Source organism: Acomys russatus, chromosome 16 (assembly GCF_903995435.1).
Source record: "Acomys russatus chromosome 16, mAcoRus1.1, whole genome shotgun sequence".
Classification (NCBI taxonomy): domain Eukaryota; kingdom Metazoa; phylum Chordata; class Mammalia; order Rodentia; family Muridae; genus Acomys; species Acomys russatus.
This window is the reverse complement of record NC_067152.1, coordinates 2,440,168-2,496,991: the sequence shown is the minus strand read 5'-3', so window position 1 is coordinate 2,496,991 and position 56,824 is coordinate 2,440,168. Positions and strand designations below refer to the sequence as shown.

The window sequence follows — 56,824 nt, the reverse complement described above, 5'->3', positions numbered from 1 at the left end:
ATGCAAAACTCGGGATTCCTAGCTTCTCAGGGGGAAAAAACATATCGGAAGATCTGGCCCCATGGGGCACACTCCACCTGACCATAGCCGGCTGTCTCTCTGTAGAGTGGGGCTGCAATCCCCAAGTCCTGGTTTGCCCTTGAGGTGGAGGTCAAAGTCCAGCACTGCTGTGTGGCCACAGAGCATATGCTGCGGCTCTGCTTGTACCGGAGAAGGAGACGTCTTCTTTATCTCCATCCAAAGTGGGGCGGAGGTGAGGAATAGTGACAACAAAACGTGTGGGGGGAGGAGCTGGGGGGGGGCCGGGATGGGGGGGCGGTCAGAGTGCACCTTCCAAGCTCACAGCCCTCAGCTTACATCTTAGCATCCCTTCCCTGCATGTTCTCTTGAGTGGGCCCACCCCTCTGACTGCCCCCTCTCCTGAGTGTCAGCCCCACTCCGAACCAGCAGCAGAGAGACCCAAGCTTTCCCCTAGGGGCGAGGAGTCTGAGCAAGAGTGGTGTGATCCAGGCAGAGAGAGAGACGTGGGAGCCACAGAGGAGTTTTTGATTCTCAGTCATTCTCAGCATACGTTTATTAAGTGCCAAGGAGTATGCTGGGGGCTAAGAACAGTAAAGTGACAGGGAAGAGCCAAGGTCAGCTGCTGAGTTATCAGTGACACTATGTGACCCTGGTGAACATAAGGACACACCCTCAGGCCCCAGCCTAAGGCCTGGGTTGACATGGCCTGGATTCTGACCTGCCTAGATGCTCCTAGTAACAGAAAGGGACACAATGGGCCTTTCCTTCCTCTGCCTCCAGGTGTTACAGCACACAGGCACCCCTATACATCTCTCTTAACACAGACACACCAGAACATCTCAGCGCGTACACACACACACACACACACACACACACACACACACACACACAGAGCCTAGCCAAACAGTCATTCAAAAAGGCAGTATAGAAGTGCCACCCCAGGGCTAGGACTTTTGACCCCAAGACTGTTTGGTCAAGCATCTTACCAAAATGTGAAAGACAAAAATAAAAAAGTGGGCAAGTGGACAATAACTTAAGGCTTCACTGTAAGGGAAGTTCTGAGGGGACTGGGGTCAGTAGTGTCAACTTTACCACCTTTTCTGGCCACCAGCCTGGCGTGTTTGTCCCATGGGAAAGGGCTGCCTTGTTCCCTGTGCTGTCTGACTTTCTCCAGGGCCACAGTGGCTTCGTTTCTGCTGCAGGCTACATACACTGCTGTTGATGAGATATACCTACGGGGTCCCCTTAACCACACTGTGAGAACAGAGATGCTTCCCGATTCATGTGAGAAAATGATACCCTGAGAATGCAATATGGCTGGCTGCTAAGCCATGCGCTCCCCTCAGAGCATGGTCAAGGTTAGGAGGCTAACCACGGACCTGCCTTAGATCTGCCCATGTAATGACTCACTGTAGGGACCAAGGGGCACAGATGGTGACTGTGCTGGTGGGCCATGATGCCTTCCTCACAGAGGACAATGACTCTCCTGAATGCCCAGGAGGCTCTGTCCACACCCTAAGGCTCAGCATGAGTTAGAGCTTGGGGGGATATAGTCTCACCTTGACCCTCAAGCCAGGGAAGGGCTACAAGCTGAAAATAAGCAAGGCCCTGAAATACTTGGGGCCAATTGTCCTCACAGCCCACAGTTTCTATGTGAGGAAAATAGCCAATATACTTTGGGCTTGGCCCTGATAACTTCACAGATAAGGCACCTCGCTGCCCACAAAGTCCACAAGAACCTGTCACTGCCCTTCACAGGGAAGAGCATTGAGGCTCTGTGGTGACAGCTGCAGAGTGGGGTGCGTGCTACCATCATGGGCTGGCTGTGTGCAAGTTCTGATGGGAACTTTTGGATGTGGGAGTGGGGGGACAGAACACAGGAGGTAGCCCCCAAGGGCCTATACTTTGGGGCCTTCATGAAGATTGGAGCCAGTTGTGAAGGGTCCCAGCAGAGTGACAGGTGCCCAGACCACAAAGGGGGGGAGGGGCTCCCAGGAGTGCGAAACTGGCTATGCCTCCGTCCTCACCAACTGAAAGCACAGGGCTGGGCATCACTTCCTGTTCCTTTCCACACACACACATATACCACCCCCCACATCACCCCCAGCTTGGAGAACGAGGCGGGAGGAGAAGCCTGGGGCCACTGAAGCCGCTGCCTGTGTCCTGTGTCTGGCCTGTGGTTCTGCCCCTATTTCGGGGCATTCCTCTTGAAACTGAAGTGATCAGGGAATTGTACCATCAGCCTTCAGGGCTCAAATGACCCTTGGGCAAACAGCTTGCCCCATACCTGAGAAAGCTTTGGCTCCAACACATGGAGACCGTCCTGAGCTTGTTACTACTTCTTTGGGCTTTGCCATTCTATTGGGAGGCCGGCACCCCTCGAGCTGTTGCTTCCAATGGGATGTTCTGGCCAAGAGGGCCTCAGCTGCTTCACTGACTGAGGCCACGAGAGCGCCCTGGCTCTCACTGCGAGCAAATTGACTCCACCTGTCTACGACTGTTTCTACTTCACTCTAGGTGGCTACTGTGATTCAAAGACACTAGGGAAACACGTTGACTTGGTGCCAAGTTGGGGCAGAATGGCCTTTGACTAGTCATCTGGCTTGCCACACCTGTTCCCTGCTATGGGTTGACTCTGTGCCCTCTCCCATCCCATACGTCCAGCTTCTCAACTCTAGAATATTCCCTTAAACTGTCATGCTCTGAAGTGTGGCCCCTCAGTGTTGTTGGGGACCATACAAGTCATGTCCGACCAACCTCTTGATGTGTCCCTAGCGGGGAGAGCCTTTGTCAGTCACTCAAACTACCTTCTTCCTCACTGAGGTGTCTTAGCCTCTGGGAGGCACCAGAACCAAGCCATGACACAGGTGAGACCAGGAGCCAGCCATTTGTTTTTGTTTTTTTAGAAGATTGGGAACTTCCTGGAGCCCAGGTTGGCTTCAAATTCAGTGTGCCAAGGATGATTTGAATGCCTGATATCGCCACCTCCCAAGTGCTGGGGTACCTACCAGTCATGTGCCACCACGACTGGGTTTGCTTTGGAGCTGGGCATCAAATGAAGGACTTTGTGTGAGCTGAGCAAACATGCTACCAAGAGAAAAGACATTCCCGCCCAGCCCTGGGGCCTAGTCTTAACGTTGCAGAACCTTCTGCAAGTGGCCACCTTGTCACACATGCAGGAAGGGCACCGCTCCTATGATTAGTCACCACTCAGGAGCATGTCACAACCTTGTATGAGAAGCAGGGTTCTAGCTCAGGCTGTAACATGCCACCCCTTTGCCACTTGGTGCTGGTGTTAACAGGACTGTGCTGCACTTCTACAGCCCTGCCATTCAGATAGCAATGCATAACCTTCCTATTTTTCTTCACATCCTTGCAAACATTTGTGGGGTTATTTTTTTATTTTTAAGACAGGGTCTGATTGAGTAGTCCTGGCTAGCCTGGAACTCATGACGTAGACCAGGCTGGCCCTGAACTCAGAGGATCCTCTTGTTATGACACCTGGTGCTATAGCCCTTCTCAGACAGCTGCCAGTGCTCACGAACATAACGCAAGCACTGTGGTACCCACTGTGCAGCAACCCGCCTGACCAGCTCTGCATGGCCTGATATTTGACTAGCCGTTCTCAAAAACAAAACCACCAGTGCCACACTGCAGCCCAGTGTTCCCAGAGGCAGTCTGGAAAATAGAGCTCAGTTCATTTGGGTGACAGAGCCTAGGGCCTTGTCCATGCTAAGAGTTGAGTTCTACCACTGAGCTGTGAAAGCCTCAGAGAAGAGCTTCCAGTAGCTCACTGTTGTGAGGGCTATGACTCTAATGTCTGAACAGATTGGAGCCAAGCCTTGACACTCCACTATTACTAACAAGCCTGAACTTGGCCCGGGGGTATCTCTTCTGTCTGCCCTCACCCCATCTATATGCTGTTTAGCCTATGACTCTCCTGGAGTCACCATGTAACAACTTTTGTGGGTTATGAGGTGAGGGAAACAGTAGAGATGAAGGCTTCTGGCCTGGCCTGTCTAGCTGGGACAGCGCACACTTCTCCATAGCCCCATTTGCCTGGTGGTTAGGGCTTTCCTCTGGCCATGCCCCTCTCTGGGGCAGCTGGGTTTGTCACTAGTGGAAGTCCTAGAACTCTCGATGTAGACCAGGCTGCCTCAAACTCTCTGCCTGCTTCAGCTTTCCAAGTGCTGGTATTAGAGTGTGTCACTTTGTCTGTTTGTCTGTCTTTTTTCCCTTCCTGGAAGAACCTCTTGCCCCGTCTTTCCTCTCAATCATAAAACAGGCACGTAGAGTACTCAACTGATAGGTTGGGGGGTGGGGGTGGGACGCATCCATTACCAACAGGAAAATGGATTTATTGCTTCATAAAAAGAATTCTGACAAAACCTAAGAGGAAGCCATAGACTTAAAAGCCAACTCACCCCTCTTGGCACCCCAAAAGGTCTCAGACAGGGTTTTTGGGGCTGTCAGGGTAAGTGGGTTATTGGGCCAGGCAAGCCAGCTAGGCTTCTCTCCTAACCAACAGCTCCAGTGCCCTGATGAAGTCTGCCAGCAGGGGGCACTGTGACCACACGGCCATGCACAAGGTCCCCACGATAAAGCAAGGCTGACTCTCCCATCTTGAGCTTGGTGTAGGCCTGGCTGGCTTCTGGTCTGGTCCACTGAGATAAAAGCCACCCTAGGGCTAACCTCCTACCGTACACACACATGTACACACATGTACCACACAAACACACCGCCTTGGTTCCTCACTATTCATCTTCCCTACTTAGGCTTGGCTCTTACTATCCACCATCACAGCCTTATTTCCACCCCAGAAAAACAGCTGCGTGGGGGTAGAAATGTGCCCTTGTAGTGTCCCTAGTTCCCTTCACGGTGCAGACTGGAACAAGGGCAGCGGTACAAATGTACTTCCTACTCTGAGGAAGAAGCCTTGCCCATCGCTCTTGAGGCTTTGTGTAAATGCTCTGCCCTTCGCCAGCCTGAGACAGTGGGACTTCTCCACAGGCCTTCAAGGAAAACACTGGGCCGGGGAACCAGCCACGGGTGGGGGTGGGGGGTGGGGGCTCTGGATTACAAAGGGGTTAGCACCAACAACAGGAAGTGGGTCCTTCCTTCCTCAGGCAGCCAGACTGGCCAGGGGAGGTAAGGGGCCAAAGCGAGGGGTTGCAGACAGTGCAAGCCTTTGTTCTCAGGTAGGCGTGGTTGGTGGACATGCAGCTCAGGGGCAGGTAGTGTGGGTAGAGGCTTGCAGGCCCCTCTGCTTTGGCAAGAGGCAGAATCAAGATCAGTGAGAGAGTGAGCCTGCTTAATGGGGGGCTGGGGGGTGTCCCCTTGGCTCCAGGTATAAGCCGCATGGGGATCCAAGATCCCAGGGCCCCTGGGGTGACAGCTAGGCCAGGGCAGGCCGGCTTCTGGCAGTGGGAGGTTCATTTGTCCTGGGCCCTCTCCTGTCCCTCCACACCAGCACTCCATGGCAGGGCCAGGGCTCTGTGAGGACGTACGGGGCTCCAGTGTGGCGAAGGGCAAGACCCAGAGAGTGCACGGGATCCTCTGGGGTTGGGGGAGATGACAGCGGTCAGTCACTGAAGCACAGGCAGGAGGCCACAGCTCTGAGGTGGTGGGCGCTACACGAAAGCCTCCTGGTTGGACGAGCCATTGATCTTAAGAAACAGCTTGCTGTCTTCCCTCTTCTGTTGAAGCTGCCTCTCCAGCTGGCGGCGGTAGCAGATCAGGTAGAGCGGCAGGCAGAAGCCTAGCATGCTCACGATGAGCAGCCCCACGTTCACCTGGGAAGGTGGGGAGCCGAGCGGTCAGGAGGAGCCGAGTTCACCACAGGGCAGCACCCTCCCATGCGCGCGCACACACACACACACACACACACACACACACACACACACACACACACACGCAGGTTTGGGGTAGCGACAGGAGGAAAGAGTGAAAAGTAAACAGGAAGGTTCAAGAGGCCCCAGGGCTGTTGGTTCACATTCCAGTATCCAAATTCCCCAGTCTCCACGTGCCACTCAGCAGCCTTCGGGGGACTGGGCTGGGCTTGGGACAACTCATGACATTTGGAATAGAATGCTGGACTTTGGGTGGAAAGCCTGGGATTCACCCTAGAATCAGACCCAGAGAGAGCATTTTTCTCCTCCTGCCTGGCCGCCATCCACAGGGGACCTCTGACTGGGTTCTGTCTGGCTTTCCCACACTACCTGTTGTCCTTGGCTCTACTTCCGAGGAGCGGAATGGAGAGACACCCGACCCTTCTTACCCACAGAGGGTCCCCTCCAAGAGGACCCATCATGGCCAGAAACAGCGGCTGCTGCAGGAGAGCAAAGAGCGCGCTGACCAGGGACTGCAGTCCTGTGAGGCTACCAAACTGTGTGGAGGGGTACCTGTTGGGGCAATGAGACTTGTCACACCGGCGCCATCCACGGGCTTCCCAAATCCCTTACTGGCCTAGCTCAGGTATGCTGCTAACCAGGACTGCATCATCTTGCCTGTTGGGAGCGCCTCAGGATGGTTGGGTGCCGGCCCCTAGGGCTCTAGACTCTAGAAAAAGCCTCTCCCACAGTCAGATCCGCCCTCAGTCTGTGGGCGTAGGACTGAGCGGGGTGGAAAGCATGGTGCCAGCCAGAGTCTGCGGCTTGGGAAACATTCCCGGGGAGCAGGTTGGAAGCTAAGCCTGGCTCTGCTGTAACTCTCCTCCAGGAGCATTGCGTAATCTCGGAAACTCAGCATCACAGCTCTTTGCCCGACTCCCTCACACCCTGCCAGGGCAGCCACAACTTCCTCCAAGCCTGGGGGTTGGGGGGGGGGGCAGGCGGACCTGGAATGACCTCTGTAGGATGCTGCTTAGAGAAGGCGTTCTGGGTGTAATCTTGGGGAACATCAGGCTCTGCTGCCCCAGGGCTGTGGGGGAGCCCTGACCTAGGTTAGGCTTTGTTCCCGTCACAGGCAGTGGCCCTGGGCAAGAGAGGCAGGAACAGCTCTGTGTGGCTTCTTGAAAAAGATGCAGGTTTCACCACAGCCAGGGCCCAAGGGGGTTATGGCCAGCAAATGGCCCTCAGAGGCCCTGGGTGAGGACAGCCCAGGACTTCGGGGACCAGTCATCCATGTCACTGTGCCTACTGAGGACTATTTACACCTTAGTACTTAGCTTCAGGCAGCCAGGACCTGACCCTGTTCCAGTGAGCTGCCAGGGATAGTGCCAGGACCTGGCCGAAGAGCAAGCCCTGGGGCTCACAGGCACTGACCCCAGCTGAGAGACTGACTTCGTGTTAAATGCCAAGGCTTGTGGGCACCCAGCTGCCTGCCTACTGACTCACCCGCTATCAGGTGTGTACAATGGCCTTTTGCTGACACAGGCAGCCGAAAATCTATCACCTGTCCCCTGATGCCAGATCAACCACGACAAGAAGGGAAGAACAGGCCAGTCTCAGGGTCTCCGTGCCACCAGCAGTTGCCTTGGGTTAGGGCCACCACACCACCCAGAGCCTCCAGGACTTACACGGCAGCATATAGGCCCCCTACGGCAGAGTGGATGAATCCTCGCACAATTGTGTGCAGGACGAAGGAGAAGATCTGAGGGACGGAAGGAGGGAGAACAGTGTGTGAGCAGGAGACCCTCCTCTGTCCTCTCCCTCTGGCTCCTAGAGACTTGGGCGTAGAAACCAGAGCCACCCAGAGCTGAGCTGCACTGGCTCTCTGGTGCAGAATGCTCTGTTATTTCACTTTGTTCTGTTTGAGACAGGGTCTCACTGTGTAGCCCTGGCTGCTCGGAGAACTCTCTGTGTAGACCAGGCTGGCCTCCAACTCACAAAGATCTGCCTGCCTCTGCCTCTAGAGTATGGGAATTAAAGTCATGTGCCACTATGCCTAGCTCTTGATAAAACTTTTTAAAACATTAAAAAAAAATTTACAGGACAGTCAGGGCTATTACACAGAGAAACCCTGTCTCGAAAAAAAAAAAAAAAAGAAAATTTAGTAGTCACAGCCCAATAACCACAGGCTTGCACATACACATGTGTGTATGTTTTTTTATTTTACTTATGTGTCAGTGTTTAGCATGTATACATATACACATACCATGTGTGTACCTTGTGCCAGAGTCCAGAAGATGGTACCACATCCCTTGAAACTAGAGTTACAGACAGTTCTGAGTCACCCTGTGGGGTCTGGAAATTGAACTCAGGTCCTTGCACAAGAGGATCTAGTGCCCTTAATCACTGAGCCATCTCTCCAGGTCCTCATTTTTGTAATAATAATAATAATAATAAAAAATACATTAAATTGGTGCTGGTGAGATGGCTCACCAGCGCGGCCGCTCACAACTCTCTGCAACTCCAGTTCCAGGGGACCCGATGGCTTCTGGTTTCTGTAGGCACAGCACACACTCGGCACACATACACACAAGAAGACGTTTTAAACTTATTTTCTTTTTTCTCTGAAACGGAGTTTCTCTTGTAGTCCTGGTTGTCCTCGAGTGCATGGAGATCACCCTGCCTCTGCCTCCCAAGTGCTGGAATAAACTTTTCTTTCCTTCTATTTATTTCCTGTGTGCAAGCATCACGATGTTGTGTGGAGGTCAGAGGACAACTTTTGGGAGTTGTCTCTTCCTGCCATCAGGGTCACCAGGCTTCCCAGCAAGTATCTTTCACTACTAAGTCACCTAGCTGACCCTTTCATGATGTAGCCTGTTGCTAAGCAGTTATGAAAAATTCAATTATATAAACTTACAATTAAGAAACCAAATTGACTCTCTTTTTTTCCCCCCTTCAAGAGAGGGTTTTCTCAGTATAGCCTTGGCTGTCCTGGACTCGCTTTGTAGACCAGGCTGGCCTCGAACTCACAGAGATCCACCTGCCTCTGCCTCCCGAGTGCGCCACCACGCCCGGCCAACGCCACCACATCTTTTAAGATGTTTTAAGAAAGGAAATGAATGCTCCAAGTTTATCATCTCCTGAGTCTTTCACGGTTTGTCCTGAGGGCATCTTCTGTACAGGGTACGTATGGAGGAGAGGTGCCAGACTGTAGTGGTTTACTGGGAATCCCTTCCCAGCCCCTCATTCACTGGTGTTTTACTGGAAGCTTGAAGTCAGCCATGAAGACAATATTCACACCAGCGTCATTGCAACGAATGCATAAAAGCTCAAGATGCCCTTACCAAACTCTAAGCACGTGTATTTTATGTGAGGACTTTCCCAAAGGTCTCCTTGCCTGGTGATCTAGGCCCTACTGGCAAGTGGCCATCTTCACCTGCCGTTTTTGGAAGGCCTCTTCCTGGGAAGGCTACCACAGGCAGACTCAGCAATCTCTGAGACGGCCTTGTTAGTTAATGATCCCCGAGAGACACTGTCACCCTAGGATCCTGTGTTTGTCCTTTCTTCCATCTTCCATTAGCTGGTAGGACCTGCTCCCAGCAATGTGGGTGGTGGAGGGGCCAGGCCTACACCTGGCAGGCTTGAAACCTTACACACATGTGGATTTGTACAGGCTGTCTCTCCTTTCAAATGCTGCCTTTGCACAACTGGCCTTCAGAGAGAACCAAGTGAAACAAAGCGTGGATGACTGTCTTCTAGTGAGCATCTTCTCTCTGCTAGACAAGATGGTCCTGACGAGGGTGTGTGAGGCTCTCCTTCCTGGTGCAAGTCTCCCATGGCTTACTCCGGTCTGCACACCCAGTGCCAGCAAGTATGTGTGACAGTACCTGTGGGTGTGCACACCTGCGTGCTCAACGTAGCTCAACACCTGGCACTCTGTAAACAAAGAGCCTCTTCGTCCTCCCAGAGCCGGCGTGAGACGCAGCTGCACTTGAGCCACACCCACTGGGAAGCAACGCTATCAGGTACAATCCCTTCTTTGCCTTGTAAACTGGGGACCTGGGCCCCGAACGGACTGCTAGGACATTTTCACAGAACAAAGGGCGGGGCCAGGTGGGAGCGAGTCTACTTGGCTTACAAACTCCAGCAAGTCAGGTTAAAAAAAAAAAAAAAAAAAATTAAAATGATTGTGTGCAAGGTGAAGCATGGTGATTCATTCTTGTAATCCCAGCACTTGAAGGGCCAAGGCAGGAGAATCAAGTCTGAGGCCAGCCTGGGCTACACAGAAAGACTCTGTCTCAAAAGAGAAAAGAAACCTTGTAAAAAAAAAAAAAAAAAAAAAAAGGAATTAAGCCTCTGAAGTCTGACACCAAGCCAGGATCAGTCATTCTCTGTTCTCTCCAGGATAACAGTCACGCGGACACTGTTGTCTCTGTCACTAAGAGTACTGGGATTACAAGTGTGTGCCACCACACTCAGCCTTGACCAAAACCTCTTTTTTTGTTTGTTTGTTTTGGTTTTCTGAGTCAAGGTTTCTCCGTGTAGCCTTGGCTATCCTGAACTCACTTTGTAGACCAGGCTGGCCCTGTACTCACAGTGATCCGCCTGCCTCTGAATCCCAGAGTGCTAGGATTACCATGCCTGGTGGCCAAAATCTCCTTAGACAATCAGATGTCAACTGTCTGAGAAAACGCAGAACCACATAGTTCCAGGGACAGATGGTGGGGCTACCCACAGAGCGCCAGGTGCCTACGGATAGGGGAAAACAATGCACCATCTTGGAGAAGAGTCCTGTGAAAGAAAGCTGGTCTTCCTGTTTCCCTCCTTTCCAGCCCATGGCTGGGGAGTGGAGGAGGCTTAAGCAGGCCGTCAGCAATCACAGGCAGCAGCCAAATTGAATGAATGAAGTCACTTGCACCTTTCAGCCGCTGAACACCCCTCACTTGTGTCCCTCCCCCCCAACTGGTCTTCCCTCTCCCCAGACCTACCTGTAGAGGCAGGTTAGGAATGAGACAGGTCACCCCAAAGCCCACGAGCAGCACATTTGTAAAGGCGAAGGCCCGCATGGCGTTGGTGACTTTCTGAATCTGCCTGTCTCTTTTCGGCTTCTTTTCACCTCTGGAGAAAGAGCACACAGGACTTAGGTGGGGAGGGGCTCGCTGGAGGAAGGTGGGCCCGCCCAAGAAAGTCAGGCCTCAGGGATCCCAGTGTGTGGACTGAGTCCAGTCACTCAACCATATTTGCTTTTGTTTTTGTTTTTAACATGGGGTTTCTCTGAGTAGCTCTGGCTGGCCTGGAGCTCACTCTGTTTTGTTTTGTTTTTGTTTCTGGTCTTTTGAGACAGGGTTTCTCTGTGTAGCCTTAGTATGTCCTGGACTTGCTCTGTAGATTAGGCTAGCCTCGAACTCACAGTGATCCTCCTGCCTCTGCCTCCCAAGTGCTGGGATTAAAGGCATGCGCCACCACGCCCAGCCTTCTGGAGCTCACTGTGTAAACCAGGCTGGCTTCGAACAGAGATCCACCTGCCTCTGCTTCCAGAGTGCTGGAGGCATTTCTTTCCTTTTTTGTTTTTGTTTTTTGTATTTTTGTTTGTTCGTTTGTTTTTGTTTTTGTTTTTGTAGACAGGGTTTCTCTATATAGCTCTGGACTCACTCTGGAGACCAGCCTGACCCCAAACTCAAAGAGATCTGCCTGCCTCTGTCTCCCCACAGGGCCTGGGCACACAACTTGTGTTAATCCAGCACTAGGGGCACTCTGTGGGCTGCCGTCTCAGTTGAGTGGAGGCTGATTCAAGTGGAGCCTCTCACAGCTGAGGAACAGTATCATAGGCAACCCTGCTTAGTTCAGCTGATATGTGTTGGGGGAGGGGGAGCAGAGTTTGCCCCACCGAGGATGCAGCTAAGCCTCACTGCACCAAGAACTTGCAGGAAGCTGGTAATAAGCCAGATAATAAGCCAAATAAGGGAGTGAGTTGGTTTCCCCTTGGGGGGCAGGATAGGGTGAGGGGAAACAAATAACACAGCAGATGGAACTGGGATGACAAATAGCCTTTTGGCTCTAGGGCCTAACCTAGATAACAGAGAGCCTCTGTAATTATTTCCTTGTGGATTAACTATTACTGATTCCAGCCACCCACACTGAAACCCCATGGATGGTCACAAGAATGAACGAATGGCAGACGTTCAAAGGAGGGCAGCAATTCCCAGGCCCACCACTTTCTAACTGTACCAGCTCTGAAAGGGGACTCAGGCACCTGAGCCCGGTCCCCTCGTCTGTACAATGGGCACAGCACTAGCACACGCTGCATCATGGTCCTGGGGCTGAAGCGAGAGACTCGCGTGTTAGTGCTTGGCATTGGGCCTGACACAATAAAGGACGGGCTGCCACGTGACGCGAGTTGGAGAAGACGGCTCTTAACTCACCCTCTGATCTTAGAGCCCAGCCCTTCCATAAGGCGGGACTCCAGGGCCTTGTTTCTTCCTCACAGGGAGCATGTCAGTGGCACACTTGGCTAGAGTAGCTTACAACTCGAGTGAGAGGAAGGACCCCAGTGGCTTTACAACAGCCCCCTTGTGTGGCCTGTGCCAACGCTGTGATGAGCGCCAGCCTGGGGCCCGGGGATTCCCTCTGCTTTCGTCTACATCCCAGTGTCTCCCACACTTTATCAGAGGTAGGAATGCTGTGTGGTGACCTTGCCAGGGTCCTGAGTGCACCTCTTGTCCCTGCTGCCCACCAGGTCCTTCCTAATATGCAATCAGTCTTAGCTCTCTTTCTCTGGGGGGGGGGGGGCCTAGAGTGGGCTGTGGCCTACGTACTGAGGGGCGTCTTTCTCTTCAGGTTCCTCGGAAGTATCTTCGCACTCTTTGAGCCTCCAGTCCATGATGTAACCGATGACAGGAGCTGTCAGCAGGCAGAGCAGCTGGAGTGCGCCGAAGATGGAGGTATAGAGGGCAACTGGGGGGAGAGGGGGAAGATGGCACGTCACGGGGCGCTCCAGGCACATCGCTCTGGGGATCAGCGTGAGTAGACTCTGTAGGCTCTCAGAGGTCTGCCTTGGAGCCCCCTGGTCACTATGGGTTGAAAGAAAACCTTCAGACCTTAACACTAGAACAATCAACACTAAGACAAATGCTAATTTTCTGCTCCAAACCTCTCCTGCTTCCCCTGAAACAGCTAATGAAATCCAGGATGTCACAATGACCCCCTGCGACCAAAGTTTCAGGAAGTCACTCTGACTTGGAAACCACAAAATCACCAATGCCCATGACTAGTGCTTTATATGCGACCGGCCATCCTTTTTTTGCCCCCAGAAATGTACCAGGAAGGCTCCGTTCACAGAGACTCTGACGTCAGAGATCCCATCTTCAAAGAGACTTAAAATTATAGGGGGCAGGGACAAAAAAGAGTTGACCGCTAAATGCTCCACCCTTACCCCACCAGTTTAGTCAAGAGGGATGTTTCAAATCTGAGGCAAGAAGTCTTTGGGCCAAGCAGACAGTACTGAAGGGTGTTTCAATGTCCCCCCTCATGACCATCCAACCCCCAGCTCCCAGCCCTCCACTCCCACCCCCGCTTACCGGTTGCCATCACTTCATTGAGAAAGCAAAGGTGGAAAGGCGGAAAGGAGAGAGGTCAGTGGCAGGAACGCAAACAAGAAGGACACAGGCCAGCTAGATCTTAGGCACCTAACAACATATACTCCTCTTCCCACAAGACCCCGGCGCCCCAGAGCACTCGACCAAGGCCTTGCCCACTCCAGCTCTGGGGTTAGATGTGAGAAAGAGAGAGAGAGAGAGAGAGAGAGAGAGAGAGAGAGAGAGAGAGAGAGCGCCAGCCCAGCCCTGCTGATGCGCTTCTGGCTGCTGGTTAATCATCACAGGCAGGCTGGGGAGTCAGCTCTGTGGCCAGGCACCATGATGGGGAAGTGACGCGCTGAAGGCAGAAAGCCTGGCAGAATCAGAGTTCTACCATGTGGCCCTGTGGGAAAGCTACTCTGTCACTGTTACCTCTGCTGCATTCAGGGAGAAGGAAAGAGCAAAGGATGCCGTGCCAAGCACAGTCATCTGACACCACAGTTCCCCCTAGACAGCCAGGCCTCTTCCCTGAACAGCTCCCTGACCCCAAGGCAGCCTTTCTGAGAAGAGGCAGGCCTGTGGATGCTGGACCCCAGAGACTTGGGGACTCGAGGAGCAGAGCTCCTGTCACTATACCTCAAGAGTCCCCCTCCTGATGCCCTCTGCTCTTGAAGCTGACCAATGGTTTTGTTTTCTTGATGAATTCCTGCTTCAGCCTGCCTAGTACCTGAGATTGCAGGAGTGTATCAGGATGTCCATCTTTTTTTGTTTTTTTCTTTTTCTTTTTCAAAATGTATTTAATTATTATGTATACAGTGCTCTACCTGCATATATGCTTGCAGGCTAGAAGAAGGCATTAGGTTACATTATAGATGGTTGTAAGCCACCATGTGGTTGCTGGGAATTGAACTCAGGACCTTTGGAAGAGCAGCCAGTGCTCTTAACCTCTGAGCCATCTCTCCAGCCCCTGTTTTGTTTTTTTCAAGCCAGGGTTTCTCTGTGTAGCCCTGGCTGTGCTAAAACTAACTCTGTAGATCAGACTGGCCTCAAACTCACAGAGATCTCCCTGTCTCTGCCTCCTAAGTGCTGAGATTTAAAAAAAAAAAAAAAAAAAGATTTATTTATTTATTATTTATACAGTATTCTGCCTACATGTGAGCCAGCAAGCCAGAAGAGGCCACCAGATTTCATTATAGAAGGTTGTGAGCCATCATGTGGTTGCTGGGAATCGAACTCAGGACCTTTGGAAGAGCAGCCAGTGCTCTTAACGGCTGAGCCATCTCTCTCCAGCACCCCAAGTGCTGGGATTAAAGGTTTGTGCCACTACTCATGGCTTTTGGTATCTTTTGTTTTGTTTTTTGAAACAGCATTTTTCTGTATATAGCCCTGGCTGTCCTCGAACTCACGCTGTAGACCAGGCTGGCCTCGAACTCAGAGTTCCACCTGAATCTGCCTCCAGAGTGCTAGGATTAAAGGTGTGCACCACCAGTGCCCAGCAGTTTGAGATGTCTTAACAGCTAAGGTGCTTGTCACATAAGCTTTACACCTGAGTTCAGTGTCCAAAATACACAGGGGAAGAAGAGAACCAACTCCTAAAAGTTGTGCTCTGCCTCCACGTGAGCAATACACATCTTTACCTGCTGAGCTCATCCCAAGGAGAGGTGGTTTTTGTTTGTTTGGTTTGGTTTTTTTGAGGCAGGGTTTCTCTGTGTAGCCTTAGCTGTCCTGGACTCGCTTTGCAGACCAGGCTGGCCTCGAACTCACAGTGATCCGCCTGCTTCTGCCTCCCCAGTGCTGGGATTAAAGGTGTGCACCACTGCACCCAGCAGAGAGGTTTTTATTTAACTGAAATAGCAGAAGATTAAGCTGGGTTGATGGTAATTCTAGTGCTTGGCTGCAACAGGAGGATTACCTTCTGTCTGAAGGTAACCTGGTCTACTAAGTAAGTTCCAGGCTAGCCTAGGCTACCACATCTTAAAAAAAAAAAAAAAGTTTGGCTATCCAGGGTGGTCCACACCTGCAGCCATAGCTACAGTCCACTGAAGTAGAGGAGAGGCTTGAGAGTCTAGGCAAAGCAGCAAGCAAGATCCACCCAGATCCAGACCCACTCTCGTTAATTCATGCAGGCCTCGGAGTTGCTATGCAACCTTGGGTGACTTTGAACATCTAATCTTCCTGCTTCCATCTCTAGAGTGCTGGGATTACAGGCATTTAGCACCAAATTGACGAATGCAGTGTGCTAAGAAAGGACTCTACCACAGGGCAGTGGTGGCGCACGCCTTCAATCCCGTCTCAAAAAAAACCAAAGCGGGAGAAAACAAAAGAAAGAAAGCACGCTACCAAGTAAGCCACATTAAACCCCTCATCTAAAAATAAATAAATAAATAAATAAATAAATAAATTCCAGGGATATAAAGTTAGAAAATTAAAGCCAGGCAGTGGTGACTCATCCCTTTAATCCCAGCACTCAGAGGCAGGCAGATCTCTGTGAGTTCAAGGCCACCCTGGTCTACAGAGTGAGTTCCAGGACAGCCAGAGCTACATAGAAAAACTTGCTCTCCAAAAAATAAAATAAAACAAACAAACAAAAAGCTAGGAAATTATCACTAGACTAAACAAAGCTAAGGATCTTTTTCTCCCCTAGGAACCCGGAAGCCGTTACTGTGCCCCCCCCCCCCCCCATGATTTGTTTGTTCGTTTTATTCAGCATCTTGCCACTGTCTCTCCCCACTGAGAAGTCGGTAGGTGCCTGGAGCTTCTCCCTCTGCGAAAGCAGGCTGCCTTGCTGTCCCTGTGGAAAACTGGTATTTGGCTCCTTGCAAGGACTGCATTATCTATCTTTCCCTCGGTAAAAACAAGTTAGCCAACAAAAGAAAGTGGCAGGCTGGTGAGACTGCCAACAAAGAGGATTTGCCGAATGTGTGTTTGTCCTGCTTGCTCAGGATGACTAAAGCTGAGTCAGCCAGGCCCTCATCAGCTCAAGACCTGCCGCTGTTTTCCTGTGTGTTATCAGTTCTGTTTCCCAGAGTGAACAAGCCTCAACTGGAACCCAACTTGCTCCTGAGAAGCCTTTGTTCTCCCTGGTTCCCAGGGCAGGACACTGATCCTAGAGTGGGTCCCCCACTGACCCAGAGCCCTCTACCAGGACAAAGGTCCTCCCTCAGCCCCTGAGATGTCCAAGAACCAAGCCAGTGTCTTCGGAGCAGGGATGTGACCGGGTGGGGCTGGGTTGCTGTCTTCTGCTCTGGGCAGTGTTTTCATTACGGATGCAGCCCACAGTCCGCCCCACTGGCACTGGAAACATGCACACACCCCACAGCCTAACACACGGAGCCATGTCAGTCCTCTCCCCACCTTAGCCTGGAAATCCTGATGGGCACAGGAAGGAACCGTCAAGCTGGCTGTGACAAAACAGCCTTGTCAGGCGAGCAGGGCCTCGGACACAGCCCGACTGACCTGGCTTGACATAATACTTCAGCTAGTGGGGCTGGAGGACTTCACTTGGCTAATGACAGTGACAGAATTGCCCCCACCCTGGAGGGATGCATCGAGGCCCAGGGGACACTGACCTGTCTTCTGGTCACCGCTGACCAGGAATTCAAGGATGCTGTTCATGGCCCCCATGTAGAAGATGAGCCGCAGCTGTGTGACACACATGGTGACCAGGCTGAGCAGCAGGATGGGGCTGAACACACTGTGCATGAACGAGGGGGCTGCTGTGGGAAGAAAGCATGGGGCTCAGGGCCAGGAAACATGGCCCATCCGGCATCCAGGGCCTGGGGAAGGGAGGAAGGCCTGACATGCAGCCTGTGCTGGAGGTGAGGGGCAGCAAAGAGCCCTGCTGAGGTCCCTGAGTGGTGCTGACACTCAGCAGCAGACTCCTTAAGCTCTGTGAAACTCAGCGCATGCGCGTGTAAAAAACAGATGCCGCTGCCCACTTTGAGACAGGAAAGGTATTGGGGGAAAGGGTACCCATAGAGACACAGCCAACCATTGCCAATCAAGGGGGCCCTGGGTGACACCTGCAGCGTCAATGAGGATCTAGCCCCGCCCTCCGCTGCCTCTGCCCCGACCCCAGATCTCGTGGGCCAGCCTGGGAGGGGAGAGAAATGGGTTGGGTACCTGCAGCATCCGGCTGGCACTTCACCTCTAGGTCAACAGTGGACAGGCACAGCTTGTGGCCCTCCTGCAGCGCGGCTTGCTCCTTGGCGTTCCTCATGGAGCTGCCTACGCTCAGGCGGCGCCCCACGGTGGTCACCTGCTTGTAGAACTGTTTCCCTGTGATCTTGTGGTCGAAGCCCAGCCAGCTGAACTTGATCTTCACCCTGGGCCGCAGGAAGGACGTTTGTCAGTGCCGCCTAGGCCCTTGGCTGGAGGGAGAGTAGGCCAGAGAGCCCTCCTACTTACGAGTAGTCCATGTCCTCCGGTCCTGGGAAGGGCTCGAGTGGCCAGTTGAAGAAACAGTTGAGGAAAACCAGGCCAGAGCAGCCAGCCCAGACCACCAGGATGACAATGAAGGAGGCACCAGCATCATAGATGAGCTGTCAGGTGAGGGGGACAGTATTATCAATGGAAAGCCAGAATGGACACTGGGCAGGAGCAGTTGGGAGCTCCCACTGTGCTGGGCTGTATAAAAGGGTGCAACCCTGTGAGCTGAGATGTTTGGCTACTAGAAATCCTGTTCTGAGAATCCCAACCTGTCTGTCCCTGGAATCCAATTAGAATCAAATGTCAACACCTTAAAAGGTGGCCACCATATCTCGGGCATGCCTGGGTCACAGAGAGCAATGCTCACTAAGGTTTTTCTGAGGGGTTTCCTTCTTTGTTTTATTTATTTATTTCTGGTTTTTCAAGACATAGTTTCTCTGTGTATCCCTGGCTATCCTGGACTCGCTTTGTAGACCAGGCTGGCCTCGAACTCACAGCGATCTGCCTGCCTCTGCCTTCCGAGTGCAGGGATTACAGGCATGCGCCACCATGCCTGGCTTCCTTCTTTGTTTTGAGACAGGTTCTCTTACGGCGCTGGCTGGCCTCAAACTCTTGGTCCTCCTGCCTCCACCTCCAGACTGTTAGGCTTACAAGCTTGACAGTCAGTCTAGCTCTCCAAGGACAGGCACCTGTCCCACCAATGTTCTCTACTCTTTAGGAATACATGCCTGAAGCCGGGTGTGGTGGCTCACACCTGTAATTCCAGCACTCGAGAGGCAGAGGCAGGCGGATCGCTGTGAGTTCGAGGCCAGCCTGGTCTACAAAGAGAGTTCAGGACAGCCAGGGATACACAGGGAAACCTTGTCTCGAAAAATGAAACAACAGCAAAAAGGACACACGCCTGAAGGAGCTCCACGTCCAACTGACGTATCCCCGTTGGCGCCTCTGTGAAGCAGGTGTTCACACTCTCCTTTGGCCAGGGTGAGCAGTGATCCTGGCAGGGGGCAGACTGCTGTCTGGGCATTGCAGCACCAATTGACAGTATTTCCTCTTCTCTGCTTTCTTTCTTTTAGTTTTTGCAGTACTGGAAATTGGAGGTAGGGTTGCCTGTGTGTTTGCCAGTATCCGCCAGTGAGCCTTACTTATGGCCCTTAAAAAACTATGAGACAAGTACAGACTAACTGGCCCAGGCTGCCCTTGACCTTGCCAATCCCTCCTGCCTCGGCTTCCTTAGAAGTTATGATTACAGGCCTGTGCCCCTAAAGCCTGTCTTGATCATCCCCAATATCTTCCCAAACCCATTGTGAGGGTCCCCTAAGTGCCGTAGCGTGTAGCTGCCTAGATCCTTAGGCAGAGGCCAGCACTTATACAGAGGGGACAAGGGCCTTCTGTTTCCTCCACCACCCAGAACGAGAGAGAGCCCACAGGACTGCTGGCCAGGTTCCCCCGGCTGCATCTGTGGATCCCGCTCGCCATCGCAGCACCTCAGCAACACCACTGATGTCACCTTCACCTTGACACCAGTGCTCAGGGAGGGAAAGGCCCCTGGTGACGTGCTAACAGGAGCAACAGAAGAGGGGAGGGAGCAGAGCCTTGGGGACTGTGAGCTTAGGCTTCTTCCTGATCTCACGTGACTTCCACAGGCTCAGAATCCTGCCTGCAAGGGAAACAGCTGAAGCAACTTGGCGGACAACGGCAGAGCGCCGGGCTAATGCGGAGCAACAGGCCAACATTAACAGGCTGGAGGCTCCCAGGAGCGGAGGCAAGCTCAGCCACCCTACCTTCCCTTCCCCACACAGGCTGGGGTCACACACCACAGGGCAACGCTGAAGCCCTCCTCTTCCAGGGGCCCAGGGGAAAGGGGGTTCTTATCTTGCTCCTGTGGTGCCAGGTGCATCCTGCCCAGGTGGGAAGGGCAGCTGAGGGGCCACCCCTAGTGCTCACAATGACTCCTCTCCTCAGAGAGGCTGCAGTGGCCTAGGCGGAGGCCTCTGCACAGTTCCTAGGAAAAGAGCCTGCGTTGGGGGAGGCGGAGGGACACCGCGGGCCACGCCCTTACCTTGATTCCCGGGAAGGTAACTGCTGAGGAAGCGTAGGACCCAATCATCAAGGCAATAAACGTAGACCGAAGGTCACCGAACATATTGGGCAGCTGAGGGGCAGGATGGAGGAAAGAAAAGGCGCAGGTCACAGGTGTGTCTCGCCTTTTGACACTGTGACACATCACTGTCACCTGCAAAATTCATACCAGGGAACTACGCAACCGAGCTCACGAAAGTGGCAGGAAGATCTCGTTTTCAGTAAGCTTATGACTTTGTGTTGGGCTGCATTCATAGCTGTCCTGGGCTGAGTTGGACTGGCCCGAGGGGGGAGAAAAGAGAGAAGCTAGCAATGGTCAGACCTCACGTCTCTCCTGCTCTCGCTCTGTGGAATTCACAGCACAGCAGTCTGGGCAATTGACACTAATTAATTGCACGCTTTCCTTTCCCGGACAGAGAGAGATTGAGAGAGAGAGAGAGAGATTGAGAGAGAGAGAGAGACAGAGAGAGACAGAGAAAGACAGAGAGAGGGGAGGCATAGCATAAGAAAGAAATTCAACTCCAAAAGAACAGACACGGCATTGACTCGTCTGCACACGCCCCTACCAATCCTGACGCAGACCACCGCCCTTTACCACGTTTGAGGGAGGTGTCAGAGGACAAAGCTGTGAGCCTGAAGCACCCCTCAAAGGGAGAAAGCCTGTCAAAAATAAGAATCTATTTGGGGAAATGCGTGTCGTTTTATAAATAAAAATATCCAAAGAATCCCCCAAGACCAGATGTCAGCAAAAGCTGCTTTCAGTTTCGAGAGTATGTTCCTTTAGGTGCCTGTCACAACCCTAACGCGGTGGCAGGTGGCTCCTGCTCTGCCTCTGAGTCTCTGAGAGTAAGCAGAGGATTTGCTGCAACACTCCAGCCTGGGAGTCACATGGAGCCTCCACAAAGCCAAGACTAGGAAGGCCCAGGCGGTTTAAACCAGGGTCGCTCTGAGCATGGGCGCAAAGCACGAGCAGGCTCATTTGAAATGACTTCAGGGCCAAACCCCAAAGATTCTGCAGACTCAGGCCTGGGAAGATGTCACAGCACGGGCTGGAGCCATGGCTTGGTGGTTAAAAGCACTTGTTGCTCTTGCAGAGGGTTTGGGTTTGGTTCCCAGCACTGACAGAGTGGCTTGCTGTCATCCTTAACTCCAACACCTTCTTCTGACCTCTGTGTACAAATGGTATACAAACATTTGTACATGTAGACAAAACACTCATTCAAGTAAGTAAAATATCTTTTTAAAAAAAGATTCATTTACAGGGCTGGAGAGATGGCTCAGAGGTTAAGTGCACTGACTATCTTCCAAGGGTCCTGAGTTCAATTCCCAGCAACCACATGGTGGCTCACAGCCATCTATAATGTGATCTGGTGCCCTCTTCTGGCCTGCAGCTGTACATGCAGGCAGAGCACTGTGCACATTATAAATAAATAATAAATAAGTAAATATTTTTAAAAAAGATTCAGCCAGTGCTCTTAACCTCTGAGCCATCTCTCCAGCCCCTAAATAAAGGTGGTATGCTGGGCATGGTGGCATACACCTTTAATCCTAGCACTCGGTAGGCAGAGACAGGTGAGTCTCTGAGTTTGAGGCCAGCCTGGTCTACAAAGTTCCAGGACAGCCAGGGCTACTGCAAGCAGCCATGGATAATGGATCCGACACGCCAGAGTAAAGATATCCTGCCACAGCAGCCACAGCTCTTCTCCTTCTCCCATCTCGGGAGCCTGTGCCAGCTCATCAACAGTGCCACTGGTGCTGGGGACAAGCTCATGAGAGTTATGTCCCCCTATCTCATTAAATCCAGCCCATGCGTGTGACCCTAAGCTGTGCTCCTTTCTTTGCTGTTTAACCAACATGGAAAGGGAGGCCTCAAAGTTCCCTGAGGCTCACAGCAAGACCCTAGCTCAAGACAAAAGAAGGCTGCTCCAAGCCCATTCCTTGCTACTAAAATGGGGCCAAATGGATGCTCTGCGGTCTCTCATGATTTCTGCCTGGTTTTGCTCATGATTAAATAAATAAGCAATGAACATTATCAAAAAGGTTTCAAATGTCTATGCCCCAAGATAGACAGAAGCAGCAGGAGTGTGAGGGCAGCTTTGTCTACACAGTTACATCTTTTTCTTTTCTCTCTTTGTTTGTTTGTTTCGTTTTGTTGTTGTTGTTGTTTTTTCAAGACAGTGTTTCTCTGTGTAGCCTTGGGTGTCCTGGACTCTATTTGTAGACCAGGCTGGCTGCAAACTCACAGAGATTCACCTGCCTCTGCCTCCCGAGTGCTGGGATTACAGGCGTGCATGACCACGCCCAGCGTAGTTAATTTCAAATCAACTAGGGCTACACACAAGATCCAGCTTCAAAAACAAAAACAAACAAAGAGAAGAGGCTGGGTGTAGCACTGCAAGCCCTTAATCCCAGTACTCAGTAGGCAAAAGCAAGTGGATCTCTGTGAGTTCGAGGCCAGCCTGGTCTACATAGCAATTGCCTGGATAGCCAGGGCCACAGAGTGAGATCTTGCTTCAGTTTGATTGATAGATAGATAGATAGATAGATACATAGATAGATAGATACATAGATACATAGATAGATAGGCAGGCAGACGGACGGACAGACAGAGAGACAGACAGACAGACAGACAATGATGGGTAAAGGCACTTGCTGCCTGACTCCAACCCCTGAGACTCACATGGTAGAAGAGAAGCAACTCTCACAAGCTCTCCTCTGACCTACACAGACCCACTAGGGTGGCCATTCTAAGTTGGACAGTAACAAAGGTTGGTGAGAACCCAGAGGGAGCTGGTATAAGCTTCCAGAAGAAATATGAAGATAAACCCCTCTGCGCCCCCCACCCCTGCCCACTCTGGAATCAGACTTGGTTTTTCAGACAGTTAAAACAAAGTAACCCAGATACTCTATTCCTAGGTACATTCCTAAGAGATACAAAATTATGTGCTGAGAATAAATGTTTAGGAAAGTACTCTTCATAATAGAAAAAAAAATGAAAACAACCTGATGTCCATCAAGATGAATAGACACATGCTACAACAGGTGTAAACCCGGGAAAATAGTAAGCTAAGACAGAAAGAGAAGCCAGGCACAGAAGACCACATCTGGAGAGCTGGCTCCTTCCAGCACCCACATGGTGGTTACCAATCATCTGTAACTCCAGCTCCAGGGGATCTGATGCCCTCTTCTGGACTCCACGGGCACTGCATGCATGTGGTTAACATACATACATGCAGAGCCAGGTGTGGTGGCGTACGCCTTTAATCCCAGCGCTCGGGAGGCAGAGGCAGGCGGATCGCTGTGAGTTCGAGGCCAGCCTGGTCTACAAAGAGAGTCCAGGACAGCCAAGGCTACACAGAGAAACCCTGTCTCAAAACAAACAAACAAACAAAAAAACAACCCCCCCAAACCCATACATACATGCAGACAAAACATTTCTACACATAAAGTTTTCCTAAAAGAGCATATGTTATATGCATCCATTGTATGAAATATCCCAAGTAGACAAATCCAAAGAGACAGGCGGTGGAGGCGCATGCCTTTAATCCCAGCACTCGGGAACCAGAGGCAGGCGGATCTGAGTTCAAGGCCATGCCAGTCTACAGAGTGAGTTCCGGGACAGCCAAGGCTACACAGAGAAACCCTGTCTAGGAAAAGACAAACAAACAAACAAACAAACAAACAAACAAACAAACAAACAGTAGATTAGTGACCGGCAAAGGCCAGGGACCAAAAAGGACTGCAGGATTTGTTTAGATTGATGCAGTTCACTGAAGTGACGACCATACAACTCTGTGGATACACTAAAACTCCCTGGGTGCACACACTCTAAGCCGAGATGAACAGTATGTGAATTATAGGCCATTAATGCTTTTCAGAATATTAGTACGTAACAGGACTGTTTTGGGGGAGGAACATTAACAAGTTGATAAGTCTTATGGTACAAGGCCAGGATGATGAGCTATGTTTTCTCCCAAATTCTTAGCACGCCGAAAGCTTTTTCTCCTGGTCTACAAAGTAAGTCCAGGACAATCAGGGCTACACAGAGAAACCCTGTCTCAAAAAACAAAAACAAACAAACAAAAAAAAAACCCCACTTTTTCTTATCATTCTAGATTTTCTAGGAATGGTGGGAGGGGGCCAAGTGAGGGGCATAGGAGACAGAGGAAATGTGACTTGGCCAAATGTGCACAAACACACCCAGGTGAGCACTGCACACCTGCCTGGAAGGAATGCTGTGTTCAGGACAAACTCATGTGTCCCAAAGCACGTATTCAGGTGGCAAAACATACTTGTAGGAAAGGCATCCATGGGAGCCATAGCCACCTCGGGGAGAATCAAAAGATGACAACTGCCTACGTGGAAAGAAGGAAATACACCTGCAGGGGATTCCAGTCCGGTCAGGACAAGTGGGGAAAGGGAGAGATCAGAGGAGGGTTAGAAGAGCAGTTGGAGGCCATGCGCCTGTGCCTGTCCTCCCCCAGGCAGGGCCAAGTGGAGATTCCTGCGCACACAGCTATTACGCCTTAGGGAAAATTCCCAACATCAGAACCAGCCGCGGGCAGGACCTCTTCTACGGGGCTAGGAAACACCCAGAAAAGCAGACCTGGTGTTGGTCGGCCCCGTTCTTCTATCTTCATCCAAGCCCGTCTTAACCCTTACCCAGGAGAGAGAAGGCAGCACAGTGAGGGCGCAGGGTGTGTGGCCCTGCTCTGACCTCCTCATACTAGACTCGGAATGGGAACACAAGGATGGTTCACTTGTTTGTGATGCAATCATTTGCCCTGGGCAGGATCGATGGCAGCAGCTGAGCTCTCCCTCCCATCCACCTGCCTGGAGCATTTTTGATCTGTTTTTTGAGACAAGGTCTCCTATGATCTTTCACTCTTACTAGCCCCGACCCCCCCCCCCCCACACACATCAAAGTGCTGGGGTTACTGGCATGAGCCACCACACTCAGCCTCCTACCTGGAAGAGTGTTACCAAACCATGAAAACGCATGTTATTTTGGCCAGTGTGCCATTCCAAGGGCAGCACAGAGCCTCAGGGCAAACCACATTAGACAGTTTCCCATCAACTTCTATTTATTGTTTTTTGTTTGGTTTTTCAAGACAGGGTCTCTCTGTGTAGCCTTGGCTGTCCTGGACTCGCTCTATAGACCAGGCTGGCCTCAAACTCATAGTGATCCATCTGCCTCTGCCTCCTGAGTGTATTTATTGTTGTTTAAATTATGAATATTCTTCCTAACTAGAAAAGGAATACATATCTACTATAAAACACTTGGGCTTTGGAGAGCTGGTTCTTTCCTTCCACCATGTGTGTCCTCAGGTCATAAGCCTCGGCAGCAAGCACCTTTACCCACTGAACCAGCTCACCAGCCCTACACACTGTCTTCTTTGTTGTTGTTGTTTTGTTTTGTTTTGTTTGAGACAGGGCTTCCTGTATAGCCTTGGCTGTCCGCTAACTCACAGTGATCCACCTGCCTCTGCCTCCCAAGTGCTGGGATTAAAGTCCTAAGCCACCACGTCTGGCCCTAGACACTGTTTTATAAACTTTTTCTGAATATGTTACACTGTGTTGGCCATGCTGGTCTTGAACTCCTGGGCACAAGTCATTTTCTTGCTTTCATCTTTCAAATAGCTGGGACTGTAGACTTGCACCACTGTATCCAACTAACCCTTCGTTTTCTCTTTACTTCTCCCCCCCCCCCCCCCCGCCCCGAGATGGGAGCAGGGGTGGGGTGAGGTGTCTCTGTGTTAACCTTGGCTGTCCTGGACTTACTTTGTAGACTAGGCTGGCCTTGAACTCAACAGCCATCCACCTGCCTCTGCCTCCCGAGTGCTGGGACTAAAGGGGTGTGTCACCATGCCAGCTTTCTCTTTACTTCTTTTCTTCCTCCAGACAGAGTTTCTCTGTATAGCAGGCCGAGATGTCCTGGAACTCACTTTGTAACTCAGGCTAGTCTCAAACTCAAGTAGATCCGCCTGCTTCTTGCCTCCTGAGTGCTGGGGTTAAAGGGGTGTGCCACCACGCCCGGCTTCTTTACTTCCTTATTTTTGTTAGTATTTCATTTTTCTATGTGTATGGGTATTTTGCTTGCATATACATCTATGCACCCCCTTGCCTACGAGTACCCGAGGAGGCCAGAAGGAGTTGGATTCCCTGAAACTGAAGTTACAGGTGGTTGAGAGCTGCCATGTGGGTTCTGGGAATCAAACTCAGATCCTCTTCAAGGAGCAGCTACACTTACCCACTGAGCCACCCGGCCCTTCCACGGTGCCTTTTTAAGGATAGGGTCCCATGTAGCCCAGGGTAGCTTCAAACTTGCTCTGAGGGCTGGAGAGATGACTTTCTGGCACTGCTTCCTAAGAACTAGGATTACAGGGAGTGTCATCACTTTTCCCTTCTGATCTGATATTATAAAGTGTTTTCTAAACTTTTTTACTGTTCCTTTCTGACACAAGTGAAAATGGCTGCCTAGTAATTCCTTATCTGGGTGGTCTATAATTTAGGAAACCACGTGTCTGGTTTTAGACCATAGGCCCTTTATGTTTATTCATGAAAAGATGTTAATCTCTTGGGGTGGGGGTTCAGTACTGGCGCTGCAATGCAAAGCCTGTGCACACCTTAGGCAAGCACTCCACCACTCAGCTACCTCTCCAGCCTTCCTTTTACTTTTCTTTTTTTTTTTTTAATATTTTTTATTAATTTTATAAATTTTATAAATTTTATTAATTTATTCATATTATATCTCAATTGTTATCCCATCCCTTGTATCCTCCCATTCCTCCCTCCTTCCCACTTTCCCCTTACTCCCCTCCCCTATGACTGAGGGCGGCCTCCTCCCCCCGTATATGCTCATAGGGTATTACTTTTCTTTTAAACTAATTTGTCCAGGTTGACCTTGAACTGGTTCTACAGCCTAAGCAGATCCTCCAATCTCAACCTCCAAATCACTAGCAGTACAGGCCCTGTACTGCCAGGCCTAATTTGTTTAACAAAACAAAACAAAATGACAAGTTCTTACATTAGTTGTGATCTTGAACTTATTGGCGTCCTGCCCCAGCCTCCTAAGTAGCTACCACAGGCAGCTCAGTCTTTGGTTTTTCAAGACAGGGGCTTCTCTATGTAGCCTTGGCTGTCCTGGACTCACTTTGTAGACCAGGCTGGCCTCGAACTTACAGATCCTGGAATGAAAGGCTTGCACGACCTAGATCGACTTTTTTTTTTTTTTTTTTTAAAGATTTACTTATTAGTATGTGTACAGCATTCTGCCTGCATGTACCCCTGCAGGCCAGAAGGGGGCATCAGATCACAGTATAGATGGCTGTGAGCCACCATGTGGTGCGGGGAATTGAACTCAGGACCTCTGGAAGAGCAGTCGGTGCTCTTAACCTCTGAGCCATCTCTCCAGTCCTCAGTGGATAATCTTAAGGATGAAGGGGAATGTAGGTAGCTTTCATCTCAAGGTAAATTCCTCCCCCCACACCCCCCGCCAAAACTTGTTAAGGAAAAAGGAATGCACACGTCCTAGGGACTTACGCTGCTCTGATAAGAAAAGCAAATCAAAAATAAGAGTTGGGCATTCAGTGTGCCCACATTATAAGTACGGGTTTCTTTGTCATCTAACTTCCTCTTAATATATATAATTTTGTTTGGTTTGCTTTTAAGACACGGTTTCTGTGAAGCCCTGGCTGTCCTAGAACTCACTTTGAAGACTAGAGCAGCCTCAAACTCTGATAACTGCCTGACTTTGCTTTCCAAGTGCTGGGATTAAAGGCGTGCGCCACCACCGCCTGGCTCATAATTTTTGAACAAAAAATTAACAGAAAGATATATTTTAAATAAATGATCAAAGCGGGTACACTGGCACACTTCTATAATCCTAGCACTGATGGAGTGACGACCAGAGAGTCAGGGCTTGTGGCCAGGCTCGGTTAAGTAAGTTAACTCTATTTCAAAAGCTGGGGGAAACACAGAGGGCCAGACAGTCCAAGTGTTTCAGCTTAGGGACTACCCGGGGCTTGTACGGGATGAAACCGCCCAGCAAGGAGAGCCAGGCTGACCCTGACTAAAGAAGCCCGCAGCATAAACATCCAGACACTTAGCGAGCGGGCTCACAACAGGGTAAGGTGAGGGTTCCCCTGTGGGGTTGGTTACCTTGTACCTAAATGATAACGCGCTCTCTTTGGGCTGGGTCCCTCTCCTCTTTCCAACCCGGACCTGCCTGCTGGAGATTTCCCTCATGGCTGGCTCAGGGGCAGCACGGTCACGTATCCTTCCCATTAAAGAGCGTGTATACTAGCAGCAGCTATTTTTAGCACGTGCTTTCTATAACATCTTTAAAGCCCTGAAAGCGACTAAATGTTCCTCGTCATGTTCATCCACTGCTTACAAAACCCTCAGGGTCTGAACTGGGCACGGCGACACACACCTGCACAGCGACACACACCTGCACGGCGACACACACCTGCACAGCGACGCACACCTGCACAGCAACACACACCTGCACAGTGACACACACCTGCACAGTGACGCACACCTGCACAGCGACGCACACCTGCACAGCGACACACACCTGCACAGCGACGCACACCTGCACAGCGAGGCACACCTGCACAGCGACACACACCTGCACAGCGACACACACCTGCACAGCGACGCACACCTGCACAGCGACGCACACCTGCACAGCGACACACACCTGCACAGCGACACACACCTTGATCCCAGCCCTCAGGAGGTGAGAGGACCAGAAATTCACGGTCACCCTCAGCCAGCCTATGTTAGAACAACACATTTAGTAAAGGGCAGAGTTAGGACTCAAAAGTGTAGTGGGTCAAGGCTGGTAGGACTCTTCTGGTTTATATCTCAAGCCATTTCGCCTCGCATGTCTGTCATCTTTTCCCCTTACATGTTCCTTATTAGGCAGATTCAAGCTCACTGGGGATTCTTTCTTCTTCTGGTTTTGTTTGTTTGTTTGTTTTGGTATTTTTGGTGGGTGTTTAGCCTTGGCTGTCCTGGGCTCACTTTGTAGACCAGGCTGGCCTCAAACTCACAGCGATGCGCCTGCCTCTGTCTCCCGAGTGCTGGGATTAAAGGCGTGCACCACCACACCCATCCACTGGGGATTCTGATATCCCTTCGGATGCTCCTTTTAGACCTCCCAGCCCCTGCCCTCGGCTGATCCCTGTGAGCCAGGACCATACCACCCGGGGATGTGTGTTTGTATACGGACTCGACTGCCTGTTTCTTCCAGGCCTGGACCCCCTTCTCTCTCACTGGTCTTATTCTCTCCTCCTGTCAGACATAACGGTGCTGAGAAGTGGTGGTGACGTAGTTAGTGCTGGCTGAGTATTAAGCTGACTGCCTTAGCGGGGCCTCGAGGGCCTGCTGGAGGGGAAAGCCAGATCTGCTGCCAAATAGGAAGCGGGAGCCGTGCTGCAGTGCCAGGTGCCAGGGAAACACTGCAGAGGCTGCTTCCTGGCTCCCCGGCACACACTCACAGGCAGGACAGCGTAAGCCCCTCTCCCAGCTCTTGGTTTCTCTTCACAGCCACCTTGCTGCCTCTATTCTGCTAAGCAAAACCTGTCCTCAGTGCCTGAGCTCTTGGGCCTCATGGTAGGCCTGCCCTCACCCTGATGACTCACTCTCTCAGCTGTACCGTAAACAGGCCCAGCTGTGTCACATCCCCAGAGGGGAAAACAGCAGCTGCGGGCCGCCCCTCCCCTAGTGTTCAGGTCACTGGACAAGAATCCCCAGAGGCCACTGCCAAAAACAGATTGGACCATCTTCCTTAGGGACCCTAAGAAGCCCAAAGACGTGTGCCTCTTTTCACAGGAAACCCCAGGGGAGGCCTCGGGGTAAGTGACACTCCTTTTTCAGATCCAAGGCCTCCTGAATCCACTCTCCCTGAGGATTCACCCAGACTCTCTAATGAAGTCAAAGAGCCAAGCAGTGGGTGGGGGCTAACATTCTAGGCCTGTGGTCCCTCAAAGAGATGGCATATACACCCTGAGTTCAGTAAAGCCTGTACAGGCCAGGGTCCAGTCTATCTTGTCCAGACTGTCTAGCCAGGAACTAGTCAGGACAAGTGGATTCAGTAAAGCTGGGCCGTTCCCTAACGGAAACAAGTGGGCACCCTCAGCACACACCACGGGGAAGGTCCTTGCGGTCACCTTTTCGCTTCACTGGTGCAGGGGTGGGGAGGGAAAACTGCCTTCTCCCAGCCACCTCCCGTTCCACCTGCCAGGCCCAGATCTCTGCCGACACCCCCACTGCCTCCTGTCAAGCCCTGCACATGTCATGTGGAGCAAAGCCGTCAGGTGGAACCCCTCTGATGGGCCAAACCTTGCCAGGCCAATGGCCATCAGCTGACTGCCTTGGCTTCCCAAGGCAATAGGAAATAGGAAAGCAGAGGTTAAGTGGGCTCTGGTCCTACCAGGAGGGCCCTCCCTGCCTGGCACCTGGGCGCTCCAGGTAGGAAACAAAGGAAACTCTGCCTGGCTGTGGAGTGGGGCTGCGCAGGAAGACGGCTGGACTCGCCCATCTGCTCACAGGGGGCATTTGCTTCCACACCTATCCCTCGGGTCCTTAAAGAGAGGGATGTGTATGTGCGCGCTCTGTCCTCGGCAAAGTCCAATCTAATTCCCCTGGGATCATTTCTTCCTCAGCTTTAAAGTCAAACTTCAATGAATAAAATGGGAAAAGCCCACAGAGGAGAATTTTTCCTCTCCTGAACATTTTGTAACCACTTTTCTGTGAGGGATTCAGACCAGAACGCCCCATCCCGCCCACACTGACAAGGGTCAGGGTAATGAAGTGGAAAAGATATGTTCACAAATTTGGCTCCATCTGCTCCCATCTCTAAGCAACCCAGGCCCTCGATTGTGGGGTGGCGGCCCAAAGATGCCACCTCAGCCGCCGGCCGATGTTTGTGCTTCAGTTGATGGCCCGAGCTAAAGGGCTGTACAAATTAGAGACATTGAGCAAACAGACCAGAGAGTGTGCTGACCAGATGTCCGGGGGAGGCCAAGGCTCCACACCATGGCGTGTGGGCTTGCACCGGTGGACTAGTGTGCCCCTCCCTCAGGGATGCCCCAGCCTCGTGCTACAAGAGCCCTGGCTGCTGATACCCTCTGAACCATCACACTCAAGGGGAGGGCTATAGTGTGGAGATCAGAATGCAGACTTCCCAGGCTCAGTGAGAGTGGAGGGTGGCTGAGGGTGGGGGTGGGGGTGCAAGCTATAGGCCACCTCCTCCTGCGGCTGTGAGGAAAAGGCATTTTGCCAACTTGGGGCCCCTTCTCCACCAATGGGTCTAACAGCCCCCAGCCCATGTCATACAAAGCCCCTTTGGCCTGAGAAAGTCCCCAAATGAAGGTTTCCCTGACAACATACTCCCCCCACATTCCCAGGTTATCAAGGAGCCATTCTCTGTTTAAAAGTCTATGTAGATTTGATTTAGGGAGTTCTAAAGGCAATCTTAAAAAACTCTTTTGTCTCCAAAAAAAGAAAACAGGGATGGGAGATGCAAACAGAAAGCACGCTGTGCTGCCAGCGCTGTGTCTCTGGGAGCTGGTCCTGACAGTTCTGCTTTTTAAAGGCCTGGGCTGTGTCAGAACCACGTTCAGCTCTGCTCAGTAGAAGGCGTCGCCAGCCCAGGAACATTGCCTAACAGCCCCAGCCTGTCCTCGCTGACCCGCTTCCTCGTCCCTCTCAGGGTATAGTCTCATGAGAGATCAGGTCCCGTGGGAAGAAACATGAGACAGGGGAATGCCCAAGGAGACCCCTCCAGCCTGAGGGGGGGGGGGACTCAAACAGTGCTCAGAGAACAACCCTGTACAACCTGGGGGGGGCGGTCTGCAGGGGTGTTGACCCTCTGCCCTCAGATGGACAACAATGTAGCTTCTTGGAGCCTCTAGACCAAAAGTTGGCCAATGTTTTCCATAAAGAGCCAGAGAGTAAACATTTCTGTCTTTGTGGGCCAGATGGTCTCTGTCATGAGACCCTGAAAGTCCCTGTGGCATGGGAGCATCCCAGACAACAGGTGAGCAAACAAGCATGATGTGGTTCAGGCAAAGCCTTGTTTATGTAAATGGACAGAGGTTTGGAGTTGCCCTGGGGTAGCAGCTCACTGACCCCTGTACTCTAGGTCCAATGTACAGAAGCCAGGACAAGCCCCACACCCTCCCTTGCAAGGATGGGTCCCTGCTACCAAATGCTTTACATAGTGTCCACTCACCATCCAGTGGATAGGACAGCCAGGAGCTACTAGAAACACACACACACATGCACACAGGCACACGCACACACACAGAGAAGCTGAAAGCAACCCATAGTCTGCAAGCCAATGTCCCCAGCAAAGCCTGTATGTACACATTTGCTTGTGGTCCAAGTGCATAGTTTTCTAGAGCCTATTCGTGGCCCATCTAGAAATCTAAAAACCCTAGGTAAACCTTTACTCCTACAGAGAGATTATTTGTATTTCAAAGAGATTTTTACAAAGTACAAGGAAGAAAAAAATCACACAAAGGAGAATTAGATAAATGATACAAAGGAGCAATTCACTGAAAGTGCACAGTGACAACAGGGCTGGGATGGTGGAACACACCCATCCTGGCACTTGGGAGGTGAAAGCTGGAGGATCAGGAATGAAAGGAGCCTGGGCTACACAGCAAGTTCAAACACCATCACTGGCCAGCCAAACTGCCTAAAGTTTAAAAGATGAGCCGGGCGTGGTGGCGCAGCCCTTTAATCCCAGCAATGGGGAGGCAGAGGCAGGTGGAATGATATGAGTTCGAGGACAGCCTGGTCTACAAAGCAAGTCCAGGACAGCCAAGGCTACACAGAGAGACCTTGTCTTGAAAAACCAAAACAAACAAACAAACAAAAAAAGATGAAAACATTTGAACACTCTTTTAACTCCAGCACATAAGAAGCAGAAACAGACTTTGTGAGTTTGGGGCTAGCCTGGTCTACACAGCAAGTGACAGGCCAGCCAGGGCTGCATAGTGAGACCTTAAAGAAACAAAACAAAAGCCGAGTGGTGGTGGCGCACGCCTTTAAATCCCAGCACTCGGGAGGCAGAGGCAGGCAGATCACTGTGAGTTCGAGGCCAGGCTGGTCTACAAAGTGAGTCCAGGACAGCCAAGGCTACACAGACAGAGAAACCTTGTCTTGAAAAATCTAAAAAAGAAAAACAAACAAACAAACAAACAAAAAAGAAACAAGTAAAAGATAAAAGAGGACCAGCAAGATGGCTCAGCATATAAAGGCATTTGATAAGAAAGCTGAGAAAACTCTCCTCAGACCACAGTATGAGCACATGCCTACACACAAAACAAACAAAGCAAAGCAAACAAATAAACATAAAAAATATGCCAAAGGCGAACGATGTCCTGGAGGGGGATATGAAAAGGTATGTACGTTCAGACAGGTTACTGGGACTGTAAGTGCAGACGGTGAACTCCACTTTCGGAGTCTGCTTGAAAGCATTTATTAAAATTTAAAACACTAGTAACCCAAGGCCTAGAAATTCCACTTCCCGGGACTTATTTTACAGAAATGCACACACAGATGGTTTATTTTAACCATATTCATAAAGGGAAGAACTAGAAACAACCTGAACGTTCATGAGTGGGAAACTAGCTGAGTGAATCACAGTTTGTCTCTACAATAGGGAGTGCAGAACTGAGCTATAGCGAGGACCTTCACTGGACACTAAAGAAAGAGCCAGGTGAGGTGGCCCACACCTTTAATCCCAGCACTTGGGAGGCAGTGGCAGGTGGATCACTGTGAGTTGAAGGCCAGCCTGGTCTACAAAGTGAGTCCAGGATGACCAAGGCTACACAGAGAAACCCTGTTTCAAAACAACAACAACAAACAAAGCACGGAGCTCTAGGTAGTAGCCCGAATACAGAAGACACGTTATATAGATAAAACAAATGGATACAGTTAAAGCCAAAAGAGTAACACTGATGCAGACAGACAAAACACCATGGAAGGATGTGTTCTAAATTCCTGAAGGTAGACATTTAGAACCTTTGCAGCCTAGGATTTAAATTTCCGAAAGGCTGAATATTTAGAATATTTTTGTTTTATAACAACAGCATAATAAGAAAAGTAAAAAGAGCACTTATGAGTTGTCACGTTTTCCTAGAAGCGCCTTGGACTAGAGCTTCCCACTGCGTTTGGAAGGCTTTCTTTAATGTTGTGGAGATCATTGGAGAGTTATGAACAAGCACAAAGGCACAAATGTGTGAAAGTGTCACCACGGGATCTAACACTCTGTATACTAACTTAAAAAAAGCAATGAAGAAGGAAGTAGACACACAAAATAAAGGTTCCCTCTCTTTTTTGTATGGTTTTGTTTTGGTTTGGGTGTTTTGTTTTGTTTTTGAGATAGAATCTGCTGCGTAGCCCAGGCTGGCTCCAAACTTTTGATTCTCTTGTCCCAGCTTCCTCAGAAGCAGCGTGACAGGCACATCACTGTATCTGCCCTACCAATTTTTTTATTTTAATTTTTTATTTTATTTTATTGGAGAAGGGGTTTCTCTATGGTCCTGGCCATCCTGTAGCTCAAAGTATAGACCAAGGCTGACCTTGAACTCACAAAGCCTCCCAAGTGCTGGGATTAAAGGCCTGGGCCACCACAGCAGGTGCCTACAGGACGTTTTGTTTGTTTGATTGATTTGGGTTTTTGAGACAGGGTTTCTTTGTGTAGCTGTAACTGTCCTGGAACTTGCTCTGTAGCTCTGATTGCCTCTGCCTCTGGAGTGCTGGGATTACAGGTGGGTACGGCTGTAGCCAGCTCTTCCCTGCTGGGGTTGGTACCTGGAGTCAGACGCATGCGCGCTGCCCCTGAGCTGCACCCCAGCCCGTATTTCTCGCATGCCTCACAGTGACTAAGCATCGGTCTGCATTGTGCTGCTTAAGCTCCTCATCTCAGACTTACATCCCTGACGGTCACATCTGCCCTAGCAGATGCCCAGCGTGACTGAAATAGCAGGGGCGACGCCAGGCTTTATTTTTCATCTTGATAAAAAGAAGGCCTGGTGGTTTTCATGCTGCCCAAGAACAAACAGGGCGGCGTGTGACTCCTGTTTCACACTTACACAACCTAGTGGAATTTGTGTACTTTTCACAGTATGAACATATTTCTCGCTGTTTCAACATTTGTTTTCCTCTGGGATTACGAGAGAATATATCTATTTTTTTATTTTTAAATGCATCTGATTTTAAAAAATAAAATAATAAATGCCCTAACAGATACAAAGTAAATCTACCTGGCATGCAATAGAGGTAAAGCAACTCAGTCCCCAGGCTTAAGCGTGTTGCCCACCCTCAGACACCACCCACACCCAGGGCGCAGCACACACACTGTCTATACTGGGTCTTCTTCGCTGAACAGAGACTGCAGTGAAAGACCCATGTCCATGGGCACAGGCCCAGACAGTCATCTTCCTTCCCCGCGGGGGCAAAGCACAGGAAAGGGGAGCAGAGAAGAGGTGGGCCCGCAGGCGGGCACAGAGATGCTAGCGTCTCTTCAGGCTCCTTTGTCAAAGGACTAGGAAGGTTCCAGAAAAGGCCTCTCAACAGCTTGGCTCCTGACTCAAGCACAATGGTAACTCAGAACCAGACTTCACTGCTAACAGAATGGCAGCTGGTGAATCCCCAGCCCTTCCTCAGAGGTGAGCTGAGTAGGGAGGATGTCCCTGCCAACAGAAGCTTCTGGATGGTACCATGGGCTGGCAGGGCAAGTCTACAGTCCTCCCTCTGCGAAAGATGTTTCTATACATCCGCCCCCTCCAGCCCTCCTCCCCATTTAAATAAGAAGTCCGTTTTGTAGCATCCTCGTGGTCCTAGGAAGAATATGCTCAAAGTTCCGAGAAATGGCCCCACCCATCTGGGCAGACAACTGTGCCCTAGCCAAGAAGAGTGTCACAATGTTGCCACTCAGTTCTAAGCATCCACAAAGGTTGGGGCTGAGTGGTTCCAGGACAGGCTTGTCCACAAATGGCTTTCCTGGAGAGCCTTCAGGACAGCAGCCATGGAAGAGAGCGTCTTTTCTGGACACACGATTAATAACCTGCATCCTCCAATGCCAAAGGCAAAGCAAGGCCAGAGGAAACTTCAAATCACCCTGGGAGGAGCATCTGCCCGCCTTCGAGCCTATGAGACTGGCTTTGCTGTCAGGCCACCGCACGCACAGCCCCTACACTGCTTGGGACACCCGAGTGTATTTGAGAATGGAAGGAAAGGACCCAGAAACCAACAGATATGCCCCGCATTCACAGTTTACTCAGCTGAAAATGCTCCTTAACATAACAAGCCAATACTTACTGTTAACGAAGTGAACGTCATGCACATCCCCCCAAAGCCATTCAGAGCCAAGGCGATGAAGATGAGCACAGAGAGCGCTGTGGACAGACAGAAAGTCGTTAAGTAGGGGAGCCCAGGGGCACAGTGTTCCACACCGAGAAGGCTACAGAGGAGCCAAAAATAAAGCCTCGGCCACCATGGGTTGGTGGCACCTCACTCTCATCCTCCTGCCTACCTCATGGAGCTTGAGTCCTAGCAAAAGGCTGACACTCACTCTCTTCTCTCTGTTAACCTAGCAGCAAGCAGACAGCCCCCCAAAAGCTGCTAACAGGCACCAAAAACCCAGGTTCCTGAAAATCAGTGGATGAGCCTAGAGAAGACAGTTGTGAAAATTTATGTCCTGTTTTGGTGATGTTCTATTTCCAACATACATTATTTATTTATTTATTTATTTATTTATTTGTTGGTTGGTTGGTTGTTTGAGACAGGTTCTTCTGTGTAGCCCTGGCTGTCCTGGAATTCACTCTGTAGTCCAGGCTGGCCTCAAACTCACAGAGATCTACCTGCCTCTGCCACTAAGTTGGTGCTCGGCCTCTGCCTCCTAAGTGGTGCGCCACAACCATCGGATCTTGGGGCTCTAAAAGCCCTTAGATTCTCTGGCTGGGGGATGGGATCCAGGTGTCTCCTAAGCTGTTTTTAAAGAGTTGTCCTGGGCTGCCTTGAGGGCTCAGCTGAGCTGGTGTGATGCATCAGGCTGTAATCCCAGCCCTTAGGCTGAACCAGACTGTAAGCCTAAGACTAGCTTGGGCTACCTCAGTCTCAAAGAGCCAAGTACTGGGGACATTTGCTCAGTGACAGAGTGCTTGCTTGCCTGGCATTTGTAAGCCCTGGCTTCAATTCCCCAAACTGAATGAAAAAGAAGAAGAGGGGGAGGAGCAGGAGGAGAAGGAGATGGCTCAGCCTACCATTTCTGCACCATGGAAAGCCATGTCCAGTAGATGGCCTGATAGATAAACCTTGTTTTCACGTGGCACCAATGATGCTACCACTAGAAGCCTCACATGCCCTGGGAACACGTCTCACATGTTTGCTTGAGATGATTATTCTTAGTAGCCATGCATTTGAAAGAGCTAAATCCTAGGCAACAGACTGGCAGAAAGCTGCCACAGCCACCCATGAGATTAGTGAGGAGCCGGCCAGCAACAGGTAATCCTCTTGGTGACATCAAGCCTAGTGTAGCTATAACTAACACACAACACCACCACCACCACCACCACCACCCAAGACAGGTGGGCCAATGAGCATCTGTGGATAATGGATCTTCCCTCAGTGGGGGGCAGGAAGAAAAAGCATACTCACAGTCTGGGCTGCTCGCTCCATATGCAATCAGCAAGCAGGAGACGGCGAAGCAGGCACTAAAACCAAACAGAGAGTGTACGGTTTACACTACGCCATCCGCTGCTATTAGTGCAGAGCTGTGTGTGGGTCTTTATTGTCGCTTTGGGATGTTTATCCGTGTTAATTAACAGTTCTACGGCAACCCGGGAAGTGCCTCAGGGGGGCTGCAGGACTATGCAGGACGCTGGCCCATTAGCACTGTTTCCAGTGCTGAGAACTGCGCTGTGGGTCTTTTGTATGCTACGTGAGTGCCACCTCTGAGCTGCATCCTCAGCCGCATTTCATAATTGTTAAGATGTCATTCATTTTTGCCAGGCTGTGGTGGCACACGCCTTTAGTCCCAGCACTCAGGAAGCTGAGCCAGGCAGATCTCTTAGTTCAAGGCCAGAGGGAGTGCCAAGACTACCAGGGAGTACTTAGAGAAAATCTGTCTGCAAACACACACACACACACACACACACACACACACACACACACACACCAAAACAAAAACCTTCATTCATTTTAATTAATTAATTAACTTTACTCAGGTTTTTTGTTTTTGTTTTTGTTTTGTTTTGTTTTGTTTTGCTGGCGGTAGAACCCAGGGCCATGCACAGGTTTGGTAGGCACTCTCCCACTGAGCCTGAGCCTCATCCACAGCCTTTATATTTAAAGCACTTAATGCCTGGTCTACAAAGCGAGTCTGGGACAGCCAAGGTTATACAGAGAAACCCTGCCTCGAAAAACAAAACAAAACAAACAACAACAAAAGAATGCCATCTGTGAGGGCCAGGGGTGGTAGAGCACTCGAGAGGCAGAGGCATGTGGATCGCTGTGAGTTCAAGGCCAGCCTGGTCTACAAAGTGAGTCCAGGACAGCCAAGGCTACACAGAGACACCCTGTCTCAAAAAACAAAACAAAACAAAAAAAAGCCATCTGTGGGCCATAGTTTAGGTGTAGAAAGAACACTTTGCCCAGCACACATATGGCAGAGTTTAATGTGCAGCAACACTCATCCCCACACACACACACACACACGAGGAGGAAGAATGACATATGTATATCTAATTTACATTTGCATATATTTATATATGTTCAAAACTTTTCTTTTTCTGGAGGAAGTATAAGGCCAGAAGTCTTTGGAAACCAATGCTCTATTCTGCTTATTTTACTTAGTGTGTGTCCATCTCACACGGCACGAGAACAGTGGTCAGCAAGCAACTTTCAGGAGTCAGTTCTCTAGCGAGGACAGAACTGAGGTCATCAGGCTTGGTGGCAAGTATCTTTCCCTGAAGGGCCAATTAATGGCCCCAAAGGCTAATGTTAAAAGCCGAACAAGCTCAGGGCCTCCCAGACGGGTGGGAGTCCTGCAGCTTGCATGCAGAAGTGCACGCAGAAACAGTGAGGATCACAGCGTCTACCGATTCTGTGCCAGATAGTAGTAGTAACCCTGCCCCAGGCAGGCATTTAGAGAGCCTCATGGTGCACCTGCTAACACATTCCAAGACTCCCTACAGCAGGGAATGCAGCACAAGGTATCACCTATCCCCCTGTCGCCTCAAGGAACCCGTACTGACCTGCCCAGCAGCCTGAGCTTCCTTGGACCATACTTGTCCATGATGATGCCCAGGGGCAGGGTGATGGCACTGAGCAGGAAGGAGCCCACGGTGAACGCCAGATTTAGAATCTCATCCTGGGCCTTGCAGCTGAGCCAGCCGTTCACCAGGATCACCTCCTCCTGCTCTGGCTCCGCGGTGCTCCCAACTGTGCCATTGCTGACATTCTCTGTGTGGGGAAAGAAAGAGCACATGGTAGGCATCCCCAAAGACTCAAGCGGCAGATGCACCTTCAGAATTACACCACCGAGAAAGCCAAAGCTTGCTCTGTGCGCCGCAAGGCTCACAGCAACTGGCAAGATGTGTTTTGTTCTTCCCAGAGCCCCTGTAGTAATAATGCAGATGTTTGCAACATCTGTAGAAAGCACAGAGCAGGCAACGAATCCAATAGAGAGAGCCACTCCTCAGCAAAGACGCTGCCCACAACCTCGAGGGCTCCCTGTGTTCCTTGACACACACCTTCCGTCCCAGATTAAGGTTCCCAATCTAGCGTGATGGCAGATGCCTACAATCTAAGCACAGGGGAGGCCGATGAAGGAAGATCAGGGGCTCAGAGTCACCCACAGACAGATAAGGAGTCGGAGGGCAGTCTAGACCACAAGAGACCCTGTGTCAAAAGGGTGAGTGGGACACGATGGCTCAGCAGGTAAAGGCACCTGCCACCAAGTCTGACGAGCCGAACTGCATCCCCAGGACCCACGTGACAGAAGGTGAGGATCACTCCCAGAGACTGTGCTGACTTCTGCTTGTGTCCTGTGATTTGCATGCCGGGAACATGCGCACTCATGTGCGCACACACACATTAAATAAATGTAATAAAGCAGCGCAGAAGCTGTGTACACAGGCACAGCACTTCTTTACATCAGCACTCGGGAGGCAGAGGCAGGCAGATCTCTGAGTTCGAGGCCAGGCTGGTCTACAAACTGAGTCCAGGACAGCCAGGCTTCTGTTTCACAGAGAAACCTTGTCTTGAAAAACCAAATAAAGGAAGGAAGGAAGGAAGGAAGGAAACTTGGGTATGGTGTCAAATGGGGGAGGCAGAGAAAGATGGATCCTTGGGGCTTAATGGTCAGTTCAGTCAGTCTAACCTACTTGGCAAACTCTAGGTTAGTGAGAAACCCTACTGCAAAAAATAAATAAATAATTAAAAAACAAGAAACCCAAGGTGGATAGCTCCTAAAGAAACAACGCCTAGGGATGTCTCTACATGCTTATGTGCAAACATGCACATGTGCACATACATGTATGCAGTGGGCATGAGCACACTCACACACATACACAAGGCCACCTGGGCTTCAGAGTGAGACCTCATCTCAAAAATATGATTCCCCAGGAGGCAGCAGCCCATATCTTTTTTTTTTTTTTTTTTTTTTTTTTTTTTTTTTTTTTTTTGTTTTTTCGAGACAGGGTTTCTCTGTGTAGCCTTGGCCATCCTGGACTCACTTTGTAGACCAGGCTGGCCTCGAACTCACAGCGATCCACCTACCTCTGCCTCCCGAGTGCTGGGATTAAAGGCGTGTGCCACCACGCCCGGCTAGCAGCCCATATCTTTAATCTCAGCACTTGGGAGGCAGAGGCAGATGGATTTCTGTGAGTTCAAGGACAGCCAACTCAAAAAAAAAAAAAAAAAAAAAAGGACAGCCAACTCTACACAGAGACACGGTCTCCAAAAATTAATTAATTAGTTAGTTAAAAAGTGATTTGCATTCTACAGTATTCTATACCCTACACCCAATCACAGTGTCCATAGCTCAGGGTCCAGCCTTAGCTGTGGAGGCCCAGGCTGTCTCAAACATAACCACAAGCAGCCAATGTGGAAGAGGACTTGGGAAAGACAGGCTGCAAACTGAATGGCCCCGTGCTTCTGGACCACTGCATGTGGCATATGACGTCTCCCACCGTAGAATTTCCAGGCCTCCCAACACCATGTACTGCTACTCAGAACCAAAAAAAAAAAAAAAAAAAAAAAAAAAAAAAAGGGTTGGAGATCCCGGTCTGTTTTTGAGATCCTGGACATTAAATTCAGGCCCACATGTATATAAGGCAAGCCACCTACCACTTAGCTACGCTCCCAGCTCGAGTTTTCGTCTCCTTAAGAGCACAGGAGCTATTTTCTTTCATTTACAGAGACGCACCTCTCTTACCCCTCTTACTGGAGTCACTGTGTTTGTTGATGGCCACCCACCTCCCTTGACGACACCCACCGCCTGTTGTGTCAGCCACACCTGCATGCATATGAACCCCCTCCAAAGTTCACCCACAGTGAAAACTGCACAAAAGGACAGTGCTGGCAGGAGAGAGGGTGGGGGCCAGCTGGGGATGGCATTGAGGAACCCTCCTTGCTGGGACCACTCCTTTAAGTGATGCAAACTACTCCTGCAGAAGCAAGCGTTCATATTCACTTTGAGGTGCCATCAAAGAGCCAAGGAAACTCTTCCCCAGGTTAACTGCCGGCCTCCCAGCTGCCGCCCTCGAGGTGTACAAAGCCTGTGGGGGGGGGGGCGGGGGGCCCTCTCGCAGCCACCCAAGGTAACTGGAAGAAGCACTTGGGGTGACTAGTGGCATATGCCTACCTCTTCTGACCCAAGAGCCCTGCTAGGGGCACACAGAGGCGACAGTGGCTGACCCGCCTCTGGATTCTAAGTTCCCTTCTCCTGCTCCGTCTTGTATAACCTTGGAATGTGACTTGCACTTGCTTTGCTAGAGCTAGACAGAGTCTGATTACAGTGTACCTCTAGAGCTTTGGGGACAATCGTTGAGAAAAAACATTCTAGAACTCGCAACGGGCATGCAAAGTGTGTGGTAAGTAAGTACTGTTATTGTGGGGCTCAGGATGGGGGTGGTTCAATGGAACAGCAGCTTCTCACCGTGCCAAGGAACACAGTGCTGTTATCAACGAGTCACAGCATGAGCTGTGGGTTTAGGGGTGCCTGGGCTGAGCCTGAGGCTAGGGACAGTCTTCTGGCTACTGTGTAGCGGTCTCTCAGTGGGCCCTGGCCACCGGAGCTGTTTACTGAATGAGTGGAAAGGATGAATCAGATCCCAGTGGCCAAAGGGATCAAGAAGGGAAAGGAAATAGGATGCGCAGAACCAAGCCGAAGACAGAAGGACTTAGGGAGATCAGAGCCGCAAGTTAACACCCTGAACCCACACGAACAAAACCCGCTCCTGCCACTTTCAATCCCCACTCCACGTCACCTTCCACGCTGACAACCAAACACACGGCAAGCAGGGGCCTCTGAGCCCACTGGTCCCACGTGCTGTTGTGGCCGCTGGCAGGTGTGAGGCAGTTCCTGGAAACAAGGAGGCTGGTTTCGGGTGTCAGCCCAGCCAGCGGAACAGGAACTGGACCTGAAGGAGGCGGACAGGGCCTCCACCCAGCTTAGGAGCACTTCTTCCAGGCAATCACACAGGTATGAACCAGGCAGCACAGATAAGACCGAGTGGACAGGTGGAGGGAGGGCACGCCAGCATGAGAGACCTGACCACACAGGGTCTGGAGTCAGTTATTTCCACTCAAGAAGGTGGAACAGGGGAGGAAGGGTTGTTTTTATTATTTTTTGGGTTTTTGGGGGTTTTTTTAGGGGGGCAGGGCACAAGGCTGGTGCAGCCTATTAAAAGGCACTCTCTCCCACTGTTCCTTTCTCTTTTTCTGCTTTTCCGAGAGGGCTGTCCTGGAACTTACATTATAGACTAGGTTGGCCTCAAACTCAGGGATTTGCGCTGCCTCTGCCTCCCAAGTGTGCCACCATGCCCGGCTTCCATGACTCTTCTCATCAAGAGATAGAAGGCAAAATCCTGAGGCACTGGCTGGGTACAGCCCCAGGTCGCGGGTTCAATTCTCAGCATTGCAGGTTAATAAAAATAAAGTCTTAGGGGCTGGAGAGATGGCTCAGTGGTTAGAGCACTTGTTGCTCTTACAGAGGACTTAGGCTCAGTTCCCACGTGGTGGCCTGTAAGCGCTGAAATTCTAGCACTAGAGGAGCCAGTGCTGTCTTCTGACCGCCAGTGGCACCAGGCACACATGTACTGCACATAAACACATTTAGGCAAAACATTTATACACATAAAATAAATCAATCTTAAAAAAATTTTTTTTAATCCTAAGATGGGCTGGTGAGATGGCTCAGCAGATACCGAGCCTGACAGCTCAAGTTTGATCCATCCCTAGGACTCATATGGTCGAAGCAACGAACCAACTCCTACAAGCTGTTTTCTCACTTCCACATGTACACTGTGCCTCATGCGTACTCAGACACACATACACAGACACACACATACAAATAGCTAAATATAATTTTCAAAATTCAAACCCCGTTCGAGGCCAACCTCTACAAAGCGAGTCCAGGACAGCCAAAGGCTACACAGAGAAACCCTGCCTCGAAAAACCAAAATAAAATAAAATAAAAAATCAGCCCCAAGGCCCTCACAGCCTCCTGACATGGTGGAAGTGAGCACATGCGGCCGAACATCTGAAGCCTGATGATCTGTTTGGTCTTCAACTCGACACGAGGCATCTGAGGAGAGGGGCTGGGCTGGAAGGGAGGGCTGTCGTCCATCCTTCCTTCACTGCTGCTAGAACAGCTACAGCCAGGAGCAGGGACCAATACTTCAAGCCACCAGTATCTGCTCTTAAATCCCCATCAACTCTCTCTGCTCACCTGCCTCCAGGAGGTGATGTCTAGGAGCAAATGACCTTGGAGTTAGGGGATCAAACAGCTTTTTTCTGGTTTTTTTTTTTTTTTTTTTTTTGGTTATTTATTTATTTGGTTTTTCGACACAGACTTTCTCTGTGTACCCTTGACTATCCTGGACCTGCTTTTAGACCAGGCTGGCCTCGAACTGACAGTGATCCGGCTGCCTCTGCCTCGCAAGTGCTGGTATTAAAGGCGTGCGTCACTATGCCCGGCTCCAAATAACATTCTTTTCTCTGTCTGGGGAGCTTGAGTGTCCCTTACATGGGGAGGAAACTGAACCCTCAGGGAGTCTGGACTTCTGTTAACAATAAACAGGCCACACAAATCTTCCTGGTCCCAGTAGATACCCATTCATACCCAGGCTGTCCGTGACTTTCCTTTTCCCTCTCAGCCACAGAAAGCCAGCAAAGGGACGAGCACTAGGAAGTGTGAGGTCCCCAAGGTGTCCCCTGCTCAGCCAAGAGTGTAGCCATTGCCAACCCAGCTCAGGCCAGCCTGTTTGGGTCTCGCCTGCACCTGTTTATTAAACAGGTGCCTCCAGCACGGAGCAGCAGCCTGGGCCAGGCCTGTGGGGGAGGGGGGCAGTGGGGGGGGTGGAGACGACAACACAAGCAAGAAGACAGAGGATAAAGTGGAGTGCCAGAGTATGCTGAGAACAGGCCTAGGGCTGCCAGGCCCAGGACGGGAGGACAATGCCCTGTATTGTTGGCTCCACTCACAAACAAAAATCTTAACAGTGAAGGCAGAGGAGGCAAGAGGGTTCTGTGACCGGACTCAGGGCTCCCCTTGGCTTCACTAGGGTCAGAGAGAGTCCTCCCCTCACCCCAGGCAAACAAAGAGAATGGGGAACTCCAGCACACCTCCCCATGGCGCAGAGGGAACACAGAGGCACACAGATGGAGACGGCCTCTAAGGCCTCTAAGTTCCTCGGCAGCCTTTTCTCAGGCTGTGGCTGGTGACTGAGCTCCTCCCCTCCGTGGTGCTGAGCCCCGGGCCAGGCCTCCTGAGGGTACCTGCCTCAGCATCTCCTGCCTCTCTCTCATCCTTAGTCTATCCGGCAACAGGAAGCCGCAAGTCAGGCCAGCGCAGGGGAGATGTGGGTGAGAGGTCGCCTAAACCACAGAGCCAGCAGGAGGCAGGACACAGTCAGTACCACTGGGCCCTCTCACCGAGGTCCCGGCAGCAGCGGCCACCCCCTGCTGACAGCCTGTGAGCGCTGACCAGCTGTTCATTAGGGGTCTTTCCTCAGGCAGCCAAGCACCCTCTCACTCTGACCCCATATTCCATGTGGAATTTCAGAGCAGGTGAGGGCCTTGTGAAAAGCCTCGTGGAGCCTGTCAGGGCTAGGGACTCTGCTTGTGCTGTCCTTGTAGCTTAGAGGCAGTCTGGAAGGCTGAGAGAACAAAGCTGGGAAAAAGCTGGGCAGCACCAGAGGCTCTTCCTATCGCCTAGGGAGAATGGGGCTGTCCCACTGCTCTCCCACAAAGCCACGGAAAGCCAACCCAAGCAGACAGGACCTTCATGAGACAGACACTAAGATAAAATAGGCTGACAGATGTCAGGGAGGGAAATCAGGTCATGAGAAGGGTGAGAGGGTGGTGGTGACAGCTAAGGGTATTCTTTGTGACATGTTTTTGAGGCTGTGGGTACAACCGTTCAGCCCTTTTACTATTTCTTCTGCAATTTTTCTGAATTCAAAATATACTAGGGGCAGCCAGGTGAGGTGGTGCACGCCTTTAATCCCAGCCCTCGGGAGGCAGAGGCAGGCAGATCACTGTGAGTCAAGGCCAGCCTTGTCTACAAAAGTGAGTCCAGGACAGCCACGACTGTTACACAGAGAAACCTTGTCTCGGAAAAAAACCTAAAAAAAAAAAAAAAAAAAAAAGAAAGAAAAAGAAAAATAAGAAAGAAAGAAAGAAAGAAAGATGAGTCAAGAGAACCCTAAGTTCAAGGCTAGCCTGAGCTATATAGTAAGAACGTGTCTCAAAGGAAATACAGTCACGCTCTAAGACAGTCATAAGCAATAAAAGTCTAAAGTTTTCCAACTTTATCATTGGCTTGTAGGTATGGATAAGAGCCACAGGTAAGCCCTTGAATTCTCCCTGTCCACATCTCAAGGCTGCCTGGTGTGGCGTCTTTCCCAGGGGACAGCAGTCCCTCTGCCCTCTTGCTTCTTGCTGTCAGCATTGAGAGGTCCTCTCGGGTCAGGGCGGGGAGTAAAGTGCTCACTGATCCCCAGTGAGCTGTGAACACTGAGCTCAGTGCTGTCACTGAGCCTCAATAAATAAAAGTGGACGGTAGAGCCAGGTATGGTGGCACAAGCCTTTAATTAATTCTAGCACCTGGGGGGCAGAGGCAGGCAGATGGCTGTGAGTTCAAGGCCAGCCTGGTTTACAGAGCGAGCCCATGACAGCCAAGGCTACAGAGAGAGACCCTGTTTTGAAAAACAAATAATTTCTAACAAGTGGACAGTGGAGAGGATGGCGGTGGTGCACGCCCTTAAGCCCAGCACTCAGAGGCAGAGGCAAAGGCAGGCAGATCTCTGAGAGTTCGAGGCCAGCCTGGTCTACAGAGTAAGTTCTAGGAAGGCCAGGGCTACACAGAGAAACTCTGTCTGGTATGGGGGGGGGGGGTGGGGGGGGGGGGGGGTGGAGCTTGGCACACGTGTCCATAAATATGACAGCATGCATATGTACACACAGATGGGGGTCTGTCTTCACGTCTGGGGCTAGGCTGAACTCTGCAGGGGCCACAGAGGCTTCCATCTTTGCAGTCCTCACTCGACCCACACCAGGCCTGTGGCAAGCCCTCAACTGTCCACAAGCGCCTGAGAGCTTCGCTGGGTTCTGGCAGGCCTCTGCCTCCCTGGCTTCCTTCCGGCCTTCCACCTGCCCAGTCATCTGTCTCCCTTCTGTGCCAGCCCTGTCTGTCTTCCCCTGTGAGGTGTCGGACATAGCCTACTCGGGCTCTCCCACACACTGGGCCCCCTTCTGTTACCCTCTAGGCTTGTGCATTAGGTTACCCCACTGGTCTCATTCCTACCACCACCCCACTTTATGGACTTGTTTCTAGGAACCCCCTACTCTAGCACCTCACGGCTGCTTATTAAGCCGGGTATGGTGGTACAGGCCTTAAATCCCAGAGGCAGGAGGAACTCTTGTCACTTCAAAGCCAGCCTACATAGTGAGTTCTGGGACATCGAGGGCTACATAATAGAGACTCTATCTGAAAACAAATAAATGAAAATAACGCTTACTGAATGTATGAGCTAAATAAGAAGAAACAATATTCACAGATACCGCTAGCCTATTACACCCTGTCATAACCCACCAACGAGCCAGGATGTGGCAGGACACACCTGTAGCCCCAGCCACTCAGGAGGCAGAGGCAGGTGGTCCAACTAGCCTGTTCGACATGGCAAATTCCAGGCCAGCCAGAGTTATATGATAAAACCCTGTCTTAAAACCAAACCAAACCAACGACCCCAAATCCACCAAAGAACAACAGAGAAAAGGAAGAAACAGGTCACGTCAGGTAACTATGGTGGTCACAGAGAGACCAAAGGACTCAGCTTGGAAAAAGCGCACTCTTCCCACACTAGACACCCAGTCGTCCATACCAGGAGGACAGGAGCGGTCTCTAGTTGCCATTACCAGGTGAGCATTATACAAAACTCAGGAAGTGTCCAGACCCAGCTCCCAAGCCCTAGCCCCTGTCCCTGTGACAGGAAAAGCAAAGCAATCTGAGGGGCCACAGCAATGCGAGGAATTCCTTTCCTTTTCCCACATCATCAAACTGGAACCCAATACCCCAACTGTAGCCATATTCTGACTCAGAGTCCCAACACAGTTCTGAAAACCTATCAACAGGTTCAGGCAAAATGCCTTCGGTGAGCAAACCCATGCCATCAACCTTAAAGACAGCAAGGATTGGAGACCCTGTACGCAGTCGGCTCTTTAAAACTGTACAGCCATCAAATCAAGCCATCTGCCAAGGTTGACAGTGTTGGGCCACAGAGCAAACCTTGGCCCTAACTTTGCCAGGCACTCCCAGTCAAGGAAGCGTACAAGCGTCTGGCCCCAAAAGTCAACGGGTTACCCGGACTCCGAGAAGCAAGGAGGCTGGAAAGATAAGCTGTGTGGAATCAGCAGGCTTTCCCCGCTGGGGATGCTAGGTCAGCGGGTTTGCCAGATAATCAGAGAAACCTAAATCAGACACACGAGCAAAGGCAAGGGATAAGAAGTTGATGTTCAACCCATGACCCTGACCCTTCCCCTTCACTTGGTTTGTAGGAGTGACCTGTCAAGTCTCTCCGGGGCTTAAATACCAAAGCAGTGCTGTGCTGGCACAATCCCTGCACGCCTCTCACCCAAAGGAAGGAAGAAGACAAGGTTTCCTTGGGAAAGCAATTTCCGACCTCATGGTGCCTGTACCATCTGAGAGATTGTGTAAGTGGACAATGTGACATCACCAGCACCATGAGTCAGGGGAAGAAAGGAAGGAAGGAAGGAAGGAAGGAAGGAAGGAAGGAAGAGAAGCCAGGCACGGTGGCACATGCCTGTAATCCCAACATTCAGGGCAGCAGAGGCAAGTGGATCTCTGTTAGTTCAAGGCCAGCCTGGTCTACAAAGTGAGTTCAGGACAGCCAAGGCTATACAGGGAAACCCTGTCTCAAAAAACTAAAACCCAAAATAAAACAAGTATTGAGCCAACACGGCCAGCTAAGGAGTCTATCTTTGGGGCTGGAGAGATGGCTCAGCAGTTAAGAGCACTGGCTGCTCTTTCAGAGGACCCAAGTTCAATTCCCAGCACCCACATGGCAGGTCACAACTGTCTATAACTCCTGTTCCAGGGGATCTGACACCCTCACACAGACATACGTGCAGGCAAAACACCAATGTATATAAAGTGCAAACAAAGTATTAAACATGAAAAAATCTTTCTTAAAAAAAAAAAGAAAGAGAAAAAGAAACGGAAGAAAAGAAGAAAATCTGAGCGCAGCAGACCTCTGGTCTGGGTGAGACACTACTAAAGGGTTTTTTGTTTGTTTGTTTGTATTTGTTTTTCGAGACAGGGTTTCTCTGTGTAGCCCTGGCTTTCCTGGACTCACTTTGTAGACCAGGCTGGCCTCGAACTCATAGCGATCCACCTGCCTCAGCCTCCCAAGTGCTGGGATTAAAGGCGTGCACCACCATCACCTGGCTAAAGGTTTTGTCTGGGGTTGATGACTTTTTAAAAAAGTTCTTTCTGTGTTTTAAACTCAACCTCCCACCCTGGTGTATTCTGTAACAAAGGGAGAAAGAGCCAACTGCTCCTACCTGTCCCTTTGAGAAGGGCCTTTAATCTCCTCACATCTCTGAAGCAAAACAGAAAGCTTGGTCAGGGAACAAGGTCTGACTCTCCCATCTCTCAAGATTTCTTGCTGATGTAGGGAAAGATCTGCCAAGAACCCTTAGGCTATTAGGAAATATTTTTCAGTGCTAAAGGCTAAAGGTTGATTATAAATGATAGACTTTCTGCCTTCTCCCAGGTGGCCTTTGAGTTCCCTCCCTGTCTCCTCTCTGGCTAAGCTCTGTACACTAAGGATCCTCTGCCCAGAGCAGAGAAGGGAAACAAAGGCTGACTCAGAGGTACTGGCAGTGGGTCCAAAGACTTCTCTTCCTGCTAAGAATAAGAAGCTGGGTTAGGTAGCACAGGCTTGCCGTCGCAACACTCTGGAGAATGAGACGCAAGGATTACAGATTAAAGGCTGTCCTGGGCTACAGAACAAGGCCCTGTCTCAAGTATAAAAGACAAACAAACAATAACAACATCTTTGGGGCCCCCACAGTGGTGGTGCAAGTCTTTGATGCTGGGAGGCAGAGGCAGGTGGATCTCTGAGTTGGAGGCCAGCCTGGTCTACAGAGTGAGTTCCAGAACAGACAGGGCTACACAGAAAAACCCTGTCTTGAAAATAAATAAATAAAACAAACAAATAAGACACTTTTAGAGGTGGCACTCGGAGTTAAAACGCTTGCCACCGAGTTTGCCAACCAGAGTTCTACCTCACAAATTTGCGTGGCAGAAGAAGAGAACCCACAATCAGAAGCTGACCTCGGCTCCCACACAATGCTCTGCGCCACCCCCCAATAAACAAGCAAATAAATGTAAGAAAAATTTTAAGTAAAAAAAAATAAACCAAAGGACTCTAGAAATAAAAAGTCATGCTAGCAATGACCTGAGGAGTCCACTCTGGGCCGGCTTCATCAGAGAACTGAAGTACAGGTGGGCCACAGCAAAGACAGGAGGCTCTTTTTTTTTTTTTTTTTTAAACCGAGGATGCCTAAGAAATGGGGGAGAGTTTGGTAGCTGACTGGGCCCTCCTGATGACACTGCTGAGCTGCAGCAACCAGGATGGGGAGACAGGAATGTAAGAAAGAAGGGTGGGGGTGGGGGGGGGGTGGGGGGTGAGGCCATCCTCAGCCTGCCTTCCAAACGTTGACCAAGCGTGCTGTTCCTTACTGTCCCCTTCCTCTTCCTCCCTACTATGATTTGGAAGCCACTAAGATGTTCTCACAGTTCAGAAGAGGAAATGGCCTTTGGAGAATCATAAGGCAGCAAAAAATAGACAAGAAATTCTATCTTGGCAAGCCTTTAAGGAGACTCCAAAATGGCCTGACTTAAAAACATGATGAGCCTTCCTTCGGGTGGAGGCGAAGCCACTTCCTCTCTCTTGCTGCACCCCGGCCTTTGAATCAAGTTCCTCTTTCTTACGCATTTACTGCAAGACAAGCGATTCTGCAGGCCCTGGAAGGCCAGGAGGCCAGCAATGTCCCTGAGTGCACGCAAGGGTTCTGAGTCTATTAGTCTGAAGCTTGGGGGAGGGGGGAGGAGGACTGTCTCAGCCTCAGTTTCTCCATCCACAAACAGGGACGATGGTAATGATTTGCACCCAGAGACAATCAGATGGGCCTTTTGGCACTCGGAGGCGGCGCTGTGCAACAAGCGGGCATCGCTAGCTTAGATCGTCACCACCATCCGCTCTCTCCCAAAGACCCACTGTAGGAACCTGCCCCCTCCACCCCCGACAAGGGCGCCCATCTCACCTGGCTTCGTACACAGGTAGGAGTAAAAGCCCTCCGACTTGAGCATGATGAGGAGCGAGCCCCAGCCCAGGAGCACTGCCGAGAAGAGGAGGTTTTCCACCACGGCCGTGCAGGCCATCCACCAGCGGCGCCGATGGGCAGTGGCCAGGGTGGGCGCCATGGTGCGGTGCGGCAGCAGCGGCGGCCGAGCTCCGGCTCTGCAGGACACCTGCGCACAGACCTCGGGTTCAGCGGTGGCTCTACCCAACCCGTGCGGCCGCTGGCGTACAGCGGCCAGCCTGTCAGCCCCCTGCAGCCCAAGCTATGGGTGCACGCCGCCGCAGAAGCGAACCCTAGCCCTGTGCAGGACCTGGGCCATCCCGAACCCGCGGCTGGCTAGTACTGCTACCTTCGGTCACAGTAGAGCCCTGCTGGCCAAGTGGAGAGGCTTCTCCCTTAGATCACTCGGAGGTAAACTGAGGCATGGCAGCTGGAAAAGGACTAATGTATGCTCAAGGACGTGGAGCTGGTCCTGACCCCAAACAGGACTGAGTAGCTACTCTGGGGGCCGAAAAGGGAGGCAGTTGGCGGTGAGGGCACCTGAGCAGAGGCACACCTGAGAGCTGCCACTCCCAGGGACCCTGACAGGCTCCCTCCCTCCCGCACTCGAGACCCTTCCCTAGAGCTCGTTCTTACAACCACAAGATCAGCCCCGGGAGCCCCGGAACGGCCCGCCCACGGCGCATTCATTGGCGGGACCGCACAGGAACTGCCGCGCCATTGGTCAGTGTCTAGGTCGCTAGGCGCTACCGCCACGCGAACCCCGCATGGGAGAGGCGAAGCCGGTTCAAACCGGCGGCGCGAGCCAGCCGCGCGACCCGCTTACCGGGCTGTTACCCCAGAAATTAGCCCGTTTCCATGGGAGCAGACCCCCGTCCCTCCATCCTCCTCCTCGCTCTTTTTCGTCACGTCTCCCGCGGGATGTCTTCCCGCTTGACAAGCCCGCACCTTCCCTCTAACCCCTGCCTGAGAGCAGCTTCAGGTTCCCGCACCTTCGTACGGGGCCCCGATCCCGGGAGTTCAGCTCGCCCAGCTCCTACCGACGTGTATCGGGCCCGCCCGGTGCCTTTTCTGTCCCCTTTATTTCCAGCCCTTTTATTCCTACCCTAAGATGAAAAACACTGCTGCCCGTTGATTGGCTGCGTGGGGCTGGAAACAGGCGTTGGCCAATCAGCAGCTACCCGCCCGCCCCCCGGCGAGCAGAAGCCGGTTCCGGCCGGACTTGGAGACAAACAAGAGGAATGGGGGGGCTGGGGTTGTCGGCTGGGGCAAGCCCAGCTCTACCCAGTTAAACTGAAGTGCCCCTCGACCCGCTACCCCCGCGAGCATCGCCCCACGCCCTCCTCGGAGTCCTCTTTCTTGTTAAGTCCCTGGGTCCGTGGTTCAGGGAGTCTTGGTCCACACCGAGCTGGGCTCCAGGACCGTCCCGTTAGGCTCGCAGTGTAGACCCTCCGTCTCCGCCCCGAGAACCACGGCCGGATGCTCCAGCTCCGAGGGATATTGCTGACTCTTTGTGCGGCCGCTGCCCGCCCGGTCCTCGGGCTTTGTGTCTGGGTTCCTCGCTGACTCGCCTCAGTTGTTCTATCCAGGAGCTGTCTACGAGTATCGGAACATCATGTACCGCATCCCCGATAGATCTCCAGATTCACCAGGTCCTTGCTCTCAGGTGCCTCCTGCCTGGTCCATAATCGGTGTCCCTTAAGGATCTGTAGTCTAGTTCTAGAACCCAGAACGACCCTGGTCCTCCATCCAGACGTCACCATCCCCATCCCGAGCCCGCTTTTCTCGATGCCTTAAGAGACCCGTCAGTGTTAAAGCCGGTCACCTTGGTGTGCCCTGCTCTCCTTGTCTTCCAAATGTCTCTTTCATGTGGCTGGCACAGTCTCTCTTACACCCGTCATGCTGTGGGCAACCCCAAGCACCTTAGCCTAAGTCTGGCTTTGGAGAGAGTGACAGGTCGCTGGGTGCCTAGAGAGCTCAGTCCTTTCTGTGTCATCAGCACAGCTGCACTGCCCTGAGGACCTGCCTGGACGGGGGGCTGGAGCCTCGGCTCGGGAGGCTTAGCTGTCCGGCTGCGTCTTCCTGACGAAAGGCACTAGCCTACCCTCAGAAAACACTCTGTGCCCCTCAGATTTTCCACACTTAAAAGAGCCGGCTTGCTTTTAGGGTTATGGGAGTCCCCAGCAGCTTGGCTCAGCTTCCCTCAGCTCGAGTGCGCCCCCTGGTGCCCCGAGCCTTCGTTAGCAGTCCAGGTTTGGTCTAGGCTTGCCGGTGGGTTTGGGGCCTGAGCACTGTGCAGAATCTCACAAGCTCCAAGTTGGACATGCCACCCTGCCAATATATATTCAACCCTTCCGTCCTTTCCCCTGAGCCATCTGCTTGAGGACCTTCTCCAGACGTATCTCTAAACTGTGTTCCCCTTCTCCCTCAGATTTTAGTACCATCTATATTGGAGGGGTGGGGGTGAGCAGGCCAGCCTCTGTTCTGCCTCCGGTTGCTGGGATCAACAGCACCACACTGAGCCAACAACATCTCGTGAAGTTAGACACTGTGAACTTAGCTTTTCAACAGCAAAGTTAAGACTATCTACTGTGGGTCTCCCTCTTCTTTTCTCCTCTCCACCCCCCACCCCCGCTGTACCAGTATAACCTGGCACCCTGTTTATCTAATCTGCCCATTTATTTCTGTCCCTGGAACACAACTACTCACCCAGTAATCTCTGCATCGCATAGCCACACCGCGGTGAATTGTGGGAAATGTAAACCTGGCCTTCCTTGCTAGATCCTGTAGAGACTTCTACCGTTTGTTTTGTGAGATGAAAGTTTCAGTTGCTCATCTGACTCCCCGTGGTCCTGGATGCACCAATCCATCGAATTGCTGTGGTTTCTGGCTTTCTTTTTCTCTCACTAGGGACCCTTTCTTGGGCAGCACCCCCCCCCCAAGCCTTCCCCTAGCCACTCTCTATAATGCCGTTTGCTCTCTTTGTCTACTGGTTGCAATGCCTTATAAAATGTACCCCCATTTCCCACTGACTGGCAAACTCCTTGGGGCAGACATGTCCGTGGTACCGCTAGGCCTTCATACTAAAGTAAACTCAAAGCAGGCGGCGCAATACGAGCGTGTGGGATGAAAACAGCAGCCAGCGGCGAGGAGTACCAGGTTCCAGGACGCACGATCACCGGGCGCTGGAAGGATGAGGTCGGATCAGTGATAATCACCTTTTATTGATAGATAAACGTTTACTAGGTGCTTTTCCAGTCTCTGTGCTGCCTCATCCCTATAACCACTCTAGATCTAGCTGTTATCCCTATATTCCAGATTTAAAAAAAAAAAAAAAAAAAAAATGAGGATTTAGGCAGCTTCTCCAAAGAAGTAAACGTTGAGATGACCCAGGTCCATTTGAATTAAACTTTTTTTTTTTTTAAGTAAGGTGTGCCCAAGCTAGACTTCCAGAACTTTTGGTGAATCTGAAATAAGCACCACAGAGAAACCCTGTCTCAGAAAACGAAGCACTACAACATGAATTACCCATGGAGGCCAGAAGAGGGCAGCAGCTTGCCTAGAACTGGAGTGAGCTTGCTGAATTGCCCAGAAGATGAGAAGCTCCTCAAAAACAGCAAATGATTTTTTAAAAAAGACTTATGTATTTATTATGTATATACTGTTCTACCTGCATGCACACCTGCACACCTGCAGAGGGCAGCAGATCTCATTATAGATGGCTGTGAGCCACCATGTGGTTGCTGGGAATTGAACTCAGGATCTTTGGAAGAGCATGCAGTGCTCTTAACCTCTAAGCCATCTCTCCAGCCCCATGATTTTTTTTCTTTATCTTTGTTTGTTTCAAGACAAGGTTTCTCTGTGTAACCTTGGCTGTCTGGACTCACTTTATAGACCAGGACGGTCTTGAACTCACAGTGATCCACCTGCCTCTGCCTCCCGAGTGCTGGGATTAAAGGCCCAGCCAGAAAGTTTATTTTATTTTATTTATTTTTTTTTTTTTTAAGTGAGACTGACCAAGTGGTTTGGTGCCCAAAAGCCTCATGACCTGAGCTCCGTCCCTGGGATCCACAAGGTAGCAAGAGAGAACCCGTATCCAATAACTGTTCTTTAAGCTCCACAGAAATGCACTGGAAAGGATGCACGCACAGGATGGAAGGTCACAGAGAGACAGAGAAGGTCCAGAGAGATGGCTCCATGGTCAAGCGCACTTGTCCTTGTAGAGGACACAGGATCTGATTCCCAGCACCCACAGGGTGCCTCACAACTGTCTGTAACTCCAGTTCCAAGAAGTCCACTGCCATCTTCTGACCTCTGAGGGCACCAGGCACATACGCAGGAACAGACATGTGCAGACAAAACTCATAATACATAAATAATACATCTTAAATTTTGGGAGGGGGGGCTTTTGAGATGGTGTTTCTCTGAGTAGCCCTGGATGTCACTCTGTAGATCAGGCTAGCCTCCAGCTCAGAGATCCACCTGCCTCTGCTCCCCAAATGCTGGGATCAAAGGTGTGTACCACCAGTGCTTCTCTCTCTCTCTCCCCCTCTCTCTCTCTCTCTCTCTCTCTCTCTCTCTCTCTCTCTCTCTCTCTCTGTCTTTAATTTCAAGTGAAAAAAATGTAAAGAGAAGTTGGGATCAGTGACTTAGTTTGGCAGTAGAGCAAATGCTTAACACAAGTGAGACCCTGGGCCCAGGCCCAGTCTCTAGCACTGAACGGAAAAGACAGCCATACAAGAACAGAAACGATGCAGGGCCTCCTATTGGCTACTTACTTTATTCTCTCGCATCTCAGGTTTTAAATTTTTTAATTGTATTTCACATATACATGTGCTTTGTATGCATGTGTGGTCTGTAAGCTATTTCATGCCTGGGTCCTCAGAGACCAGGGTGTAAGCCACCTTGTGGGTGCTAGGAATCAAACTCGTGTCCGCTAGAACAGCAGCTCAGCGCTCTTCCCCACTGAGCCATCTCCCCAGCAAACATTACCTACGTAGCAGATACTTTTTAATAATATACTTAGCCACCACTGTGTAGAGAAACCAGCTGTAAGAAATATCTATTCCGCTGGAGAGTTGGCTCAGGGGTTAAGAGCACTGTCTGCTTTTCCAAAGGTCCCAGGTTCAATTCCCAGCACCTACATGGCATCTCATAACTGTCTGTAACTCCAAGATCTGACATCCTCACACCAATGTACATAAATTAAAATTAAATAAAAATATTAAAAAAAAAAAAAAGAAATATCTATTCCGTTGGGCTGGTGTGTAGTTCACTTGGTAGCATGCTTACCTACCGTGCATGAAGCCCTGTAAAACCAGACATCACAGGTCCTCCAAGCCAGCACTGGGAAACAGAGGAGCATCAACTCAAGGGCGTTCTCAGCCACAGAGCAAGTTTGAGACCAGCCTGGGCTGTGAGAGAGACCCTGTCTCACAAAAGGATGGCTAGTGAGGCTGCCCAGTGGTTAGCAGCGCCCAATGGCAAGAAGAGACTTGATACCCTATGAGCAGATACAGGGGGAGGAGGTCCCCCTCAGTCACAGTCATAGAGGAGAGGAGTAAGGGGAAAATGGGAGGGAGGAATGGGAGGATACAAGGGATGAGATAACAACTGAGATGTAATATGAATAAAATATATTTTAAAAAAGGAAGTGCCCAATGGTTAGCAGCGCCCAATGGTTAGAAGTGCTTGGGTCACAGGCGTGGGTGCCATCCCCAGGTGACAGGAAGGAACTCCCAAGAGCTGGCCACT

At 51.0% G+C, this 56,824-nt stretch overlaps 1 protein-coding gene across 2 annotated transcripts; it reads right to left on the bottom strand.

The window, feature by feature from the left end:
* Positions 1–5,075: 5,075 nt before the first annotated feature.
* Slc43a2 (solute carrier family 43 member 2) lies at positions 5,076–52,132 on the bottom strand. 2 transcript variants are annotated; one of them, XM_051157966.1, is made up of 14 exons: positions 52,019–52,132; positions 51,032–51,239; positions 39,211–39,418; positions 37,613–37,668; positions 36,275–36,351; positions 19,911–20,003; positions 17,831–17,964; positions 17,546–17,748; positions 16,993–17,139; positions 12,665–12,803; positions 10,838–10,967; positions 7,538–7,611; positions 6,299–6,422; positions 5,076–5,813 (listed from the first exon to the last, which is right to left on the bottom strand). In XM_051157966.1, the coding sequence occupies exons 2-14, from the start codon at positions 51,189–51,191 to the stop codon at positions 5,652–5,654; spliced, it is 1,707 nt and encodes a 568-aa protein (XP_051013923.1). In that variant the 5' UTR covers positions 51,192–51,239; positions 52,019–52,132; the 3' UTR covers positions 5,076–5,651. The 2 variants fall into 2 exon arrangements, with proteins under 2 accessions (XP_051013923.1, XP_051013922.1); XM_051157965.1 differs by lacking the exon at positions 52,019–52,132 and adding an exon at positions 51,420–51,934.
* Between the last annotated feature and the right edge of the window lie 4,692 nt (positions 52,133–56,824).

Coding starts and splice junctions, on each gene's coding strand:
- Slc43a2 (XM_051157966.1), bottom strand. CDS start 51,191: ATGGCGCCCACCCTGGCCACTGCCCATCGGCGCCGCTGGTGGATGGCC. Junction 20,004..36,274: donor TGACGTTCACTTCGTTAACA/GTAAGTATTGGC, acceptor CCTGCCCCTCAG/CTGCCCAATATGTTCGGTGA. Junction 5,814..6,298: donor TTGGAGGGGACCCTCTGTGG/GTAAGAAGGGTC, acceptor CCACCTTCCCAG/GTGAACGTGGGGCTGCTCAT.